The sequence below is a fragment of the Citrus sinensis genome, chromosome 7 (assembly GCF_022201045.2).
Source record: "Citrus sinensis cultivar Valencia sweet orange chromosome 7, DVS_A1.0, whole genome shotgun sequence".
Classification (NCBI taxonomy): Eukaryota; Viridiplantae; Streptophyta; class Magnoliopsida; order Sapindales; family Rutaceae; genus Citrus; species Citrus sinensis.
In genome coordinates this window covers 20,262,338-20,334,426 of record NC_068562.1, presented here as the reverse complement: position 1 = coordinate 20,334,426, position 72,089 = coordinate 20,262,338, and the positions used below count along the sequence as shown (strand labels likewise).

Sequence of the window (72,089 nt, the reverse complement as noted above, 5' to 3'; positions counted from 1 at the left end):
CAAAATGGAAAAGCCATTGGGTATGCTTTTAGACAATTGAAGGAGTACGAGAGAAATTATCTAATGCACGATTTGAAATTGGCAGCAGTGGTGCACGCATTAAAAATACGTCATTATTTAATGGGGACCCATTGTAAAATTTACACTAATCACAAGAGTCTCAAATACTTATTTACATAATAGGAGTTGAATATGAGACAAGGACTACGTCGAAATAAAATATCATCGTAGAAAAGCAAATGCAGTGGTATATGCACTTAGTTGAAAGTCCAGACTGTCAACTTATAGGATTCTACCTAAGCCATTACAAAATGATATATGCAGAGTAGAGATTGAGCTGGTAGTAGGAAAATTAACCAACATGACACTTTTCTTGATCTTTTTAGAAAAGATTAAGGAGGGGCAAGAAAGCGATTACTACTTGAAGAACTTGAAGATAGAGGCCAACTCGAAGGAAACGTCATTCAAAAATGTCAGAAAAGGGAATCATCTTATTCAAGACATGATATGTGTACCGAATAACTAAGATTTAAAGAAAGAAATCCTACTTGAAGCTCACACAGTCTCATATTCACTTCATACTGGCACAACAAAAATGTATGGAGACCTAAAGAAGCATTATTGGTGGCCTAAAATGAAGAATGATACAGTCAAATTCATGGAAAAATGTCTCACTCGTCAACAAATCAAATAAGAGCACTAGAGACTAGCAAGTGAGAAGAAATCACAATGGATTTCGTCATTGGTCTTCAAAAAATTGCAACAATGCATGATGTCGTTTAAGTGATTGTCGATCGACTCACAAAGTCTGTTCACTTCTTGCCTATGCGAATGACGTACATCATGGACCAGCTTTCAAAAATATACATAAAAAGATATTAAGACTACATGGTGTATCTATTTCTATTATTTCTGACCGAGGTATAGGATTCACCTTGAAATTTTAGGAAAAGTTACATAGCGCTATAGGGACAAAATTAAAATTTAGTACAACATTTTATCCTCAAACAGATTCATGAGAACCATCAAGCGAAAACTATTGAAGCTTCAACTGATCCTTTGCACATTCATGGAGACCCAATTACAAGAGGTAAAGCCAAAAAGTGGCAAGTTGCTTTAAATGGATTAATTCATAAGATATGGATTGAAAATGTAATTTAAGATGCAAAAAGTGGCAAGCTGCTCCAAAATTAGTTCTAATTTTGTTATCAAAATCAATTAATCATTTAAGTAGTATAAAAACATTTATACTTATAATAATAATATCAAAGTACTTATACATATCCAATATACTAGGAATGAAGTTACTTACCTCGATAAAGGGATTTGAACTAACACACCTCTAAGTCTCTAAAAGTCTCAATCACCTCCAATACCAATTGCTTTGATTCTCTCATAAACAAATATTTTAATCCTGGGTTGGATTGAAAACGAAAGGTGGTGGGGGGTATTTATAGGATTTCTTAAGGCTAATGGATGGCTAGGATTTTGCCACCCCAACTCTTGATTAATGGTTGAAATTATCCTTCATAAATACCTTACTAGTTTCTAGAACTCTTATCTATCTCTACACCTTCTCTTACATCATCACTTATGTTATAGATTATGTCATCTTTACTTAGAATTAAATACCTAAGTAAAGATGAGATTATCCTTCATAAATGTCTTGCTAACTTCTAGAATTCCTTAACTTTCTCTACACTTCTTCTTACATCATCGCTTATGTCAATGCTTACGTCATTATTCCTTATGTTAAATATTATAAACTCAAGGGGCTTGTTAGCTTAAAAATAAATTCTACTATATTTAAGAGAATTAGGGTTTTACATTCCCAGCACAAAGACGTTCCAAGTTGCTTCTAAGGGGAGGTGGTCCATTTCAAGTGGTTACATGGATTAATGACAATGCGTACAAATTGGATCATCCTGATGATTATAATGTAAGTGCTATTTTTAATGTTTTTAATATTTCTCTTTTCGATGTAGATGAAGATTTGAGGACAAATCCTTTTAAGGAGAGGGGAAATGATGAGAACTATCAAGGGAATACTGTTAAAGCTTCAACTGATCCTTTGCACATTCATGGAGGCTCAATTACAAGAGTTAGAGCTAAAAAGATGCAAGTTGCTTTAAATAAATTAATTAAGAAAATATGGATTGAAAATGCAATTCAAGTTGCAAAACATCATTAATTTGTCTTGGAGAGAAGACAATGTATTGTGGGCATTATTCAAGCTATTGGGCAACCAAATACACAATTTGGATCAAATACAGAAAGGGCAAATTTGGAATAAAAATGTTATTGATTGTGCTAGAAGTAACGTGCAAGCTATATACCGTTGGAAAGATAATTAAGTTAAATTTTCAATGCAATTCACAGAGCTGGATTTGGAGTTCTCTAGAAGGCGTTATGGCCAATTTATTATAGCTTGTTCAGACTTGCGATTTCCAACAACTCATTTGTTTATTCAATTTCATTTGTTTGTTTTGTTTCAAGTTTGTCAATGTGTAAGGTAAGTCTACTATCAATGATGGTGGGCTAACATTATGTTTGTTAATGGTATGATTAATAATGGCAGGTTAGCATTAAGTTTGTCAATGATAGCATTAATTATGGTAGGCTAGCATTAAGTTTGTCAATGATAGCATTAATTATGGTAGGCTAGCATTAAGTTTGTCAATGATAGCATTAATTATGATAGACTAGCATTAAGTTTGTCAATGACTAGCATTACTAGTGGTGGGTTGGTGAAGACTTTTGAAGCATCCTTTGACAAACCTATACTTGGAGGGTTATTCCAATGTTTTCATTCGTATTTTTAGGATATTTAAACTCAGCAACCTTGCTATGTAAGACAACTAGAGATAAATATTATTTTGAATTTGAAAGATCATTATTTCTTTGGTTGTTTTGAGAACTAGTAAACTTATCAAGAATTTACATTCTTATGGCATTCCAAACTAGACTTATCACTCACATTCTCATCTAAATCTTGAGTGTGGCGTCCATATCCTTTTCTATACCTCTAGTTCATGTTTTCTTAAATATTGGGTCAAGGTTTTTTTTGTTTCGCTTAAATTTTTTTAGAACTTAAATTTTTTAGAACTTTTTTGGGAAGTTGAAACTATAAATTAAGTGTAGGTTTCAAAGTTTCATCATGGCGTTCGCATCATAGATGGCCAGTCAGAAAGAAAAATTCAGACACTTGAAGATATGTTGCGAGGATGTGCTATCAACTTTCAAGGATCATGGAGTAAGTATTTACCATTGGTTGAATTTGCCTACAATAATAGCTACTAAGAAGACGTTTATTGGACCATTTGAAATACTGACTTGCGAGGTACCATCGTTATCAAGAATATATAATGTCTTTTTATATCTCCATGTTAAGGAAATATGTTCCAAACTCCTCTCATGTGCTAGATTATAAGCCTTTTAAACTAAAAGAAGACTTAACCTATGAAGAATGTCCAATTCAAATTCTTGAAAGAAAGATAAGTTAAGAAACAAGAAGATCCCTTTAGTTAAAATACTATAGGAGGCAATATGAGAACATGAGGAAGAGATGACGAATAAGTATCTTGAGCTATTCAGTAAGTAAATTTCGAGGATGAAATTTTCTTATAGGGGGAGAAAATTGTGAGGTACAATTTTCTCTCTTGAATATAATAGCATTAACTTTAAGCTAACAAGCCCCCTTAAGTATTAAAATAATAATGATATAAAATATTCTAAAGTAATGATGACATAAGAAATGACATAAATGATGATGTAAGAGAAGTTTGTAGAGATAGTTAGAAATTCTAGAATTTAGTAAGATATTTATGAATGATAATCTCAACCATTAATCAAGAGTTATGGTGGCAAAATCCTAGCCATCCATTAGCTTAGGAAATCCTTTAAATACCCCATAACCCTTTCATTTTTAATGTAACTTATAAATTTAATCATCTTTTATTCTAAGTCATAACATCAAGAGTAGAGAAATGCTCAAGTTAGAAAGGTCTAGAGTTGTTAAGGTTAAGAGGTAAGTAACACTTCAACTGCAATATAGGGATTAAATTCTTTTCATACTTGACTTCTGCTTTAACTAATCCTTTATCCGGTGATGGTTACTATGATGTGATTAGTTATAATCTAAATTTTTATATGACTGCTATGCCGCCTATATTATGGTATTTTCTTACTTATCCTTATATGGTCAGCTATGCTGCTTAGATTATAATATTTTCTTATTTATTCCTTGTATGGTCAGCTATGCCGCCTATTCTGTGATATGATTACTTAATTATGCTATAGTTGACTCTACCGCCTATAGTATAATCTTATTTTGTTTAATCTCTAAATGAACGGCACTACTACCTGTATTAAATATTATTGTCCTTAAATAGTATTTTGTGTTGATTCTACCTCTCGGAACTTCACATGTTATGATATAAGTTGCATTGAACGCATGCATTTTATGGATTACTTTATAAGAAGATGTTTTAGAAAATGAATTTATGAAAAATGGGTTGTTGTACTACAAGGTGGTAAAGTTCCCAAAGAGGGCAAGCCCACCAAGCTTAGTAAAAAGTAATCTTTTGGAGACGGCGATACGTAATGCCTAAAAATCAACTAATTAGGCCCAAAGGCATCTTGTTTTAAAGAATAAAAGTGTTAACCTTGTAGTGCAACATACTTAGGGCCCTAATAAAGTTGTTTTGAATTTTCTAAGTTTCTTTTAAAAACTTAATATGGTTATCTATATGCATAATAATTTATAAATGTATCAAAGTGTCATCTTATTGGGCATTAGCTCATAAATTCCTTACATTGCAGGTAACAATGAGTAAGGCAAGCTAACGCCAAGTCCCAACTGAGGCAAAGTGCGTATGGGCATAACAAACCTTGGGTTTATGATGGGCTCAGCGTTGTTTCTATCAAAAATAAATATCTTAATTTTATGTAATAATAAAATTTTTGAGATATATACTAAGGAATCTTTGCATGTCTCCTACATTTTATAAGCTTTGCTTGCTATGTAAAACTTTTTTTTAGAATTTTTATTTATATTAAAAAGTAACGAGGTTTTAAGCACTTTTTAAAATAATTATTTTTAAAAGTGAAGTGTTACACAAAGGTAGCGGCTCGCTTAGTTTAATAAGTACTTCGAGCATCTAACTCATGTGATTGCCTTTCACTTGTAAATTGTTTGTCCCTCACTTTAGCTTAAGCAAGAGAATAGAGTTGTGGGCACTTACATACCTTAATGGATCCTTATTACGTTAGGGTACAATTGTGTATTTTGCCCTCGGATCTCTTTTGACCCTATTTCACTTTATTCAAATTGGTACATTTTCGTAATCGCTTTGAAAAATGGCCAGTGATTCCTTTATATTCTTTTTGTTAGGTCTGAACTTGAGTAGAAGGTCTGAACTTGAGTAGATCATCATAATTAGAATACGCCAACTAACTTAGTTTACACATGAATAAGGTGATCTCTTGCACAACATCAAATATGGAATTAGTTTAATGGTGAACATATTCTTATTAGATATCATTTCAAACTATTCATCCACATTCTCTAATTGAAAAGTGAATAAAAGAGTACACATCATCACATTTTAGAGAACAATTGCATTCATTGATAATGGAGGCATGGATCGTTACATGACACTATTTTGTTATCCAAAAGAGAATGAAGGCTCTTGATATCGCCCATTCTTGTAATTAGAGACTTAAGGAATTAAAAAGTGCAACCAAATACTTTAGGGTGCCCTGGGTACCACACATTAGAAACACATAATCATTGAAGAAAACAAACAGAAAGAGGTAAATTGTTATCCTCTTATTAGTAGCATAATTTCTCTTTCCCAGGGTTGGTAATGATTACTCCTGTACCATTTCCATGTGAATTAGAAGAGTCGTCGACGCAAATTTCCCATACCTTTTTTCTTCTACCATAGATGCTGCCTCGCTCATGTATCATAGGATTCCCTCACTTCCGAATCATTGGCAAATTTGTCTTAAAAATCAATAATGGCTTGAGTTTTGATGGTTTCGAGCAGGTGTCCTCATTTACCCCTGATGCCTTAAAATTCTTTGAGTCTATTACCATTGGCGAATCTCCTTGTACTTTTTCGAATTGGTGTGCTTTCAAAACATTTTAGTAGGCATCTCTCCGTTGTTTAACGGATGCCTGATTGATTAGGCAAACTGCTACATCGTGTGGTGATAATCTATCCCTAGCAAGGTACACGTTCGACTAAGTGTCAAAAGTAATCTGACAACTCTCTTTAGAGGAAGCAGCATAATAGCCCTATGTTGCCTTCTAGCCTCCTTGATACTGAACATCTTTAACGATTGGAACTTTCATGGTGAGGTAATGCACATATATTATTGCTTTGGTTTCTACTAAAAATGGCTGGCCAAAATGATATTATAGGTACCCGAGCGATCCACAATAAGAAAGTCAATCATGTAGATAACGCGATTAGGCACTTTACCAGTACTAATAGGCAATGTAATGAGGCCTTTCGGAATGACAATATCTCTAGCAAAACTAATAAATGACATATCCTTTAGAGTAATTTCGGTGATTTGATTAACAACTAATTCATAATGTTCTTGCAACTTTGCCAATAGTAACCTTCAATGCCATAACTAGGGCATGGTCATGAGGAGATAAGATATCCTCGGTATCCTTATACGTGAACAGAAATGAGATAAGATGGCTAGTGAAATTAACTTTATTACCGATGATGGCCTTAGGCATTGGTGTCCCGTTGTAGGTCTTTATGGCTCTCCTGGACTCGTTAGAGATAGTAGCTTCCCTAGCAGTTCAAATGACTTTGCCAACGCGAGTTGAAGTACAAATCATCCCACACTTGTAGGTACTTGAAAGAAGAAAGCTAAGGAATGGGCCGTTGGATACTCGACCCAAGTTTTAACTCGTGCAGCCCATGGATGGATGCTACATAGTTTTTAACTACTCACATAATAGCCAAGGTACCAAACATACAAAATGAGCCCCTAAAGATTTCTGACACAAGTTAGATGCTAAAAGAGCTTCAAAAACAATAGTAGTATCTTTAGGTGCACCTCAGGCAGCCAGTAATGTACAACTCACTATTTACCGTGGAGATTCGGACAATAGTTCTCAGGGAAGTATTCACCATGCCTCAAGTATCCAGTACTCAAGGACCATAGATCTAGCTAAGTATGCCAATCTATATCGCGATCAGATACTTATTAAGGGTATTGATGAGTATACTATGTATATGATGTTTACACGCACTTCACAGCCCTTGAAAAATCTTAGTTTCGATCTTTGAAGGAAAACAACATATCCTCGCCACACCGATTATTAACAAAATTTATTCGCGAATTTTGTTACACCTCTTTTTAAGATAAAATATCTTTCAAACCTGCTTTCATATAACAAGGTGAATCTAGAACCATTGGCCAACTATGTAGGCCATATCTATAAAAAAAAGTGCTATGAACTGATGCATTTTGTAACCAACACACCCTAACAATTTTTTAGATGAATTTGCAGTTGGGTAAGTTGTGGTGTTCCTTTTAAAAGCACTTTTATATGGGAAAATTGCTCTCGAGCTTTGTAACAGATTAAGATGTTGAGAAATGCAATTTGTTGAGAGCCACGTAGTTGACAAAACCAAGCATAAAGAGTTGGATAATTCCTTATGGGGTAGACAACAACATATACTCTACTACTCTATACTGTTGCAACTACACTACCCTTCTCATGAAGGCCCTACCATGGACAAAACCAAGCCTAGGGACCTAGACAATTACTCATGGCGGCAAAAGTGGAATTCTCCACAGATAGTGCCATATACTCTATTACTCTAAGTAATTGCAGCTACACTACATGAATAAAGAAATGAATGCTGGGGTTTTTCTTCATTGCTAACCCCAAGAAGTTTCTTAATGCTGATACTTTCTGTTTCGTCGAGCCTCGAGCTTGTGGTCCTCCTTTGAGTGTGGGTTCAATTGGATGAATCCGTCAAGTCAAGGTCAACGTACGTAGCAGCAAGGATGATGCATCGCCTATTTATTTATCGTTCTCGCTCGGGAGCCAAAACGAACACGCCTGCTACCTACTGTACTGGACCTTCGACCAGGCATTCTACCCTTGTCGAATCGGAACCAACCACCACTGCATTGCGCTCGAACAGTTGAGCGGCCAGCAACTTCCGTACACAGATATAGATTCATTCTTCGTAACTGGTCCAACCTCACAACCTTTCGCGGGTTGGTCAGAAGCCAGTCTTGTTTACAAAGAAAGAATTAAACAAAGAAAAGAGAATGCTTGACCGAAAAAATAGCCAACAAGTAATTGCCTAGATAACCATTGCTCTATTTCTCTCTCTTTAAAGTAAGACTTTAAGGCTAATCGTATAGCGGCTAGAAAGAAAGACGACCTCACCTTCTCATAGATGGTGTCAGTGAGAGCAACTTTAGTATTCCTCGTTGACCTTCTTTTGTAGGTTGGGTGTTTGAGCACGTCTTTCTCATATCAATCAAGGCTTTCCTTGAGTTTTCAATAAGGGGCGCGTTAGCTAGGCCACTTTTTTGTAGGAGTGCTAACGCGCACCCTTACGTTTTCTTTATTTGCTTTACAGTATGAGCACAGAGCTGCGCTCATTTAATATGATGAAAAGAAGAGGGAATATGGAATATTCTCAACCAAAGGAAGAAGGGATTTTTTTTTCTTTTTCGTACCAATCCTTATTTACTACTACATCTTTTTTGGGGTGTATAGCTCAGTTGGTAAAGCATTGGGCTTTTAACCTAATGGTCGTGGGTTCACGTCCTGTTATCCCCAAAACTTATCTTACACTATATTATTTGTAAAGATGCGTAGCAGCATTCAAAGATCACTCTTTGGCCTGACTAATGCTCCTGCCACTTTCTGTAATTTAATGATTTTTTTTTCGCTCTACATTGACCCCTTCCCTTTTCTTGTTGTTTACCTCGATAATATTGTGGTATACAGTTGGACCCTTGAAGAGTATGTTCCATATTTAAGATTAGTCTTGGCTGTGAGCATGAATTGTATTTGAAGCAAAGTAGGAAAAATGCAGCTTTGCTCAGACATAATGTAAGGTACAATTTTCTCACTCAGATATAATAGAATTTATTTTAAGCTAATAAACCCCCTTAAGTATTATTATTATTATCATTATTATTATTATTATTATTATTATTATTATTATTATTATTATTATTATTATATAAATTATTTAATTCTAAGTTATGATGCATAGGCAATGACATAAGTAATGATGACATAAGCAATGACATAAGCGATGATGTAAGGGAAGTGTGTAGAGAAAGTTAAGAATTCTAAAATTTAGCAAGGTATTTTTGAAGGTTAATCTCAACCATTGATCAAGAGTTATGGTGGCAAAATCCTAGCCATCCATTAGCCATAAGAAATCCTACAAATACCCCCTAGCCCTTTTCACTTTCAATCCAACCTAGAAATTTCATTCTCTTATATTCTAAGTCATAATATCAAGTGTAGAGAAATCCTTAATTTAGAAATGTCTAGAGAAGTCAAGGCCAATAGGTAAGTAACACTTCAACTGCAATGTAAGGACAAAATTCTTTTCATAATTAACTTCTGTTTTAACTATTTCTTTATGTTGTGATGGCTATTACGATGTGATTAGTTATAATCTATGATACTTAGTTATGTTATGGTCGGTTTTACCACTTAAGCTGTGATACTTACTTATGTTATGGCCGACCCTGCCGCCTAATTTGGGATACTTAGTTATGTTATGGTCGGCTCTGCCGCCTAATCTGTGATACTTACTTATGTTATGGTCGGCCCTGCCGCCTAATTAGGGATACTTAGTTATGTTATGGTCGGCTCTGCCGCCTAATCTGTGATACTTACTTATGTTATGGTCGGCCCTGCTGCCTAATTGAGGATACTTAGTTATGTTATGGTCGGCTCTGCCGCCTAATATGTGATACTTATACTTAATTAACCTATGGTCGGCTAGGCCACCTGTATTAAAGAATCTTGTTCTTAAATAGTATTGTGTGTTGATTATGTTATGCATCTAGGAACTTCAAATGTTATGACATAAGTTGCATTAGATATATGCATATCATGCATTACATTATAAAGAAGATGTTTCAGAAAATGAATTTATGAAAATAGGTTGTTGTACTACTAGGTGGCAAAGTTTCTAAGGAGGGCAAGCCCTTAAGGCTAAGTAAAAAGAAATCTTTTGGGAACCACAATACGTAACGCCCAAAAGATCAACTAATGAGGCCCATGGGCATATTGTTTAAAGAGTAAAAGTACTAGCCTTGTAGTACAACATATCTAGGGCCCTAATGAAGTTGTTTTGTATTTTCTAAGTTTCTTTTAAAAGTTTAAGATAGTCATCCATATGCATCATAATTTATACAAGCATAAAAGAGTTATCTTACTAGGCATTATCTCATAAAGTCCTTGCATTGCAAGTAACAATGAGTAGGGCAAGCTGGCGCCAAGTCCTACCCAAGACGAAGTGCATATAGGCATAACAGACCTTGAGATTTTAAGATGGGCTCAGCTTTGTTTAAATAAATAAAAAAATCTTAGCTTTATGTAATAATCAAGTTTTGAAACAAACTATGGAATCTCTGTATGACTTTTACTTTATGAAGAAAGTTTTGTTTGTTGTGTTAAACTTTTAGAAATCGTATTAAAAGTAACCATGTTTTAAACATTTTAAAAATAGATATTTAAGTGGAGTGTTACAAATTGGTATAAGAGCTCAAGGTTTAAAGTGATTCTGTAGACCGTCCATATGCACAAGTCAAGGGGAAGGACAAGGCTCAGTTTTTAGTAAAAACTTTGAATTAGGTTAGTTAAAAATCTTACATTTGATTTGTTTGACACGTAGAAATTAGATTAAAAACTCGTTGAGTTTTCAAGCGTTAGGGGTAACAGAAGTAGAAGGGCGGAAGGAACTGCAGGGGAGCAATCTGTAGTTGATCAACTTACAGATATTGTGGCACGACTCTTGGAAAGGGAAGTTAGAAAGGATGAATATACTTGGGCAATAAACAACGTAGGAAGCGAATTTAGAAGATTAAATTAGCCCACATTTAAAGGAAGTGTAGATCCTATCGCAGTAAAGCAATGGTTACAAACCATGGAAAGAATGATAGAAGTAGCTAAAGTGCCAAAAGAAGAAAAAGTCACTTGTGTCTCCTTTATGCTACGAGGAGCGGCAGAATAGTGGTGGGACTCTATCAAATGAATTCATAATGAAGCAAATATGCAATGGGTGGAATTTAAATAACATTTCTACAATAAATACTTTTCAGAGACTATTGGCTCAGCCAAAAGAAGAGAGTTTGTTTATTTACAATAAGGAAAGATGTTTGTGCCAGAGTACATTCGAAAATTTGATGAGCTCTCTCGATACGCCCCACATATAGTTGCAACAGAAGACTTAAAAAAAGACCATTTTATGCAAGGTTTGTGCAAAGATCTCGCAAAAGATTTAAAGGTGGTGAGAGTTCGTGATGCTTCCTTTAATGAACTCATCGATCGAGCTTTGGTAATTGAGCAAGCAGATGAAGAAAAGAAGGAAGAAAAACGAAGATACAAACGAAGTATGGACCATGGGAACTTTGTGGAAAGACAACACTCAAATAATAATAATAAGAGAAAGGGAACGCCAATGGTCTAAGATCATAATAAAAGCAAACGCCCAAAGAATCATCAGAAGGAAGTCCTACAAAAGCCAAAGTGCAATCAATGCGGCAGAACTCACCCTGGGGAATGTCGAACAAATACCAGAACATGTTTCAAATATGGAAAAGAAGGACACTTCATCAGGAACTACCTAGAAAATGGTACGCAACCAGAAAAGTACGAACCCTGTCAAGAACTGACGCGACCCTAATTAATTTAGTTACCAAGATCGAGTCTAAACCAGGAATGGAATGGAACCTCCACCCAATGCTTATTGAAAGCACGAACCTTGGTATGTGAAGATGCCACAATCAGCTATGGATGGTCTGATTGATAAGTCAATAATTTGAACGCCACGAAAATCCGATAAGTTCAAAAGAGTTCGTAAAGAACCAAAGAGAATTAACTCTCTAACTAATTGCATTAAAAACTTCTTTTTTGTTTATTGAATATGAGTACTTTATATAGGGTTAGTTACAAGAATTTTTGGAAATAAATCCTAACCCAAAAATCAAATCTGAATCTAAATCTAAATCTTCCCTAATAGGCAGAATCCTAATCTAAGTAAATAGGAAAGAATTTAAGCTAAATTACGATCTTAATTGTCTTAAACGCCTTACATCAATTAAATGGAAACTAAGCGATTAAAATAAAAATAACTTATTTGATTCCCTAATAGCCTCCTCAAGAAATGAGAAAGTATCTGAAAAAGGAAAATAATATATTTTCCAGCCATAATGTTTAAGCCAACTCCTTATTTCATGGAAGTGACTATTTGAAAACTTCAAGAACCTGAATCATGCATTTATCATGTGCGATTCCTTCAATGGGCTTTCACGAGTTTGATTGAGCCTAAGTTGCTTGAATCAATACATTAAGCACTTCTTTGACTTTCTTTTCTCGAGTTCTTGTAACGAGTCCGACGGGAACTTGAATAGGATCTGAATATGCCTCATCCCATGTCCTTGTGATAGTTTTATCCTTAATCTCACAAAAAGGCTAATGCTCGAGTATTCACACTCACCAAGACAGATGCAGAAGGAAACCCTTAGTAATATCAAGTGAACTATCTGTCTCTAAAACTCCTACATATGTGCTAATAGACTTAGGAGATACACATTCATTTGCCTCATCAGCATTCATTAGGAAAATAAAAAATGTCACTGACATAATAAATAGTGTCATGCTACCATCGAGTGAAATATTAAACTTGGGGCAATTAGTTAAGGCATGTGAAGTCAGCCTTAGTGGTAATACACTATGTACTGACCTAATAATTCTCGAGATGCATAAATATGACTTAATTCTTGGCATGGATTGGCTATCGAAGCACTATGCCAAGATAGATTGCAAGAAAAAAGAGTTAACGTTTCAACCACCACAAATGGAATCATTTACAGGAGAATGTAAAGAAAAAAAATTTTCTATCATTGCTGCATTAAAAGCAGCCAGACTATTAAATGGAGGATGTGAGGGGTACTTGGCAAGTGTGGTCATCGAAACAGAAGAGTAAAGACCAAAGTTGGAAGATATTCCAGTGGTGAACGAATTTCATGAGGTCTTTCCTAAAGAACTCACAAGATTGCCACCGGATTGAGAAATTGAATTTAAAATTGATTTGCTACCAGGAACTGCCCCAATTTCAAAGGCGACGCCCAAGCCATTTACCATGGGGAGCACCAGTATTGTTCGTAAAAAAGAAGGATGGATCAATGCAAATGTGCATCAACTATCGAGAGCTAAATAAGGTGACTATCAAGAACAAGTACCTGCTTCCACGCATTGATGACTTGTCTAATCAGTTGCAAGGAGTAGCAGTATTTTCAAAGATTGATCTACGATCAGGATATCACCAGTTGAGAATCAGAGAAGAAGAAATTCCTAAAACAGCATTCAGAACACGTTATGGACACTATGAGTTTGTTGTCATGCCATTTGGTCTAACTAATGCCCCAGCCGCCTTCATGGACCTCATGAACAAGGTATTTAAAGACTACCTAGACAAATTCATAGTGGTATTCATCGATGATATTTTGGTCTACTCACGATCAAAGGAAGAGCATGTTGAGCACTTAAGGATTACTCTTCAAACCTTGAAGGAGAAGCAACTTTATGCAAAACTCAAGAAATGTGAGTTTTGGCTTGAGAAAGTAACATTCCTGGGACACATCATGTCTAAGGATGGAATTTTAGTAAACCCCTCGAAGGTGGAAGCTGTAAGCCAATGGTCCAGACCGACTAATGCCAAAGAAGTCAGAAGCTTCTTGGGTTTGGCTGGATACTACCGAAGATTTGTGGAAGGTTTCTCGAAGATTGCGATGCCACTGACCCAATTGACAAAAAAAATGTTAAGTTTGTATGGACTCCAAAATGCGAAAAAAGCTTTGAAGAACTAAAACAATGATTGATCACTACTCCAATCCTAGCCATTCCTAACAGCTCTAAGGAATTTGTCATCTACAGCGATGCCTCCAAAAATGGCATAGGATGTGTCCTCATGCACAATGGGAAAAATTATCCAACGCATGATTTGGAGTTGGCAGTAATGGTGCATCCACTAAAAATATGGCGTCACTATTTAATGGGGCCGCATTGTAAGATTTACACTTATCACAAGAGTCTCAAATACTTCTTTACATAAAAGGAGTTAAATATACGACAACGGCGTTGGCTAGAGCTTGTCAAGGACTACGATTGTGAAATAAACTATCATCCTGGAAAAGAAAACGTGGTAGCAGATGCACTAAGTAGAAAGTCAAGCCTGTCAGCTTTAAGGATTCTACCTAAGCCATTACAAGATGACATGTGCAAGGCAGAAATCGAGCTAGTAGCAGGAAAATTAGCCAACATGACACTTCGTTTAACTTCATTATAAAAGATTAAAGATGGGCAGGAAAGTGATTCCTACTTGAAGAACTTGAAGATAGAAGTCAACTCAAAGGATATGTCATTTAAAAAGTCAGAGAGGAGAATCATCTTGTTCAAAGACAAGATATGTGTGCAGACAATAAAGATATAAAGAAAGAAATTCTACTTGAAGCTCACACAACTGCATATTCACTTCACCCTGGCACAACAAAAATGTACAAAGACTTAAAGAAGCATTATTGGTGGCATGGAATGAAGAAAGATATAGTGGAGTTCGTGGCAAAATGTCTCACTTGTCAACAAATCAAAAGGGAGCACCAGAGACCAGCAAGATTCCGAAAGTGGTAAGCCGATTGATACATGCATATTTTTCATATATTTTGCTATTAATTTCTCCATCTTTTTCTTATTTTGACCTTAAATATTCTTGTTATTTTAGTTAATTCTTAATTTAGTAAATTATATTTTATTGTGTTAATTTTTATCTTAGTTTTTTTTTAATTTTGTTATTTTAGGTATATTTTGGGATTAAAGAGAAATTAAATTGGAGCATTCAGGAAAGAAATCTGATTGAAAGAATTAGAATAGGAAAAGAATTGAAGATTGAGAGACAAAAGTGCACAAGAGATCAAGAATTGGAAAGAATTAAAGAAATTAAGAATATTTTCCAATTAACTTGTACGGGCCAAGCAAAATTAATCTTGTACATGGAACTCAAATTGGAAAAAGGAAGACAAGCCAATTACAAGCTAAGCCATCACATGGAGCTAAAATTGGAAAAAAAAAAGAAATTGTCAAAGTGGCCAGCACGTGAAAGGAAGGAGAATAAAGCCTTTTGGTTTTAGGAAATCATCGGCAAATCATTATTGGCTTATTAATTGAAGCATAAAAGTGGCGGTTTGGCTCAAATTTAATTCTTCCCATAAAAGCCACAGCATTATAAAAGGAAAAAAAAAAGCGGAAGCAACACAGGGGGGAGAATTGGCAGCAAGAGAAACTGAACAATTTGCAGTCGCAAAGGAGAAGAAAAAAATTAGCAGCCGAAAGGAATTGAAGAAAAAGGTAGTCGCTTGAATTAATCTCCATGATTGGTTTTATCAATTCTCTTATTCCTAATTTAATTATGTTAGGCTAGATTTTTTATTTTGTTGAGGGTGAATTCAAAACCACAAACATGTCATATGATTAATTTTTAATTTCTATCATTCAATTTATTTAATTGAGATTGTTTATGTTCTTCTATAATTAATGTTTATGATTTTATTCTCGTCTTGTTTGAGTGGCCAATTAGATAGGTATTGTGCAAATTTTAATGTACTCGCAAGCGCACGAATCTATTGTAGTATAGATCAATGGTGACGAGTGTCGATCCCACGAGGAGGTGGATTTTAATTATATGTAGAATTAATTTTGTAAATGGGTGGTTGAAATTGTGGTGGAAGTGATTTAAATTATCCTAAAATTGGAATTGAGATTCTAAAATTGGAATTGCAATTACGAGAATAAATTGAAGCGAAATCTATTGAAATGACGTACTTGGGTATCTGGATCCGTATCAACATGCATCATGGGCTAAATATTCCTTATTAATACCAATTAAATCATGAGGGGGGAATCCACACCTCATGAACTACGCTCTAATCAATATGGTACTAAGGGGTTACCGTGCCAAATAATAATAACCTTATACTAGAGAGCCGGTGTAACTAAGGCGGTACTAGACAAGATTAGTATTATTTGTCGACGAGAAGTCAAAACATCCACAAAAACTAGAGGGGAAGAGAAAATAAATTTACCAAATTAAGCCCATGACACATGTTGAGACTTCACCTTCAACCCAAGCTTGAAAGAAAATTAGCCACTCATAATTGAACTAGGGGCAAAATGGAAATTTATTAAAATACGAAGAAAATACAAGATGGAGAGGGAATTACAGAAAATGGATCCCAAAAATGGATTCAGAGATATCAAATTAGGGGGGGGAGGCCCCCTTTTTATAGATACATGGAGTAAATCATGGCCATTGGATTAAAAACAGTTTGGACGCTCAGGATTGCGCCACGTCATCAGTCAACAGTCCGCGGTTTGACCACGCGGATGAACAGTAACGTGGTTTGACCCAGATGCACAGTAACGCGGTTTGGTTGAAAATAATCCTGTGTGATGCATGCACCGTATGTGAGATTTTTCGTCCACTGATATGCTGCCACGTCACCATCAACAGTACATAAGAATTTTAGCCCAACAGGATCGTGACACCTCATCAGTCAATGCCACATCATCGGTCAATGCCACGTCATCATCCGTCTATGTGAACAGTGTCGTGAACAGTAACGTATACAGTACCGTACACGCGAATAGTACCGTACATGTGAACAGTGTTATTTTTCCTTTTATGCTCCTCCTAAAGTTTTCGACCGTTCTGAGTTCAAAAGTGATGTCCGTTTTGCCATCTGATCTCTCGTTTATTGTGAAATGACTATGATGCCCCTAAAATACATAAAATACTTAATTAAAATAAAACAAACGGAATTAAATCAAAAGAAGGTTAAATTCATAAAAGTAAAGGTGTTAGTAAGACTTGAAATGTAAAATGACGGTTTTCTCCTTTATAAATATGCATTTTCTAACACTCAACACACCCCCCAACCGGTTTATTGCTAGTCCCTAGCAAATAAAGCGAAAATAAAATTTAAACTCAAAATGATTTTTTTTTTTTTAATTTAGAAACACTCGTGTTTATTCAATCAGATTAATGATAGCAATCAAATAAAAGTATAAGCATTATCTCCAGTCTAAAGCAACATCACACCCACATCAACCATCCACATGAATCAGCCCAGTAGACTTTGTTATAGCTATTTTCAAGAATGACATGTCAAACCCCAAAATCTCACTGGAAGTAGTGACACTCTCACAAAGAAATTAAAACCAATAAAAATAGTCACTCCAATGAATGGTAATTGAGAGAGAAAATAATAAAGAAGTGATATCACATGCTCTCACCAAGATGAAATAAATATGCCCTCAGCTTAGAAATAATACGATCTCAAGTTAAACAAAAATGCTAGTCAACCCAATTTATTTATCTTTTTTTTTCTTTTATTTATTTTTATTATGCACCACTACATCTTTTTAGCCCACATAACTAGCTTCTACTTCATATTATAGTTCCCTAAAATCAGAAAGGACTTTTATTAGGATGTAACGTAGGCTAGGGACATGGTTAACAAAGAAGGGAAATAAGAAAAACAAAGTGTATGTTTGAGAAAAATGCAAAGGAATTTTTTTTTTTTTTTGGAAGTTGCAAGGTGGATTGTACCTATTATTGTTATTATTATTTTTTTCTTTTTTTTTCTTTTTTTGAATTTTTCTTTTGTTTTTGTTTTGCTTTTGCTTGGTACAACGTCACTAAATAAAATAATTATTTACATTTTCTCAAACATAAATAGGTGATGGAACTTATAAGACATCGGGTAATACTCCAAATCGGAGTGGGTCAAGATGATAAGTTGACAAAGAAAATTTTTTTTTTATTATTTAAAGGCTCAAAAGGGTTAACTATGGATATTTAATAAAATGGATGGCTAGAAAGGCTCAAACGGATCAAAGATGACCTTTCCATCGTCTTTTAGGACTCTAAATAATCATCCATATCTACTAGTTAGATGGGCCTCCAAATGTAGCAACACACATTTTTTTCTTTTTTTTTTAATTTTACAAATTTTTTTTTTAAGGGTTAACTCAAAAGAAATCTAGAGATCGTGTATAATAATAAACTGTTAAGCTGTATAAAGAATGGCCAAAAAGGTTATTCTCCAAGAAAAATAATAGGCTCAAAAACTCACTTGGTACTTATTATGACATTTTCATTCCTTCAAGTAACTCATATTTGTCTCCGACATCAACATGTAGAGTAGCAAACATAATGTAACATCACTTAAGACCAAAGATAATACAAATACTAAAATTTAGAATTAATCATGTCATCCAATGTTAAAACAAATCACACAATTTTTTTTTTAAACAACATTCTACCCCCCAACCTATTCTAAACATGAAAGGAAAATATGCATGCAGAAATGTGAAAATGATGCATAAAAACTAATTAGAAAAGTTACACGTAAAATGATAGAAAACGAAAATGGCTTTTTTTTTTTAAAAAGATGCGTTTCTAGAGGCACTACACTCTATATTCAGCCATCTTCGACTCACAAGTTGGAAAATGTATATTTATAGAGGAGAAATTAAAAAAAAAATAAACATAAAAACATAATAAAGAAAAAGAAAATGTCTGAATTTTTTTTTAAACGATGAAGATGCGTTTCTAGAGTTACTACACTCCATATTCAGCCATCTTCAACACAAAGAGTTAGCAACAGTTAGTTTCTACAACAAAAATTAGTAAAAACTTAACTAAAATTTCACAATTGTCGACTATTCCCTCCCCCAACCAGAACGAAACATTGTCCTCAATGTTTAAAAGGAAAGAAGTAGAGTTTAGAAGACATCACCTGGGTGGTGCAACACAAAAGAAAATATTTACAAGCGGAGAGTTAAATCTAATTTGTACTTCTTACTGTGGCTATTGTTACCATCATTATTTGGGCGCTCCAACACAAAGGTCCAGGGGTCTGGCTCTGGTTTATAAGCTTGTAACAGATCAAGTAGCTCATTAGCAGTGTGAGCACAAATAAAAAGTTTTTTCACATTAGAAGGAATGAAATAATTTTTTATTGCATGGTTAAGAAATGCGATAAAGCCATCATAAAAGTTATTGACATTTAACAAACCGATGGGTTTCTGGTGGATGTGTAGATGGGCCCAAGATGCTAGTGTGATAAGTGCCTCTAGTGTTACAAGATCTCCTGGAAGGAAAATAAAAGCATCAGCATGATTAAGCATTTCAGTTATTCTTTCTTGCATACCTGAGACGACTAACTCTTCTCCAGTTGATGAGTCAGACGAACTGCCCAATGGTTTTAGGACTCTTGGGATGATGCCTAACACTTGACTTCCTCTGATAAAAGCTGCTTCTGAGACCATTTTTGATAACCCTCGGTTACCTCCTCCATACACCAAGTGTAATTTTCTCGCTGCTATACTTCGACCAAGATCTATAGCTGCCTCAACGAACTCTTTATGTTTGCCATAGGTAAATCCAGAAAGCACACAAATGTTCTTGAATTGTCTATTGGGAGTAGCTGCCATTGTGATATTTCTCAAAAATAATTTGTGAGTGCTTGACCAAAAGGAAATCACATTTAAGAATCTTGGTGACAGTGGATCACAGTTGTGTATGAGGTAACATGTCAGTGTCAAATAACGCGTAAAGCACGTGGCTCGCTAGTCAAAAAGAAAACAGTAAAAGGGAAAAAGAAAACAGTAATAAGGAAAAAGCAAACAGTAATAAAATTTTTAAAGACAATAATGCACACAATAAAACAATAGTGAAATAAAATAACAGTAAAGTGAAAGGATATTTACAGGTAGTTGCGACTGTGGCTCACATCTTCCTCTGGTTTTACGTCCAGAAACGGCTTGAACGTCCTCTATGGGTCAAGGATAGGCTTCCTATCTAGTTTTCTTATAAACTGGCAAACAGGGTCGTTTATAGTCAGATTCCCGAGACTATATCGTGCATGCTCTTTCTGGAATAATGGCCATAACTGGAGAATCGCTCCTTGCACATATCCACTGGGATGCGTTTCAAGAGACAAAAGGATATCATCCAATGACTCCTTATTCAAGCCATCCCTAATAAATTGAATCTTATCTTCCCTGTTATCAGACATCATTCCTAAAGAACATGGGTTTTTATTGCAACTCATTCTGGCACACTTATGACAAGCAACAGAAATTCTTCGAGCTCGTCGTTTTCTTGCATAATTTCCTTTACCACAACCAGGCATGTATGCAATAAATTTTGGAGGTAACTCACCTGCCGATCGTACTTTAGCCTCGATTAACCAACGGATGTCAGCAGGTATGTTATTCCTCATGAGTAATCGCATGCGTTCGGATCGAGCTTTATAGATCGTAAGGAGGGCATTCTGAGGAAGTGAAGGGAATCGCTTGTGAAGCTTCACTAGAATCTCATTTCTGTCCATACTTTCGCCTCAGAATATCAGTTATTATGGGAAACTGAAGTAACCGACTTGATTGTCACGGAGTACCGTTATCCGCCACTTCACCGAGGTAACAAACTAAAGCACACAAACAAAAAAAACAAATTAAAACACACAAAGAAAATTAAAATCGTCCTCTTATTGAATTTACCTCAAGCTCCAACTGGATGTCATAAACACTTCTCTCAATGTCTCTGAGTTGGCTTTCTAAACCCTCAACATAGGCTACTAACTCTGGTGGTTGTAGAGCCCAAATGCGATGTGTTTTACAAAATTAAATCTGCCTTTTGAGATGAGTTTTGACACGTTGAAGTGGTTTAAGAATGTTCAGGAGGAACGGTCTAAGTAAGGTACTCATGATTAAAAACGATAAAAGAAAACTTAATAGTTAAACAAACACACTTATGCAAAAATAATTTCAATTAGCAGAAGAATAATATAAAGAAAGAAAAAAAAATCAAATCAACGAAAAGAAAAAAAAATCAATTCAAATCTGGTGGGTCACTCAAATTTATTTCGGTGTCTTCTCCATGTGGTTGGTATTCTAGATATGGCTTTAATCTTTGACCATTAACTTTAAACGTGACACCGTTCTTTGGGTCCTTAATTTCAATTGCCCCATGTGGAAAAACAGTATGAACAATAAATGGGTCAGACCAACGAGAGCGTAACTTACCTGGGAATAGGTGCAAGCGAGAATTGAATAAAAGCACTTTCTGACCTGGAGTGAATGATTTTCTCATAATTTGCTTATTATGGAAGACTTTCATTCGTTGCTTGTAAATCTTGACATTTTCGTATGCATCATTGCGAATTTCTTCAAGTTCTGCCAGCTGTAATCTTCTTTCTGAGCTGGCTTGCTGCATGTCAAAATTGAATTTCTTGATGGCCCAACATGCACGATGCTCGAGTTCCACAGGTAGGTGGCAAGCTTTTCCATACACTAGCCTGTAGGGTGACATCCCAATCGGGGTCTTGAAAGCTGTTCTATATGCCCATAAGGCATCATCAAGTCTTAATGACCAATCTTTTATGTCCGGCCTCACCGTCTTTTCTAATATGTGCTTTATTTCTCGATTGGAGATCTCAACTTGGCCACTGGTTTGCGGATGATACGGGGTCGCCACTTTGTGTGTGATTGAATACTTTGTCAAAAGAGCTTTGAATGCTTTGTTACAAAAGTGGGCACCACCATCACTAATTATTGCTCGAGGGAATCCAAAACGGAAAACAATGTTGCTTTTCAAAAATGCTATCACCACCTTGTGATCATTGGTCCTACATGGAATTGCTTCTACCCATTTTGATACGTAGTCAACAGCAACCAATATGTATTGATGGCCAAAAGATGGGGGAAAGGGTCCCATGAAGTCGATACCCCATACGTAAAAAATTTCAACCACTAAAATTGGATTTAATGGCATCATGTTCCTTCGTGTAATGCTCCCCATTCGTTGACACCTATCACATGAAGAACAGAAAGTGTAAGCATCATGTTCAAGTATTCCACATTGTAAAACTTTAGTCGCTGTTTTCTTAGCGCTGAAATGGCCTCCACAAGCTTGTTCATGGCAGAATGAAAGGATATTCAGAATTTCACTTTCTGGGACGCATCGTCTAACAATTTGGTCTGCACAATACTTGAACAAATACGGGTCATCCCAAAAAAAATTCTTTATTTCTGCAAAGAATTTAGCCTTGTCTTGCTTGGTCCAATGCTCTGGAAGTTTACCTATAACAAGATAATTAACTATATCAGCATACCAAGGTAATACTTCCACATTCATTAATTGTTCATCTGGAAATGACTCATTCAATGGTAATGATTCTGTAATTGTGTCAAAATGGAGACGAGAGAGGTGGTCCGCCATAACATTCTCTGTGCATTTCTTATCTTTGAATTCCAAGTCAAACTCCTGCAAAAGTAACACCCAACGAATTAGTCTAGCTTTTGCATCTTTCTTTATGAGAAGATATTTAAGAGCAGCATGATCTGTGAATATAATTATTTTACAACCAATGAGATAAGATCGAAATTTTTCTAATGCAAACAATACTGCTAGCATTTCTTTTTCAGTAGTTGAATAGTTCAACTGTGCATCATTTAATGTCATACTAGCATAATAAATAATATGGGGAATTCGATCAACTCTTTATCCTAATACTGCTCCTACTGCATAATCAGATGCATCGCACATGAGTTCAAATGGTAAGCTCCAGTTTGGGGGCTGAATGATGGGTGATGATGTTAACAACTGCTTTAACTTTTCAAAAGCCACAAGACATGAATCATTAAAGATAAATTGTACATCCTTAGCAAGTAAATTGCATAAGGGTCTAGAAACTTTGCTAAAATCTTTAATGAAACGTCTATACAAACCAGCATGCCCAAGGAAAGATCTTACTTCTCTGACTGTTTTGGGTGGAGGAAGATTAGAAATGAGATCCACCTTGGCTTTGTCAACCTCAATACCTTTGCTCGAAATGATGTGACCGAGAACAATACCTTGTTTTACCATAAAATGGCATTTCTCCCAATTTAAGACCAAGTTCTTCTCAATACATCTCTGCAAAACTAGTGTTAGATGATGTAAACATTGATCAAACGAATCACCAAAGACAGAAAAGTCATCCATAAAGACTTCAAGAAATCGTTCAACCATATCAGAAAAAATGCTCAACATGCATCGTTGAAATGTAGCAGGTGCATTACATAATCCAAATGGCATCCTCCTATATGCAAAAGTGCCAAAAGGGCAAGTGAAAGTAGTTTTCTCTTGATCTTTTGGTGCTATGGGAATCTGATTATATCCTGAGTAGCCATCTAGAAAGCAATAAAATTCATGGCCTGCTAATCTATCAAGCATTTGACCGATAAATGGTAAAGGAAAATGGTCTTTACGTGTGACAGAATTCAACTTCCTATAATCAATGCATACACGCCATCCTGTAGTTACTCTAGTGGGTATCAATTCATTATCGGCATTGGTAACTACAGTGACTCCTGACTTTTTAGGGACAACTTGCACAGGACTGACCCATGAACTATCAGAAATGGGGTAAATGATACCTGCGTCTAATAGCTTAAGGACTTCTGTTCTAACAACTTCTTTCATGTTAGGATTTAACCGACGTTGCATCTCCCTAGTAGTTTTAGCATTTTCATCAAGGTGAATGTAATGCATGCAGTCTACTGGATTTATACCTTTTATGTCTGCTATGGTCCATCCTAATGCTCCTTTGTGCTCTTTTAAAACATCCAACAACTTACCTTTTTGTTCGTCATTTAGGGATGATGAGATGATTACCGGTAGAGTACTTTCTTCTCCCAAAAACGCATATTCCAAAGTGTTGGGCAATGGTTTGAGCTCGAGTTTCGGTGGTGATTCTGATGATGGAATGAGTTGCTTCTCTGATGGTGCTAGTTTTCAACTCTTGACTTCCATTTATTAGTGTCCATGGATGGTGCTGAGTCAAGCAGGGCGTTGACCTCATCGACCGATCTGTCAATATCAAAATCCAAACCAAAGTGAGTTAAACATGTTTGTAAAGGATCATCACTAAGGTTTGAAACAAAAGTATCATCAACTAATGCTTCAATTAAATCCACATCAACAATTCCATCATCTGCACTGTGAGGTTGTTTGGCAATGTTGAAAATGTTTAGCTCCATAGTCATGTTGCCGAAGGACAACTGCATATTTCCAGTCCTGCATTGAATGTGAGCATCCGCAGTTGCCAAGAAAGGTCGACCTAGAATAATGGGGATGTGCTTCCTTGAATCTTGTATTGGTTGAGTGTCAATTACAATGAAATCAACAGGAAAATAAAACTTGTCTACCTGGATAAGCACGTCCTCCACAATACCACGAGGTATTTTAGTGGACCGATCTGCAAGCTGTAACACCACTAGAGTTGGGTGTAATTCTCCAAGTCCAAGTTTCACGAATACAGAGTAAGGCAAAAGATTTACACTAGCTCCTAAATCCAACAAAACATTCTCAATTGTGTGGTTCCCTATACTACATGAGATAGTAGGGGAGCCTGGGTCTTTGCATTTTAAAGGAATTTTATGTTGGAGTATAGAACTAACGTTTTCTGTTTAAAATGCCTTCTTTTGAACATGCATATTTCTCTTTTTAGTACAAAGGTCTTTAAGAAACTTGGCATAAGATGGAACTTGTTTAATAGCATCAAGTAGAGGGATGTTAACATTTACCTGTTTGAAGATTTCAAGAATCTCACCTGTGGTTTTTCCCTTTTTGCCTTTAGCTAACCTCTGAGGAAATGGAGCTTTCGGAACGTATTCTCGTGGGTTGGTTTCTTCTTTCTCCTCCGGTGATGATTCCTCAACATTCACAGGTACAATTTGATTTTCTTTTGTCACCGGCATCTCAACTTTGTTGTCGACTTCTTTTCCTTTTCGCAAGGTCATTACTGCTTTGACTTCTCCATGCTGCTGTGGTGAACTGGTACTTGCTTCATGCACTCCTTTAGGGTTAGGCACTGGTTGACTTGGAAACTTACCTTTCTCAACGATCATTGCCAAGGTCTGAACTGAAGAAGCAAGTTGTCCCACCATCTTCTCGAGGCTTGAAACTGATTGGGCTTGTGAGTTGAAGCCCGCTCTCAATTCATTTCGTAGTCCATCAATGGTGCAGTTCTGTTGCTCAATCGTAGAGTGAGTAAGATTCTTGAGATTCTGGAATGAATCCTCCCATGGTCTAGGTTGAGAGTAGTTCTGGTTCTGATTGTATGGTCTAAATGGGGGCTGAGAGGCTTGAGAAATTTGAGGAATTGGTTGCATTGGTGGAGCTGAAGCTGCTGGTCCATTCTGTTGGAGTCCTTGAGACCATGAAAAATTGGGGTGATCTCTCCATCCAGGGTTATATGTGTTGGAGTATGGGTTGTAATTTGATAGCTTTCTCATTACACCTATGGCATTGGCTTGATCTGAGTATGAGTCATGGTCATGTGGTTCTGTTGATTTAGCAGTCGATAACGATGCTATTTGTCGAGCAAGACCTTCAACCATCTCCTTGACTTCTTTAATTCCCGAAGTTGACTGGCCAATGTGAACCTCATTTACTCCCTTAATTCTTTTAGTATTCCTGAGTGATCGACTTCGTTGTTGGGAATTATCCGCTTGTCGCTAGAAAAACTCCCAAATTTCTGATGCACTTTTTGACATTAGCTCTTCTCCACTTGTTGCCATTAGCCATTCTTGCACATTCGGTAGTAATCCCTCCAAAAAGTATTGACATTGGTGCCATTTCTCGTACCCATGATGTGGACATTTCAAGAGTAGCTCATTAAATCGCTCCCATGTTTCGAAAAATTGCTCATCCTCTCTCTGGGTAAACTCCGAGATTTCCCTGCGAATAGCATTGGTTTTATGCACTGGGAAATATTTATTTAAAAATTTAGTTACCATTTGTTCCCATGATGAAATGCTATTGGCAGGCAAAGTATTTAACCATGAACGAGCTCTATCCTTTAAAGAAAATGGGAATAATATGAGTTTAACATCATCATCTGAAAAATTTTCATATTTAAAAGTTTGACAAATTGCATGAAAATCATTCAGATGATTATATGGGTCCTCATTTTCTAGGCCATAAAATATGGGGAGACAATTTAGCACACTAGGTTTTAGTTCAAAACTTCTAGCAGCTACATTTGGGTATCTTATGCATGATGTGCTCAAATTAGCTAAGGGACTAAAATAGTCCTTAAATGGCCTCTCTTGTGGTGCTTGTAAATCCATTCCAAATTTATTTTTAATGTGCTTTTGTGTGCGAAGTGTTTTTTCTAGTTCAAGATCTATAGGTTCAAGATTAGGAAATAATGACCTACGACCATGCATGCAAAACAAATAAAATAAAAATAAAGATGGGAACAAAACAAATAAAAATAAAGAAGATGGAGAAATTACGATACTAACCTTATTGCGCTATTCCAACCTTTCTATAAAAATACACAAAAATAAATACGTGAAATAAATTAACTAAAAACAAATTAATAAGATAAATAAAAAAAATTACAAAGAAAAATAAATTGAAAATTAAATTACAGAATTTTAAAGAAGAGAAAAAGAAAAAAATACTAACCTTTAAATGTAGATTCACTTTTTTTTTCTTTTTTTTTTAAGAAAAAAATACAAGAAAACAATTTAAATGGAATTATTCACAAAAATTAATTCTATGAATTAAAATTACTTACCTCCCCGGCAACGGTGCCAAAAACTTATTGTGCAAATTTTAATGTACTCGCAAGCGCACAAATCTATTGTAGTATAGATCAATGGTGACGAGTGTCGATCCCACGAGGAGGTAGATTTTAATTATATGTAGAATTAATTTTGTAAATGGGTGGTTGAAATTTTGGTGGAAGTGATTTAAATTATCCTAAAATTGGAATTGAGATTCTAAAATTGGAATTGCAATTACGAGAATAAATTGAAGTGAAATCTATTGAAATGACGTACTTGGGTATCTGGATCCGTATCAACATGCATCATGGGCTAAATATTCCTTATTAATACCAATTAAATCATAAGGGGGGAATCCACACCTCATGAACCACGCTCTAATCAATATGGTGCTAAGGGCTTACCGTGCCAAATAATAATAACCTTATACTAGAGAGCCGGTGTAACTAAGGCGGTACTAGACAAGGTTAGTATTATTTGTCGACGAGAAGTCAAAACATCCACAAAAACTAGAGGGGAAGAGAAAATAAATTTACCAAATTAAGCCCATGACACATGTTGAGACTTCACCTTCAACCCAAGCTTGAAAGAAAATTAGTCACTCATAATTGAACTAAGGGCAAAATGGGAATTTATTAAAATACGAAGAAAATACAAGATGGAGAGGGAATTATAGAAAATGGATCCCAAAAATAGATTCAGAGATATCAAATTAGGGGGGGAGGCCCCCTTTTTATAGATACATGGAGTAAATCATGACCATCGGATTAAAAACAGTTTGGACGCTCAGGATTGCGCCACGTCATCAGTCAACAGTCCGCGGTTTGACCACGCGGATGAACAGTAACACGGTTTGACCCTGATGAACAGTAACGCAGTTTGACCCGAATAAACAGTAACGCGGTTTGGTTGAAAATAATCCTGTGTGATGCATGCACCGTATGCGAGATGTTTCGCCCACTGATATGTTGCCACGTCACCATCAACAGTACATAAGAATTTTACCCCAACAGGATCGTGACACCTCATCAGTCAATGCCACATCATCGGTCAATGCCACGTCATCATCCGTCTATGTGAACAGTGTCGTGAACAGTAACGTATACAGTACCGTACACGTGAATAGTACCGTACATGTGAACAGTGCCATTTTTCCTTTTATGCTCCTCCTAAGGTTTTCGACCGTTCTGAGTTCAAAAGTGATGTCCGTTTTGTCATCTGATCTCTCGTTTATTGTGAAATGACTATGATGCCCCTAAAATACATAAAATACTTAATTAAAATAAAACAAACGGAATTAAATCAAAAGAAGGTTAAATTCATAAAAGTAAAGGTGTTAGTAAGACTTGAAATGTAAAATGACGGTTTTCTCCTTTATAAATATGCATTTTCTAACACTCAACAATAGGACTTGAATAAATTTTATTGTTAGATTAAAATTCTTGATCCGTAATTTTCTTGAGATTTTAATTATAAGTAACAGGTTGGAATCAGTGATTTCAATTGGAGAACATAACCTAGGTTAAATAATCCGAGCTTGTGTGTTTATTGCCTAGATCAACCTAATATCTTTCTCTGCTTAATGCTTCCATTATCTTAAATTTAAAGAGCTTGTTTTAAATTATTTAATGGTTGGAGATTAGGTGAAGAGCTTGTTTTGCCTAACGACACACTAAAGAAAGATTGAGACTAACAGAGCTTGTTGTTGTCTATGGTTGATAGTTCCAATATGAATTGATGATATAATTGATATATTATGTGCATGTTTGGTGGTGACGAATGATCATTTAACCAAAGGTTTTCTCATTGTTAGTTCACGATGGACTTCGTCGTTGGTCTTCCAAAAACTACCAAAATGCATGATGCCATTTGGGTGATCGTCGATCGACTTACAAAGTCTACTCACTTCTTGCCTATTCAAATGATGTACACCATGGACCAGCTTGCAGAAATATATGTAAACCCATTTATATTATTTCTCACCGAGATGCAAGGTTTACTTCGACATTCTGAGAAAAGTTACATAAGGCTATAGGGACAAGCTTAAAGTTCAGTACAACATTTCACCCTCAAACAAATGGCAAACCTGAAAGAATGATCAAGACACTTGAAGATATGTTGCGAGGATGTGCTATCGACTTTCAAGGATCATGGAGCAAGTATATACCATTAGTTGAATTTGCCTACAATAATAGCTACCAAGCAACAATCGGCATGGCACCGTATGAAGCTCTATATGGTAGAAAATGTAGATCGCCTATTCATTGGGATGAGATGGGCGAGCGAAGACATCTTGAACCCAATTTAATTACTGCCTCATTTGAAGCAATTGAGAAAATATGTCAAAGAATGCAGCCAACTCAAAGTTGACAGAAAAGTTATGTCAATAAAAGGCGAAGGCCTTTGGAATTTCAAGTTGGTGATAAGGTATTTCTAAAAGTTGCCCCAGTAAAAGGATTGATGAGATTTGGGAATAAGGGAAAATTAAGCCCAAAGTTTATTGGGCCATTTAAAATACTCGATCGTGTCAGGAATGTTTCCTACCGACTTGCCCTCCCACCATCGTTATCAAGAATACGTAATGTCTTAGAAATATGTTCCACACTCCTCTCATGTGCTAGATTACAAGCCTCTTTAACTAGAAGAAGACTTAACCTATGAACCTATGAAGAACGTCAAATTCAAATTCTGGATAGAAAGATAAAAGAGTTAAGGAACAAGAAGATCCCTTTAGTCAAAGTAATATGGCGAAATAGCTCAATGGAGAAGGCAACATGGGAGCATGAAGAAGAAATGAAGGATAAGCATCCTGAGCTATTCAGTAAATAAATTTCGAGGACGAAATTTTTAAAAAGGGTAGAGGAAATTGTGAGGTACAATTTTCTTAAATATAGTAGAATTTATTTTTAAGCTAACAAGCTCCTTGAGTTTATAATATTTAATTTTAAGGAATGATGACATAAGTAATGACATAAGAAATGATGACGTAAGTGATGACATAAGCGATGATGTAAGAAGAAGTGTACATATTTAAGAAGGTTATTTATGAAGGTTATTTATGAAGGTTAATCTCAACCATTGATCAAGAGTTATGGTGGCAAAATCCTAATCATCCATTAGCTTTAAGAAATCCTATAAATACCCCCTCACCACCTCTCATTTGCAATGCAACTTAGAAATTTCATTCCCTTATATTTTAAGTCATAATAACAAGAGTAGAGGAATCCTTAACTTAGAAAGGTTTAAAGAAGTCAAGAACAAGAGGTAAGTAACACTTCAACTACAATGTAAGGACAAAATTATTTTTATACTTAAGTTCAGTTTTAACAATCCCTTTATATTATGATGGCTATTATAGTGTGATTAGTTATATTTTAAATCTTTATATGGTCGGCTCCTATGCCCTGCCGCCTAATATGTGATGCTATGGTCGGCTCTACTGCCTAGTATGTGATGCTATGGTCGGCTCTGCCGCCTAATATGTGATGTCATGGTCAGCTCTGTTGCCTAATATGTGATGTTATGGTCAGCTCTGCCGCCTAATATGTGATGTTATGGTCGGCTCTGTGACCTAATATGTGATATCAAGGTCGGCTCTGTCGCCTAATATGTGATACTTATACTTAATTATGTTGTGGTCAGCTATGCCGCCTATACTAAAGACTCTTGTATTTAAATAATGTTGTGTGTTGATTTTGTTATGTATCGAGAAATTTCAAATGTTATAAGTTGCATTGGATGCATGCATATCATGGGCTACATTATGAAGAAAACGTTTCAAAAAATGAATTTATGAAAAATAGGTGGTTATACTACCAGGTGGCAAAGTTCTAAGGAGGGCAAGCCTTCAAAGTTAAGTTGAAAGAAATCTTTTGAGGACGGCGATGCGTAACGCCCAAAAGATCAACTAATGAGGCTCAAGGGCATATTGTTTAAAGGGTAAAATTGTCAGCCTTGTAGTGCAACATACCTGGGGCCCAAATAAAATTATTTTGTATTTTCTAAGTTTATTTTAAGAGCTTAATATGGTCATCCATATGCATCATAATTTATACATGCATTAAAGTGTTATCTTAAAGGGCATTAGCTCACTAAGTCCTTACATTACAGGTAACGATGAGTAGGACAAGCTGGTGCCAAATCCTAACCAAGACGAAGTGCATATGGGCATAACCGACCTTAGGATTTTATGATGGGCTTAGCTTCGTGCTAATAAAAATAAGTATCTTGGCTTTATGTAATAATTAAGTTTTTAAATAAACTAAGAAATCTCTATATGACTCTTACTTTTCTGTAATAAAGTTTTGTTGGATTGTGCTAAACTTTTAGAATTCGTATTTATATTAAAAGTAACTGTGTTTTTAAGCATTTTTTAAACTAAATAATATAGTGGAGTGTTACAACACACCTCATGGCAATTGGCAAAAGTTGTTGCATAAGAACATGATAGCCGTGGCACTTAAGACCCTGGAGTTTAAAGTAAAGTTCTTTTTTGACACAAGATTCCGAATATTTGTGGAGTATCCAGTAGCAACCTTGGAACTTTTCAAGGCTGCATAAAATATTATTTTTTTCCTCTTTAGTTAAGGTGTAACTGTTGTGCAAATTTTATTGTACTCGCAAGCACACAAATTTATTGTATAATATATTTTGTGGTGACAAATGTCGATCCCATGAGGAAGTAGATTTAATTATGTGCGGGGTTAATTTTTTAGGTGTAAATGTGAGTTGGTTGGAAGTGAATTTTTTATCTTAAGATTCAAAATAAAATTGTATAAATGAATTAAAGATGAAAACAATGCAAATGAAACACTTGAGTCTATAGATTCACGCTTAACATTTATTATGGGCTTAATATTCCCTTTTTAGTTCTAATTAATTCATGAAGGAGTATTTCCACTTCTCATAATCCTCACTCTAATAAATATGGTATCAAGTGCTCAGTGTGCCAAATGTAATGATCTTCCACTAAGTCTGGTGTCATGAACATGTTGTGCCAGATGATAATAATCATTTTATCGACAACGTGGCAAGACCATCCACTAAATAGCTTAGATACACTTTCTGTCAACATTAAGTCAAGATAACTCACAAAATACTAGAGGGGAATTTTCTCTCTAATTACTATGGTGCTAAGTGCTCATTGTGCAAGACACTAACGATATTTCACTAAGGAGCCCGATATTCCATGTAAAATCTAGACACAACACACTGTCTATCGACAATAAGTCAAAACAACCACATAAATTAGAGAGAAAAAGAAAATAAACTTACCTAATTAAGCCCATGAATTATTTTGAGGCTTCACTTCAACCCAAGCTTGAAACTAAACTAGCCACTCATAATTGAAATGGGGATGTGCTTATTCAAAACTTATGTTGGTTGAGTGTCAATCATAATGAAATCAACAGGAAAATAAAACTTGTCTACCTGAATGAGCACATCCTCCAAAATACCATGAGATATTTTCATGGATCAATCTGCAAATTGCAACACAATTAGAGTTGGGTGTAATTTTCTCAGTTCAGGTTTCATAAATATTGAATAAGGTAAAATATTTACACTAGCTCTAAGTCTAACAAAGTATTCTCAGATGTGTGGTTTCCTATGCTACATGAGATAGTATGGCAGCTTGAATCTTTGTATTTTGGAAGAATTTTATGTTGGAGTATAGAACTAATGTTTTTCTATTAAAAATGTCTTTTTTGTACATGAACGATTTTCTTTTTAGTGCAAAGGTTTTTAAGAAATATGTCATAAAAGGGCGTTTGTTTAATAACATCAAGTAAAGGGATGTTAATTCTTACCTGCTTAAAAATTTTTATAATATCACCCGTGGAATTTTCCTTTTTTGCTTTAGCTAACCTCTAAGGAAAAGGAGTTTTGGGGATGCATTCTCGTGGGATGCTATCCTCTTTCTCCTTTGTTGATGGGTCCTCAGATTCTAAGGGTACAACTTGAGTTATCTTTGTCACCGGCATGTCCACTTTGTTGTCTACTTTTTTGTTTTTTCGCAAGGTCATGATGGGTTTGACCTCTTCATACTGCTGAGATGAACTTGTACTCACTTCATGCACTCCTTTAGGATTAAGCGTTGGTTGACTTGAGAATTTACATTTCTCAACAATCATCGCCAAGGTTTGAACTGAAGAGGTAAGTTAGTCCACCATCTTTTCAAGGTTCGAGATTAATTGGGCTTGTAAATTAAAGCCAGCCTTAATCTCATTTCGTAACTCATCAATGGTACGATGGGTCAAATTTCTAAAATTCTAGAATGTTTCTTCCCATTGTTTTGGTTGTGAGTAGCCCTGATTCTGATTGTATGGTCTAAATGATGGTTAAAATACTTGAGGAGCTTGATGAATTGATTGCATTGATGGAGGTAGAGCTATTGTTCCATTTTTTTGGAATCATTAAGATCATGAAAAGTTAAGATGGTCTCTCCATATAGGATTATTAGTATTGGAGTAAGGATTGTAATTTAACTACTTTTCCATTACATTTATAGCATTGACTTCATCTGGGTATGAATCATGGTCAAATTGGTTGTAGGTTTGTGGCTCTGTTGACTTGGTAGATGTCAACGATGCTATTTGGTGAGAGAGTCCTTCAATTATTGCTTTGACTTCCTTGATTTCTGATCTTGACTTGCTAACATGGATTTTGTTTACTCCCTTGATTTTTCTCACATTCCTAAATGATCGACTCCATTGTTGGGAATTATTCACTTGTCTCAAATCTCTAATGTGCTTTTAGAAAACTTTATATTATAATCTTTTAGTTGATGCGCACGAAATCTCATCTCTTATTACTCTAGGATTGATACAACAATGATGCTACAACAACGGTGCTATAGCAATAGCTACAACATCTTCACTGTTTTTTTTCTTGTTTGAATTCTTCTATAGCCAAGTTCTTTCATTATCTCTACAAGTCTGTTGCGGCAGCATTCCTTCCTTAAAACTTGAGATTTCAGTCACCTATAATTATGCATATAATCTAAGCACACATTACTCTAAAACAACTCAATTTATTAAAGATAGATAAAAATTGGATGCTCATGCAAAATATAACTAAAATGCAATAGAAGCATATTATTTACTCTCTAAGTATTATTGATTTAAGTCTAAAAGTGTCATGATAACTCTCATTTCATAGAGTTATTAATAAGAAACAAAGGTTGAGAGAGGTAAAAGAAATTGTCACCCGAGGGGTCAAATTATGCCAACTGCGCACCATCCCATGACCTCTTAAAATACAGGAGATGGAGTCTTAATTGCTATGCATCATTTCATTCCCATAAAGGAAGAAATCGACCACAAATCAACAACTCCTCACATTCACCAAAATTAGGAGACCACTCACTTAAAGATGCAATATAGTGTAAATAATCAACTACTCTCTCAAAGAGAGGTAAGTTCAGTAAAACTCCAATATTTTATAATTCAACTCGAATTCTCTAGTCACTGACTTAAGCATTAGAGTGGGATCACTGAAAACCCCTTTTTCGGTCCCATTTCATCATTTTTTGTTTGTTACTATGTGTGCAGATATACTTCTATCTGTTGCACGTGGTTCCACCGAAGCGCAAAAAGTCAGGTATAAAAAATGATAATTGTATACCTCAACCACTTACATTCAGTCTTGTCTCACCTATGACTTTGCTAGAGGATAAGTTTGTTCTTGATTTGTTATTACAGCATAATTAGTAGAATGTGCATTTCTTATGGATACATTTTTCAATGGATGATGTCATTTAATCCTCAAGCTCAATCTACTTATCAGGTGTCTCTAGATAAGGGCTTATGGCATTTTGCGTTGCAATTGAGGCATTTGTCTTGTGCTAAATCCTCTCGTGGGATTTCAAGGTCGAAACATTTTTATGGCGTGTCTTTTCTGATTTGCTTCCTTGTATGCTTAAATTAGTGGTCAAAAGGGTAGTCACTGAAGCTAGATGTAAGTTGTGTGATGCTCCTATTGAATCCATTTTACATGCACTATTTTATTATGGGCATGCTAAAGATGTATGACAGGTTACTGCCTTTTATGGATGGTAGAGTTAGTTGCCTTAGGGATGCTTTGGAATATTCTAATCATTGTTAACTTAACATGAGCTGCATATGTTTGTTCTGATTATGTAGGCTGTTTGGGATGCAAGGAATCGGACTATGTATGAGGGTGTCTCTATCTCTCCTTTGTGTGTTATGGGCAAGGCTGAAAGGTTGTGGAGCTGCTAGAAGTTAGAGCTTATTGTGGCTGTTTTTTAACATTCTGCCTCGGTTCTAACTACATAGGAGCCTCCACAGATTGTTTTTATTAAGCTTAATATAGATACTGGTATTGATATTCATCTTGGGCTAGTGGTGTATAGGGCCGTGGCACAAGAGTGTGATGGGGTATTTACAGCTCCGGGTGTTATGTTGATGTATATTTAGATGATATTGATATTGCTGAGATAGAGGCCTTATGCTTTGAACTAGAACTTGCCATTGAGTTGAGTTTATCTCCATTAGTTGTTGAGTCAGACTCTTTGCTTATTTTTCAGTTGCTGTCAACATAGCATGGTACTCTTATTGAGTTGTTTTGATTCTTTTGAATTAATTTAAAGCTGCAGAGGTTATAATTTATATCCAAAACATGACTTCAGGATTAGGCAAGTGTCAAGAAACAATAACCCAACAATAGATGCCTTAGCTAAATATGCTCTTTGGTGCTGTGATTACTTTGTATGAGTGGAAGACTTTCCATCATATTTATCTAATTTCCTTTGACATTTTCATTCTAATCTAATAATTCATCTTGATCCTGATCTAATAGTAAGTTTATATTCTAAAAAAATAAATCAAATCTTAAAATGGTAAGGGGATTAAAAATTAATTTAGGTCAGAAAAAATTAGTGATGTCGTCATATGGTGACATGGCAGAAGATCCTGTAGAAATGATAATTGTGTGGTTTGCATGTGAATTTGGAGGGCTATTTTGCACTCTTTGAATGTTTCTCTCATAACAACAGATATTACCAAAAGAAAAATGGTGGAGTAATTAGTTCAGTTAAATATTAATGCTTTAAATAAGATTCATTTGGTTTCTGATCTGGTGTATGCTCCATGGAAAATATGTTGCAACCAGAAGATGATGCTACTGCAGAAGAGAAACATGAGACTGAAAATCAACCAGCAGATGGTGCTACTGCAGAAGAGAAAAATGAGACTGAAAATAAGACTAGCATTAGCGGTAATGACTCCGATATTGACAAAAACCACACGGTGAATTCAAGTGGAAAGAATCGATTGTTTGGTCGCCAGAAGCCAGTTCATCATGTTCTTGGTGGTGGAAAATGTAATGTAACATGTGTCTCTTGATTTTCATCTCTTTAACTTCTAATAGGAAAAAAGGACAAAAACACAACGGACTCTCCTTAGTGTTAAAAAGTATCACAAAGACCTCTTTTTCTACACATGAAAAGTCACAAATTCCTACAGACCCTCCAATTTTTTATCAAAAAAAGGATACTTTATATCCTAAAAAAATTTGTATGACTATTTTTAAAAATCAAAGGATCTCCGTGATCATTTTACCGAAACATGAGATGTGACTTTACATTTTTCTGTATAATAATAATATCTTATTTTCTCTTCTATGAATCATACAATTCTATTTATGTATGTGTTTGTTCAGGTGCAGATGTTCTACTTTGGAGGAACAGGCAAATCTCAGCAGGCATATTGGCTAGTGGGACAGTCATATGGTTCTTCTTCGAATGTGTTGGCTATCACTTAGTTACATTCATTTGCCACTCTATCATTCTCACATTGTCAACTTTGTTCCTATGGTCAAATTTAGCAGCTTTCACTGATATGTAAGTTTCTTTTCTTCAGTCAAATTGAATTTTCATGATTATCATTTAAGGATATATAAACATATGACAAAGAAAATTGTACATTATTATTATGGAGACAGGTCCCCACCACAATTTCCTGAAATTAAATTACCTGAAGACCTTTTCGTAAGAGTTGCTCTTTATCTAAGGTGTGTATTTAATGTTGCATCGAAAATGTGTCAAGATGTGACTACAGAGCCAGATATAAGGAAATTTCTCACGGTAACTTTTATTGCCCGTTTATATTTTTGTTGTCATATAGCGTGACGGATGTTACTTACCGATAAACATAGTCACACCATAATATTAATAGGAAGAGGTCTCATTTGGTTTTCTGATCTCCTCCAATATGCAGGCCACTCTAGTTTTATGGGTCATCTCAATAATTGGCAGTTGGTTTGATTTTTTGACCATCTTATACTTAGGTTGTTCTCCTTCGATATTTTAGCTGTAGTCTTGAATTTCAGTCCCTTAAAATAGTAATAGATTAGTTCTGATTCTATGTTATATTGCATGTTGTTGCTGGTATTGCAGTGTTTGTGGTGTCTCTGACATTGCCAATGCTGTATGAGAAGCATGAGGATCTTGCAGACACTTGCGCTGAGAAGGCTCTAGTTGAATTAAAGAAGCAGTATGCAGTACTGGATCAAACGGTTCTCCAAAAACTCCCAATATCGGCAGTCCAGAGGCAGCATCGATCATAAATAATTTTTTCTCTACCTTACTTTTGGGCAACCACGAAAGTCCAGGCCACTTCTTTTATGATTCTTTATTTATTTATTTTTTAATTGTGCAATGCTGTGACTTTTCTCTCTCGGTTTTAGCAGTTTGCAACAGGTTTTTAACATTTTCCTTTAGACGTCCTTCAATAGCAAAGTACGATAATGATATTAATTTTCTCTGCCTTGTACATTACTCCTAAGGCATTTGAAATTTGGCTCACGGAGCCAGCAACGTGCCTCATCTTTCCTGGGAAATTTGAAATTAGATCAGTTGTCCCTGAACAAGGCTATTTCTGGAAATATAATGTTATTACCTCCTCAAAATACCAAATATTAACTTGTCGATTTCAGGTCCTGAAGAACTAACCTTCAAAGTTTAAAATATGAACTGCTTCACCATTGCATGCAAATCTCAATCGCTACTTACTAATACATGATGAAAATTCGTCTGTTAACAAGAGTTGAGAAGAAAAGATTAAAAAAAAATAAAAAAGGAAATGTTGCCCTATACTTTTGACCCTTTTGATCCGGTAGGCAAGAAGGCCTCCCACCATCCAAATTCATATTTCGGATAAGGTGCCACCCACTTCTCTTGCTTCTCAAACTCGAGAGTGGCAGGATTAGAGGCTAAAGCTTCCTCTAGACTGCCAGCTTCATAGCTATCTGATAAAACCCGGTCCAGCCTCAGTTTCATAAACCTGCGAAGTCGCATGATCAGCAATAGAAATGTAATACTGGGATACATAATCTTCAAATGTTAACTCAAATAATTACGCTGTTTTAATGAAGGCAACTGAGTTTCTGCCAATATAAAATCATGAAATATTCAATTCTTTGAAGTAGCTTATTTGGATGTTTAATGATGTAGAATCCCATACAAATTCTGACCGAGTAAAACTACTGGAAGGCTGATAAGGAATATAGAAGCTAAATTTGCCTACGAATAAAGGTTGCTGGCATTAGATAATATATAAAGACTAAACTAAACTATAGTGCAAGACTAAACTAAACTATAGTGCTTTTAATTAATTTATTAATTTGAAACATATTAATTGCTTTTAATAGAACCAATAAAAATTAAAAACATACTATAACCTTAATAAGAGTATAAAAAACAACAGATCTTTCATTAATAATACTAATTTAATTCTATTTTGACAGCATGATTTATAGTTTTAAAATATGAAAACTAATTAGTTATACAAATGCAATTTAAATTAACTCAAACAATGAATAAGATGACGATGTAAGTGCCCCGTACAATACATCAAAATTGGCAAAATGATACAATTGTTGATGAAGACAATGATGATGGTCATGACGTTCATGTTGCAGTTGATGATGATGGCGATAATGACAATGGAGATTAAAATTTAGAAATACTTTTGGTTAAAAAATTGTTGTAACATGCAAATGACAGATAGTTCAATCATCACAGGATGCTGTAAACTATATTAATGCAAATTATGTCATATTTCATTTTATTTCTAATTTGTACCTATTCATTTCATAAAAATAAATTTTATTTTATTTATCAATCAAATAATTGTCTTTTTAGTTTAATTGAGTAATATTTATATTTATTCTTTAAAAATTAAATTATTAAAAATAATTCAAATCATTCAATTAAATTTAAATTAACACAATTAATAGATTTATCAATATGAAATTGGAAATTTAGAATACAAAGTAAATGAGCAACGCTAGGTATCCCACATTACAAGCCCCAATTTGAGACCCCCAATTTAAGACCCAATTGATGTAGCATTCATCCATTGGATGGAGATTAAGTAATTTTACTAGTTATGAAATCCATCATCCAATAGATGAGTAGCACATAGCATTGGGACACAAGTTGGGACTCAAACATTGGGATCCCAAACATTATTGCAAAGTAAATTTCAAATTTAATTTTTAAAGCTTGAACTTTAAATTGTTAAATTTGCTTTTTATCTTTCTATAACCAAACAAGATAAGAAATTAATAAAAAGTATTTCAAAAATATTGGAGCGGGCCCGTGGGCCCTTGATGGGCTCGTGCTTGTTCCTGGGGCAAGGCACAACCATGGGCCAAAATGTTGGCCCAACACGACCCATTGATGGGTGGTTCCATGCCATCATGCCGTACGGGCACGGTTGTGGCCCATGAGCCGGCATAGTCCATTGGCCAGCTCTAGTTGGCATCACCTATCTTAAGGAACATTAGACTTGTGGAAATACAGGTAGCTTTATGATCTTTTTTATTCAAAAGAGTATGGTCTTCTAATTTAACCAGTCACACAGGTTTGGCTTTCGGAGGACATTCCTAGACAACTTCATATCTGGACTTCTCGGACGGTGATTCATAACAAACCTCAGTATTGGATAACGAAAAAGATTTGGGAGACCTTAAAGTTGATCAGTAACAATCCATGAAGAGCAGGACACTGTGACTTTGAATTTGAATGGATAGCAAATCAGAGAAAAGAAAAAAAGTTTTGCTGCAAAGGTTTTAAACTTGATGTAAAGTACTCAATGCTATTATCTCTTAATACACTTGCATGTGCTACTAAAAGGAGTGCATTTATGTGCATTGTACCAGATGAAAAGTTTACCATTGCTAGTTCTCAAGACTATCAAGATGATTTCATTTTCCCACAAGGATTTAAATTAGGGGTATGAGGTACTTTTGTGTTGGACTGATCTGAGTTGCAGTTATGGCAGCCTTTGGATTTATCTTGTATCATATTTTTCTTGTTTAATAATCAATTTGGTTTTATCTAAAGATACAAACAGTAACAGACTCAAGAAAAGGAGTAAGCACAAACATTTAGATGAATGTAATAACTGTTACATCCCCAAACATTTAACAAAAGAGGGTACTCATGGTTATGAGAAATGAGAGAATGCTCAAACCATCAACAGAATTAGAATTCCTTTTGGTGGATTAAAAGAGTCCAAACTAAAAGCTCCACAACGAAGAACAGCCAGATGGTGCATGCCAGGCTTGGTTTTTCGTAAAGCAAGAAGGTTTCTTACTGTTCTCTTCTCCTATATTTTATCATTCCTGAATAAGCAATAAGCTTGAGATGTAAAATCATGGATAAGAGCACTCAACTATGCTTAAATTGAAATCCTCCCGCAGGTTATCGCTTGTACAGAGAATCCACTAATATCTCTGTAGGGGCTGTACTTTCTAAAATTCATCACAAGCACCTAAATATCTTTTAAAAGATGGGGTGTATCTATAGCATGATAGAGATGCAATTGAAGTCTTAGCAAGGTATCATTAACTTTCAACACAAAAAAATGCAGGAATATGATAAGGAGTTAGAAACTGTAATCAAAGGGAAGGTTTTTCAGTAAATTTCTTACGTAATCCAGGGACCATTAGTTGAAACCAGAGCGACAGCAGGTCTGCGCAATCTCTTAGTAATGTTAGGGAACTTATCCAAGAACTTGGGCTCAATAACTAACCAAAAGTCCTGCTCTTTACTACGCTCTCCATAGTTCCGTAGGCGCTCGAACAAGAGCTCCTGGAAGTGCTCTTCTTCGTCCAGCATGAACTTTGCATTCGCAACAACAAAATAATACTTGTTTGCTTCCTGCTTTGCAACAATAATAAAAACAACAACAAAATGTCACACTATTTAAATTTGAATGGCATTCTTGCCTTTTTATTATTTTACTTCTAAACATATAAATGCATAATTCCGAAGAATACTATTTAAATTTACTTGTTTGCTTCCTGCTTTGCAACAATAATAAAAACAACAACAAAATGTCACACTATTTAAATTTGAACGGCAGTCTTGCTTTTTTACTATTTTACTTCTAAACATATAAATGCATAATTCGGAAGCCCCATAAGGAATTTTGGCATATCACTTTCATATATTCTTGATAAGAAAGTAATTTGAAACACTCCACCATATCGCCAAGAATACAATTAAATGTTGTGTGCATATGTACATATATCAATCTCAAACGTATTGTTAATGATTCGGATTCAATAATATAACAAAAAAATAATAGTTGAATAATAAAGGGAAACGAACCTTTTCAGGAGGAACAGAGGAGGAACTAATCTGGTTGGAGTCAACAGAAGCCACGGCCGTCTTGAAGCTTCCTCTGCGTCCCTTCAAGTTTGAATGAGCAGAAACAAGACCCAGTCCCTGTGGCAATGTATGATTGCTTGGAACTGATAGAACTATAGCTCTGCCTCTGCCAGCAGAGCCATGTTGTGTAGAAATCGGCATACCAGCAGTTACGCTTAGGCTTGCTGATGTCGACATTTTAGATTCTCCTCCTACTTTTTCTGCAGTTAAAATAGCGAACAGATATACTTCCTCTCTCAATGCCTGGGACTCGGCAGAAGCCAACAAAAGACAAACCTTATCTTGGCTGTAATCTACAATATCATCTTTATATATTTCTTTTTCATTAATTAAAACGTTTCAATATTTATTGTCCATTCACAGAGAGACAATTAATTGAGCGTAGACTGCTGAGTTCTTGTAATGTAAATTTTAGGCCTGATTGGTAGTGAGTTTATCGAAAGCCCCAGCAGTCCCAAACGGGCTTTAGTCACGCTTACAAGGGTAGGTGCAGAACAACGGAGTTTCAAGTTTCAACAACAGCTTTCGATGGGTGTCAATAGTAATACCAAATGTGGGAGGCCCGCAATCAGGCCCAACCTGAAAAAAGGCGGGAATGCACTTTTATTATTATTTTATTTTAATTATAAATATAAAATATTTTATTATTTCTCATCATCCCCGTTCAATTTCAGGTTGCAATTGCGCACGCAGGAGATGAGACGAAGCGTCGAAACTGAGAGAGGAGAAATGGAGTCTACTCTCAAGGTAAAATTAAAAATTGAAATCAAAATCTGATTATAAAAGCGCATTTTCTTGTACTAACTCTGTAATATTGCATGCAAATTTTTTATGATTTATACAGAAATACTTTGGGTATTCGGTGTTCCGCCCATACCAGAAAGATGTTATTCAAAGAATTATAGAGAAAAGAGACTGTTTGGTGGTCATGGCTACTGGCAGTGGCAAGTCTTTATGGTAACAACTTTATTAAAATTACACTTCCACTTTCGTTTTGCATCACTTTTTGAGTATTCAGTTCACAAATTAAATTTTCTTCTGTTTTATTAACAATACCAGCTATCAGCTTCCTCCATTAGTTACTGGAAAGACCGCCCTAGTTGTAAGCCCCCTTATATCATTGATGCAAGATCAGGTAATGAGTTTAAAACAGAGGGGCATCAATGCTGAGTTTCTTGGAAGTGCTCAAACTGATTCCAGTGTCCAGACAAAAGCTGAGACTGGTTATTTTCAGTTATTATTTATGACTCCAGAAAAAGCTTGCATAATTCCCATCAGGTACCCTATGTGCATAGCATCCAATGCAATCATTATCTCATTATTTGATTTTGTAGTTTTATTTTTTGTTCATCAACTTTGTATGGAATGTTATTTATTTGTTTGTATAAATTTCTGCAGCTTCTGGTCAAAATTGCTTAAGGCGGGAGTTTGTTTGTTTGCTGTGGATGAAGCACATTGCATATCAGAATGGGGCCATGATTTTAGGTTTCTTTCTCTCTTGTTTATCCCTTAAAATATGATTTTTTTTTATTCTCTGAACAATTTATGCTTATGGGGTTTAAATGTATTAGAGTGTCGATTGAGCCATCTCCCAATGGTCTTTTTGTTGCTTCACATTTTAATTTTATTTTACTTCCTCACTCTATGAACCTGGCTTTTCAAAAACTGATTTTTCATGTGTGTCACTCAGGTCATCGTTACTTTTTGAAACATCTTTCTTTTACCTAATGGTTGACAAGCATCTCTTTCAGTATTTTCTTATTATAAATAATCCTAAATTTTGGATGCTCAGGTTGGAATACAAGCAGTTAGACAAGTTACGCACCTTTCTTCTGGGTGTTCCATTTGTTGCCTTAACTGCAACTGCTACTGAAAAGTACGTACCTCTGTTATTGCTAGTGAATTTCACACTGATTTGGTATTAACATCCCTTCTGATGCAAATTGTGCCACTCATTTTCTTCTCAATTTTTCGAATTGTCTATTTTCACGGCCTGAACTTAAGGTAATCTTCATATTGTCTTATTCTGGCTTGTCTCATAGAATTCCTAACATTTGGTGGAAGTCCCGGACTCAGATTTTGAGCTGGGGGTCCAGGAGTTTTGAAAAAATAAAAAGAAAGAAAGGAAGATGATTATCAATTATCAATTGTCTTTTTATACCTATGCAGGTAGTAATATAATTTACTTAGTTATGCAATTTGAAATCTTTCTTGCCAATGTTGTAGTTTGTGAGTTTCGGGTTTAAAGTAATTTTCTGATTTGTATCATAATCAGAAAATTTTTTGACTTCTCTGCCCTTGCTCTATTGTGCAGGCTTGGACATTCAGGCATTTCTTTTTATATATAGTAGCTGTAAAGACGTAATGAAAAACTTGAGATTGTAGTTATCATAACTTTTCCTTTATTTATCAATATCCGTCTTCTTATTGTCAGCATTTAGAACTTGTGACATGTCATAGACCTGGCTCTTTGTCCATCTCCTCTTATGACTGTTAATCTAAAACAGTAGAACATTATAATCTATTTGATTTAGAAGAAAACTGTAAATTACTGATAGTATTGTTATGTCATACTGGTGTCAAATTCTTTCCAATAAAAGTATTGCTAAAGAATTTCCTCATTTGATCATCCTCCGGACACTAGTACTTATTGTAATGCTGTTTTTTTAGTATTATATGCTTTTAAACTGTTCTTTGGACTGATTATATGTGTTTTATCAGAATAAGAAAATTTTAATTTTTTTAATTTATATTTGTTTTGGCATATTTCAGGGTCCGTATTGACATTATCAATTCCCTCAAATTGAAGAATCCATATGTTACAATTGCATCATTTGATCGAAAAAATCTCTTCTATGGAGTTAAAGTTATTAATCGTGGTCAATCATTTGTGGATGAGCTTGTGCAAGAAATTTTGAAGTCTGTTGCTGGTGCCGGCTCTATCATCGTTTACTGCATGACAATCAAAGATGTTGAGGAGGTCTCAGTCCCTCTCTTCTTTTTGCTTCCCACTCCCCTCTCTTTTGTCCTTTATAAGCCATTCTGCCTCCTATTCACATGTCCTGTTGAAATTTAAACCTGCATGTTTCGAAACAATCCACTGCTATTTCTTGGTCATTTCCAAGGTAACCATAACATTATCCACTATGCCAGGATACTTCCAATCACTTAAGCTTTGAAATGAAAATTTCTAGTTATAAGAATAAAATGCATACATTTTAAGCTGGGAAAAAAAAAAGCAAAATCTTTCATATTGATTGGAAACTAGGACGAGGCCAAGGTTCACTCAATCACAATTTGAGCCATGTTGTAGGTGTGGTGCTTTTGAACGCACCTTATGTCACATAGGCATTACATTTTCATCCTAGAGTGTGTGAAGCATTTGAAACTGTGCTATAGATGTACATGGACTGTGTTGAAGGTGTTCCAACTGCATATGTTCAATAACATGAGGAGATAATTACAGTTTTGACTACAGCTTTCCTTTAACAATTATATATGTTCTTTACATCATAAATATATTAGAATAATAAAATTTTATAGTAAAAGTGTCATTTTATACTTAATTGGACATTTCCTATAAAGTTTATTTCTCATGATGACAGTGGCTTACCTGTGCCCTTTTCAATCAATGTATTTTCTTTAGATTTCCAAGGCACTTAAGCAGTTGGGAGTAAAGGCTGGAACCTATCATGGTCAAATGGGCAGTAAAGCTCGTGAAGAGGCCCATAGGTATTTAATCTATAACCCTTGTATGTATGAAATTGTGATTCCGGTTGTGATGTATTTGATCAGGCTGTTGATAAATTTCTCTCACCTTACCTTCCTTCCATTTTGACTTTTAGCAGTATTTGTTTTGATACTTGTTAAACCAAGTTGAACCTTTCTTTCTTTTTTCTTTTTTTTTTTGGTTAGATTATTTATTAGAGATGAAATTCGTGTTATGGTTGCCACTATGGCTTTTGGCATGGGCATTGATAAGCCTGACGTTAGGCATGTGATACACTATGGTTGCCCAAAGACTTTAGAGTCCTATTATCAAGAAAGTGGGCGATGTGGTAGAGATGGTATAGCCTCTGTCTGTTGGCTTTATTATGCGAGAAGCAACTTTGCAAAGGGCGACTTCTACTGTGGAGAATCTCAAACAGTAAAATATCTGCTCTCTTTTGTTCAAAACTTAACAAAGCTCCTTTTTTTTATTTTTTTTTTGCAATTTGTTTTACTCTGCTTCATATTGGCTTAAAAGATTATGCATATAATTTCAATTATATTTCTTACAGCTTATATATTCCTTTTTATCGAGGTTAAGTGGTAGCTTTGAAATGATAACAAAGCATATTGACCTTATGGTCTTCTGTTTGAAACTCTCATTCTATTAATAAACAGAATTATAACAAGTTTGACATTCTAGTTTGTGTTCATGGAGAGTGAAGTTGGCTTGCGCCCAATCCACTTGACAAGCTTATTGAATGAGTTACATCTGGCATGAGGGAGTGTGATGGAGTTTACCTACTATCTTAAACTTTTAATTTAAGCATTCACATTACAGTTTTTATAGAATTTTCATCCTTGCTTTTAGAATGGGCTACTCTTTGCATATTGAACTACAAAAGCTATCTCTCATAATTGTCTTTTGTTAAAGAGGAGTTTTTGGTCTACTGTTGTCCAGGAAAATCAAAGAACAGCTATTATGGAGTCACTACTTGCTGCACAACGATATTGTTTACTGACAACTTGCAGAAGGAAGTTCTTGCTTAATCATTTTGGGGAAACTTATTCAGCCGAAACATGTGGTCTTGCACCAGTCGTCATAAATATTCTTTAAATCATTATTAACAACTATGCAGCTTATTATGTTTTTCCTTGCAGGAAATTGTGATAACTGCATGGTCTCAAACAGGGAACGTGACATGTCAAGGGAATCGTATCTTTTGATGACTTCTATTCAAGCATGTGGAGGTTACTGGGGTCTTAATATGCCAATAGATGTTCTTCGTGGGTCTCGAGTAGGTACTCCGCCCCAATAGTAGCATATTTGTTGCTTATTTTCTGCATTGTCTATGGATAGTTCACTGACTAATTAAGTAGCTCCAGTCAAAGTAAAATTTCTGAGAAAATTATTGAAGAAATATGTATCTCATTTTCTTATTTTTTACAATAGGATTATATAATATATATATAGATTCTAAACTACATAACGTGAAGAGTAGGAAAGTAAACAACTAATTGCAGACCAAGAAACAAGGAAACAAACTCTATCTAAAAACTGAAATTCTATCCATATCTTTTTTTCCTTAAAAATAGGATAGAAAACAAGTGACCTTTCCACACTCCCCCTCAAGCTGGTTCGAAGATATCAATCATTCCCAGCTTGCTAGTCAGTGACTCAAAACTTGATTTATGAAGTCTTTTAGTAAGAACATCAGCTAGTTGCTTTGTTGTTGGAACAAAGGTCATGGATATCAAACCACTTTCTATTTTCTCCTTGACAAAATGACGATCCACTTCAACATGTTTGGTTATGTCATGATGAACAGGGTTATGAGCAATGTTTATTGCTGCATTGTTGTCACAACACAACTTCATAGGAACATCAATGATAATCTTCAAATCTTCAAGTAGCTTTTTTAACCACAAAAGTTCACAAATACTATGTGCTACTACTTTAAATTCAGCTTCAGCACTGCTTCTTGCAACCACTGATTGCTTTTTATTCCTCCAAGTTTCCTCCCACAAATGTGCAATACCCTAAAGTTGACCTTTTACCAATAACAGATCCTGCCCAACCTGCATCAGTATATACTTCAACTTGTACATTGTTATTTTTCTTGAATAATAGGCCTTTTCCTGGAGTTTTTTTTAAGAGACTTGAGAACCTTGGAAACAGCTTCCAAGTGCTTTTTACATGGAGAGTGCATAAATTGACTAATAACACTTACTGCAAAGGCTATGTCTGGCCTAGTATGAGACAAGTATATCAACTTACCAACCAACCTTTGGTAACTTTCTCTATCCACTGATTTTTCTTCAGTTGCATATCCCAATTTGTGATAAGGATCAATAAGAGTGTCTCCAGGTTTGCATCCCAACATGCTAGTTTCCTTGAGCAAGTCTATAGTATATTTCCTTTGAGAAACAAAAATGCCTTTACTGGATCTTGCAATTTCCATGCCCAAAAAATATCTTAAGGGTCCAAGATCCTTAATCTCAAATTCTCTAACAAGAACCTTTTTGAGATTTTCCATTTCTATTACATTGCTTCCAATCAAGATAATATTGTCTTCGTATAAAATGACAATCACAACACTACCATCAGTGAAGTGTTTAAAAAACATAGTATGATCTGCTTGACTCTGTAAATATCCAAAGCTACAAACAAATTTGGTAAATCTGTCAAACCAAGTTCGAGGAGATTGTTTTAAGCCGTAAAGTGATCTCTTCAACTTGCACACTTTTTCAATACCATATTCATTCTCAAAATCTGGTGGTAGATCCATAAATACCTCCTCTTCAAGCTCTCCATGAAGAAACGTATTCTTAATATCTAACTGTTGTAGTTGTCATCCTAAGCTTGTTGCAAGAGACAACCAAACTTGAATGGAATTCATCTTTGCCACGGGAGCAAATGTTTCTTGGTAGTCAATGTCATATGTTTGTGTAAAACCTTTTGCAACGAGCCTAGCTTTGTACCGCTCAAGTGACCCATCTGCTCTGTATTTAACTGTAAAAACCCACTTGCAATCCACTGATTTTTTTTCTTCTGGTAATTTGATTAGTTCCCAAGTTTTGTTTTTTTTAAGAGCTCTCATCTCTGCATACACAGCATCTCTCCATTCTGTTATAGAAAGAGCATCCTAATAGATTTTGGAATTGCTATGACAGACAGGTTAGTTGTAAAAGCTCTAAAAAATGGAGATAATCTATGATATAACACATACTTAGAAATTATATTAAGAGTACAAGACCTAGTTTCTTTCCGTAGTGCAATTGGAACATCTAGATCATTTATAGTTTCTAAAACAGATTCTGAAATAGGATTAGAATGAATGTTACCTACAAGTTCCAAGTTGCCTGTGTTTGGATCCGAGTCTTGGCAATGAGGAGAGGATTAGAATGAATGTTACCTGCAAGTTCCGTCGTGTGTAGACTTGAAGATCTGGTTCTGGAACTCTCTCTAATGATTTTTCATTATTCGCAGTTGATGGCAATGTAGAAGGAACATGAGGTACACAAGACATAATAGGCATTGGAAGAGATAATTCCCAAAAATGATCTTCCTGAGTATGACCCTCCCCCTGAAGAGAAGTTTTGGAAAAGAAAGATCTATTTTAAAAAAATGTGACATCCATTGTGACGAAGAATTTTTTAGACAATGGATCATAACATTTGTAGCCTTTTTGAGTAGGAGAATAGCCATGAAATACACATTTTAAAGCCCTAGGATCAAGTTTGCTCCTGTTCTGTGTATGAACATGAACAAAAGCAATGCACTCAAAAATCTTTGGTGGTAAAAATGTGAAAATTTTAGCGGTAGGATAGAATTCTGTGAAAACATTTAATGGAGACTGAAAATTAAAGATTTGGGATTTATCAAGTATGATGCTGCGAGAATGGCTTCACCCCAAAATTGTTTTGGCACCCTATTTGTGAACATAAGAGAGCGTGCAACTTCTAACAAGTATCGATTTTTTCATTCAACAATACCATTTTGTTGAGGAGTATTTTCACAAGGGGATTGGTGCACAATGCTATTTTCCATGAAATAATGACCAAGGGCAGCAGAAAAATATTCTCTCCCATTGTCAGTTCTAAAGACTTGGATTTTTGCTTAAAATTGTGTTTGAATCATGGTATGAAAGGTTTTAAAAAGTGTTGCAGTTTCTGATTTTTCTTTAAGCAAGTACACTCAACAAACACGAGTGTGGCCATCAATAAAAGTTATGAACAATTTAGTCCCCGAAATATTTGTAACATGAGAGGGTCCCAAAATATCACTGTGTATGAGAGAAAAATGTGCAGATTTTTTATACGGCTGTGAAGGAAAAGATGCACGATGATGTTTGGACAATACACAAATTTCACATTGAAACAAAGAAAGATTTTTGTTCTTGAACAGTAAAGGAAACAAATGTTGTAAATAAGAAAAACTAGGATGACCTAATTGGAGATGCCACAACATTATTTCATCTTCAATAGAGAAAGTTAGTTCATTATTTGCTGCCTGAGCTTTTCCATACAAACTAACATCCTCCTCGAAGTAGTACAAACCATCTACCTCTTTAGCACTGCCAATCTTCTTTCCCAAACACAGGTCCTGAAATTCACAATAGGAAGGAGAGAATTTAGCAATGCAATGAAGATCCTTGGTAATTTTGCTAACAGATAAAAGATTACAAGACAAATTAGGAACATGAAGAACGGATATTAACAACAAATTTGTGGAGAGAGGAATAGATCGTTTTCCTGCTACAGAAGATAGTGAACCATCAGCAATTATAATTTTTTGACTACCAGAACATGGAATATATAAACAAAATAATTTAGAATGGCTAGTCATACGATCGGTTGCTCCTGAATCGATGATCCATGGATCTTTTTTCTCATAAACAATTCCTAAAGCAGTGAAATTATTACCTTTCTGGGTTAAAGAACTAGAGGATGAAGGATTTGGGAGAGATTGTGACTGATTGAGAAACCTCACAGTTGCTCTAACTGCTCTTTAGTGAAGAGTTGAGATTCGGATTCTCCAGTGTTGGTTGTCGGCTAATTCTCCCCTACAACTTGGAAACCACAACTATGTTTACCAGAGAATTTATTGTTTTCCAGATTTGGAGGTTTTCCATGAAGCTTCCAACATGCATCTCTGTTATGTCTTGGCCTGTGGCAATAATCACACCAAACTCTGTCCTTCTCATCACTCTTCTTCAGGTTTTCTGTTCCACCAACTAGTAGAGCTTCTAGTGTAACATAGATCAAGGCTGAGTTCTCTATTGAAGAACCTCCCATCATCACATTCTTTCTACTTTCTTCGCTTTGTACATAAGAAAACACTTCCCTGGTAAAAGGAAGAGGTTCCTTGCCAAGTACTCGCCCACGAACTTCATCAAGGTCTGAACTCAAACCTGCTAAGAATTCAAATACACGCTCTTTTTCTAACGTCTTCTTGTATTTAGCACTATCAACAACACATTCCCACTCACCATCATAGTACTGATCTAATTCTTGCCATAAGCCCTTCCAAATATTGAAGTATTTAGTCACTCCTTGACTACCTTATTTGGTTTCTCGAATTCTGATTTTTAGATCATAAATCTGAGCAGAATTTCCCAAATCAGAATAGGCCTTGGTGACGGCATCCCACAAATCCTTTGTTGTTGGCAGAAACAAGTAAGTTTGACCTATCTCTAGTTCCATTGAATTCACTAACCATGACATGATCATTGAGTTGTCAACATCCCAAGTTTGAAATTTTGGGTCTTCTTCTGTTGGTTTTTTAATTGAACCAGTAAGGTAACCAATCTTCCCTTTACCTCTGATAAACATCTTCACAGATTGGGACCATGAAGAAAATTTTGACCATTCAATTTATGGGTTGTGATCTGAAACAAGAATACTGATGAATTAATAATTCTTGTTCATCCTTTCTCATTAACTTTGACAGAATATATATACTTAGAAAGCTAATTAAAAAGGAAACTAAATAAAGAATCTCTAAATTATGTAAACTAATCCTACAATATCTCCCTAATATATGCTTTCTTGTTATGACTAAATCAAATAATAAAGAAAAAGATACACCCAAATATTTATAATTAATTGACTAAATCTCCAACACTTCCCCTCAAGCTTAGGAATAGATATTTTGCATTCCAAGCTTGCTGAGAAGCCTTTCATGAGTTGGTTTGGGTAGACTCTTGGTGAGGATATTTGCTTCTTGTGCATGAGTAGAGATGTAGTATAAATCGATACCTCCTCCTTCGATTTTGTTCTTGATAAAACTTCAATCAATTCTGACATGTTTCATTCGATTATGTTGGACTGGATTGTTCACAATGCTGATGGCAAATTTGCTATCACTATACAACTTAGTGGGAGAGCAAACTGTGATTTGCCAGTCCTGCATCAATCTTTCCAGCCATATAACCTCACACATTCCTTGTGCAATAGCTTGAAATTCAACTTCGGCACTTTTCCTTGCCATAACTGTTTGTTTCTTACTCCTCCATGTAACCAAGTTACCCCACAACTTGGTGCAATATCCTGAAGTTGACTTACAATCTTCACTTCCAGCCCAGTCTGCATCGACATATCCTTCGATACTCTTGCTCTCAGTTTTTAGAAACATTAGTCCTCTTCTTGGAGTTCCTTTGAGATACCTCAAAATATGATTTACAGCCTCTAGATGTCTCTGAGTAGGTGAATGCATGTGTTGACTCACCACACTCACAACATATGCAATATCAGGCCGTGTGAGAGATAAGTAAATCAGTCTACCAACTAGGCGTTGGTATCTTCCTACATCCATTGAAGGCTCATTATCTTTAATCTTGCTTTTCCAATTCTTCTTGAGTAGAGTTCCTACTGGTTTGCACCCCAACTTCCATGTTTCTTCTAGTAAGTTAAGAGTGTATTTTCTCTGAGAAATGAAAATACCCACTTTACTTCTAGCAACCTCCATACCGAGGAAATATTTTAGAGGTCCTAGGTCTTTAACTTAAAATTCTTCCTTCAGTTGACTCTTGAGCCTGTGAATCTCAACATTATCATCACCTGTAAGTATGATGTCATCTACGTATACAATAAGAATGACCTTTTTTCCATTTTCCCTTTTCTTAACGAAGATAGTGTGATCAGCCTGCCCTTGAGTGTACTTTAGTCAAGTGAGAGTTGAGCTAAATCTGGCAAACCATGCACGTGGGGATTGTTTCAAACCATATAATGATTTTTTCAATTTGCAAACTTTACCTCGTTCTTTTTCAGACTGAAATCCTGGTGGAATCTTCATATACACTTCTTCATTAAGAGTTCCATTCAAGAAAACATTCTTTACATCGAGTTGGTGTAGTTCCCAGTCTAGATTAACTGCCAAGGACAAGAGGACCCGAATAGAATTGAGTTTGGCCACTGGAGCAAATGTTTCTTCATAATCAATCCCATATGTCTGTGTGAAGCCTTGTGCCACTAACCGAGCTTTATATCTTTCTACCTCTCTATTTGCCTTATATTTCACTGTGAAAATCCATTTGCTTCCAACCACTTTCTTACCCTTTGGTAAGTCAACTACTTCCCAAGTTCCATTATCATGCAATGCTCTCATTTCCTCCTGCACAGCTTTCTCCCACTTTGGATCTTTGAAAGCCTCGTGGATATTCTTTGGAACTACCACACTATCGATCTTTGCTATAAAGGCTCTAAATCCAGAAGATAACTTTGTGCAGGTTAGAAAATTGGAAATAGGATGTTTTGTGCATGTTCTTATTGCTTTCCGTATTGCAATCGGCAAGTCCAGGTCACTGCTCACTCTAGGATCTAGTTCTTGGTTCAATGATTGGTCTTGCTGAGAAGCTTTTGGCCTTCGAGAGTAAACTTGAAGTGGTCTCTCAGAAATTGCTTCTCTCTCTTGACCGTGACTCGAAATAGGACTAGTGATAGGAAATGGACTTGGACTTGAGTTTTCTAGAGGTGGTTGGACACTGACATTTCCTGGTTCTATTAGGGTAGAATTTATGGGAAAAAATGAGACATCTTGTGATATTGGAAGAGATAGACTAGGATCCCAATGACCATCTTCATCAAAATTCTCCCCTTGAAGATGGTTGTTGGGATAGAAGGGCTAATTTTCAAAAAAAGTTACATCACATGAGACAAAAAATCTTTTGAGACAAGGAGAATAACATTTGTACCCTTTTTGGGATGGAGAATATCCGACAAATACACATTTAAGAGCCCTGGGATCAAGTTTGCTTTGGTTGGGTTGTTTATTATGGACAAACACTGTGCAACCGAATATTTTTGGGGACAACGAGTTGAAAAAATTTATATTTGGAAAATGATCAAGGAAGACACTCAAAGAAGTTCTAAATTGAAGTGTTTTTGAGGGTAGACGATTAATTAAATATGTGGATGTGAGAATTGCCTCACCCCAATAGGAATTTGGAATAGAACTAGTGAACATTATTGATTGAGCAACTTCCAACAAATGTCGATTCTTTCTTTCGGCAACCCCATTTTGTTTTGGTGTGTTAACACAAGAACTTTGATGGTGTATCCCATTATTCCCCAAATATTGGCTAAATTCATTTGAGAAATACTCCCTTCCATTATCTGTTCTAAGGACATTTATATTGGATTGAAAAACATTTTGGACAAATTTGTGGAACTTTTGAAACTAGTAAAATGCCTCGGATTTATCTTTCATCAAGTACACCCAACACACCCTAGTATGGTCATCTATGAAAGTGACAAACCATTGAGTTCTAGTTAAATTGATTGTTCTGGATGGACCCCATATATCACTATGAATCAACTGAAAAGGTCTTGAGGGTTTGTATATATGTGGCCGATAATTGACTCTGGATTGTTTAGAAAGAACACAATGTTCGCATTGAAACAAAAAATTTTCTTTATTAACGAAAAGATTTGGATACAAAACTTTCATATAAGAAAAGCTTGGATGCCCTAAGCGTTGATGCCATAGCATAATATCAGAGTTGGAAACAACTGACATGGACATTTTATTTTGTGACTTAACTCTATTGGAATCCCCAACTCCCGAGAAGTAGTATAGACCATCTTTTTTCTCAGCAATGCCAATCATCTTCCCCGAAGAACAATCCTGAAATTCACAGTGAGAGGAAAAAAAAGTCACAACACAATTCATATATTTTGTTAACTTACTAACTAACAAAAGATTATATGTCAATTTGGGCACATATAAAACTGATTTCAATATCATATTTGGTAAGCAAACCGTGCCCTTCTCAACTACAGGTGACATTTTTCCATCCGCAACCCACACATTATCCTGCTATTGCACTTGTCATAATCCTCAAGGACATTCATTGACCCAATCATATGTTCAGAGGCCCCTGTATCTACAATCCAATAGCCTGCTGGCTGTGACTTTGACAGGAAAGTTTGACTTATTTTACCTGTTTGTGCTATAGCTGCAGTAGGAATCTTTGAGTTTTGACTCTCAGATCCCGTTGACACCTTAGTTTGATTGAGAAGTTGCTGTTGAATCTCCACTTGCTCTGTTGAGAAGTTAAATCTAGCAACTTTGCTTGAATCTGATTCCACTATATTGGCTGATTTGGTTTGCTTGCGTTGCTTCTTCGGTTTCCAATCAGGTGGCTTGCCATGTAAGTCCCAACAAGTTTCACGAGTGTGATAGGGCTTCTTACAATAATCACACCAGATCCTGTCCCTCAACTGAGATACATGACCATCATCTTGTTTGTTTGCTACAAGAGCCGAGCCTCGTGCTTCTAAGGAAGGAGCACACGCTTCCTACTTTCTTCTCTCCTTACCTCAGCAAACGATTCTCGAAGGGTTGGAAAAGGTTTCATCCCGAGCAGTCTTCCACGTACTTCATCCAAATCCAGATTCAATCCCTGCAAAAAATCAAAAATACGCTCTTTCTCAAGCATTTTCTTATATTTTTCTGCATCAGTAGTACAGGACCATCCCATCTCATAAAAAAGATCAATTTCCTGACACAACTCCATTAAGGAATTGTAATATTCAGTGATCGTGAGATTTCCTTGTCTGGTGTTGCGAATCTTTGATCGAATCTCAAAACATTGAGATGTGTTTTCAAGATCAGAATAAATTTCTTGGACTGCCTCCCAAATCTCCTTTGCTGTCTTGTAAAACAGATAAGTTCGTCCAATACTTGGCTCCATAGAATTAATGAGCCAAGCCATGACAAGCGAATTTTCTGCTTCCCTAGTGCTATAAGTTGGTGCTGTGTCCGAAGGAGGTGTCATTGCCCCTGTCAAGTAGCCAACCTTCCCTCTACCCCTGATGACAAGAATAACGGATTGAAACCATTCTCGAAAATTCAGTCCATTAAGCCTGTGCTGTGTAATTTGCAGAGAGTGGCTGTCAAAAGACGGTGTAGATGAGGATCCGGTTATGGATCCTGCAGATGCTTGATCTGCTGTGGTGGAAGACACCTCTGAGGTCATATTTAGCAATTCTCCAGAAAAAAAAAAAAAACTGACTAGTAACCTAGCTCTGATACCATGAAACAAGAATACTGATGAATTAATAATTCTTGTTCATCCTTTCTCATTAACTTTGACAGAATATATACACTTAGAAAGCTAATTAAAAAGGAAACTAAATAAAGAATCTCTAAATTATGTAAACTAATCCTACAATATCTCCCTAATATATGCTTTCTTGTTATGACTAAATCAAATAATAAAGGAAAGATACACCTAAATATTTACAATTAATTGACTAAATCTCCAACATGATCTAAAGTGATGGATTATCATTAGAAACGTGATTGATGGTTGTAGATGTTGTGACTGCTCTAAAGATAACTCAAAAGTTTCTTGCTCGCTATTCTTTGACATTGGTATTCAAATAGAATTGAAAACTAAACCCAAGAATCAAAGAGCGGCTCTGATACCATGAGAAAATTATTGAAGCAATATGTATCTCATTTTCTTATTTTTTACAATAGGATTACATAATACATATATAGATTCTAAACTACACTACGTGCAAGAGTAGGAAAGTGAACAATTAACTATAGACCAAGAGACAAGGAAACAAACTCTATCTAAAAACTGAAATTCTATCCCTATCTTTTTTTCCTTAAAAATAGGATAGAAAACAAGTGACTTTTCCACAATTTCTATTTACCATCTCTTGCCTTTTTGCTCTCTTGTTTATGTAGAGTTTAAATAGTATAGTTAGACCCTTACCTACTAGCTTAAGATTTTGAGTCTAGCAGTAGCCTAAAATGGCATTGGAGCGAATCTGACCAAGTGGTCTTGTGTATGAATCTCTCGTTATTATTAGGTTAGGCTGTTTGCCCTCTAAAATATGTTTTATTTCCTTTTTTTCAATGATTTTTGTATTACAGAAATACCCGTAGTTTTAGTTCACTATTAAGGACAAACTTATATAACAACTTAAAATATATTGCCATTAACACACATTCACTACATCCATTTAAATCGTAAACTGTAATTTTATTATATTTCCAATATCATGAATCTAAAACTTGATCTCATGTTGCCATTTAGTTTTAACCATTACCATAAAATGGTTTTACAAACATAATAGAAACAGATATCCTTGTAAAACTGGACTCAAGATGATAGAAGAGGATTGCATTGAACTTTTAAAATTTTCTAAAACAATTAAAATTTTTGAGTAAGCCGAACACTTAATGGAGAAAGAGTTTTTCTAAACCAACCATATTTTCTTCCAATGCCCATTCCTGCTGCAGCCTTTCAAGCATGGAAGTTTAAGTATGAAAAATAATTTAGTTTTCTCCCACTTTAAAACTATGAGAAGTTTGTCAGTTCCTGTTATTTTCAAGATTTTCAAACAAATTCTCTCCGCTTGATTAAATTCCTGCGTACGAAAGTTATTCTCATGGTTTAAAAAAGTAAAAGGGAGTTTAACTGAGGATTGTTTTGGTATTTTTAAAGGTGTTTTGTGTAAAAGTTCATTTTCTAAATTTAACAAGTGGGTGTTTTGAGTAAGAACTAAGAAGGTGTTCATAGCACCATTTAGGATGCAAATCACCCCACCCTTATTAAAAATTATAACTAGCTGTGTTTGTGGTGTTTTTTTTCTTTTTTTCTTTTTTTCATTTTTTTTTCTCCACATACATGTGAGAGGAGTGTTACATCTTAAATATTTTTGATGCAGCCATTATTTAAATAGCTTAATCTTTGAAGTCAAGTGGTAACTTAACAATTAATTATTTGTTTCCTACTGTATGATAAATTCCCGAACAAGAAAGCTCTGCTCTTGTACATAAGGATTAAAGTTTCTGGCAAGTAAGTTTGCAATAAGTTTCAGAACTGCATTGACAGTGCTTTCATATGGCAGAAATGATTAGGAAAAAATATCGTTCTTGTGGACAAATTCTTAAATTCTGTAAACAAACTAATTTCACTTGGAATTCTAAGTTTCACTGAAGAGGAAGAATGTAAAATTGTGAGTTCAGAAAATTGTAATTTACAGCCCTCCATATACTCAGAAGTCCTAATCAATCCTATTTGAGAACTGATCTGGTTTATTCTCAAATAACGAAACTAAAATATCATCCAGAATAAGGTATTTTCCTCATCATGTTCTGGATTCCATGAGCAGTTTTCTATGATGCACCAGCTTTGAAGTTGAAAAAATGAGTTTGTTATGGTTCATATTCATTATTATTTGTTATTTCTTGATTTTTCATAGCTTCTTTTGCTGATAGTTTTTCAACTTTTTTTACAGTCAAAAAAAGTAGTTGATGCTCAGTTTGACAAGCTCCTGCTTCATGGACTTGGGAAAGATCACTCATCAAATTGGTGGAAAACACTCGCTTACCAATTAATTTCTTATGGTACCTGATGGAATACCTGAGTTTCCATTGAAAGTCTTACGAATTACTGCTGATTATTTATTGTAGCTTAATGCAGTGAGTAAGTTTCTGACATGTTGGCCTAGGTTTGTATCTTAAGATAAAGTATCTAGCAACAACCATTGCTGAATCTGACAGCTATAGTTCGTTGACATCATCATATTGCGCATAGGTTTCAGTTTTCCTTGTGATTACACCTTATCCATATCACAGATAGGGGCAAGTTACATTGCATATATGTCTTCATTGTTGGGGTATGGAAGTAAATGCCACTGGAAGAAAAAAGGCCTCAACTGAAAAGAAAAGGGTTAATTTCAGTTTACCTCCTAATAAATTGGCTATCTTCAAAATATCACCCAAACTAGTGTAAACCTCAACTTACCGCCAATTACTGTTCAAAAGATTAGGACAAATGGGGGCACGTATACAGGAAAAAATCTTCTTAACAATAATTGGGGGTAGATTGAGGTTTATAATAATTTGGGATATTTTGAAGATAGTCAATTTATTATGAGTTAAATTGAAATTAACCCAAAAGAAAAAGCATATATGTGAAGAGTACTGAAGAGCTAGGGGGTCCCTTGATTATCTATTTAATGTTTATTCTAACTTTGATTGCAAATATGCTGTCTTTTTAACTTTTCAGTTTATGTAATAGATCAGTAATGTCTTAAACTAAAAGCTGCTACTTAATACAGGTTATCTGACAGAGACCATCAAAGATGTATACAGAACTGTAAGGTATTATGTTCTTCAATTACGTTATTTGCTAATTTTTAGGCCGCAGTTATATCTTTACTGCTTTTTCTCATGCCCACCTAATATTTTTAGGCAGCAGTTATGTTCTTTATTGCTTTTTCTCATGCCCAGCTAATATCATTAGTTGTGAACCTCATATTCTGTACAGTTTTTACACCTACATATAAATAATTCCTAGCACAAAAATTGACAAAATCTTGTTCCTTAATGCATCAGTGTCAGTCAACAAGGAAAGCAATACCTTGGTTCTGCAAGACCAGATCATCAACCACCTTTACTTCTGACATTTAATGGGGAAATGGTTGATGCCGAGGAACATGAAACCATATCAAGCAACGTTGGGGATTTGAAGAGTTCGGCTACTTTGGAAAATGAGGGATTTTCTGAGGTTTGTGATTTTAAGTGTTATTTTATTCTATTCTGATCATTGTTTTATTATTGCATTGCATCGAGTCTCTAAGAATGAGGGTAAGAAGTCGGGCTTAGGTCAGAACTGAAATTCCACTAATCTGGCATGCCCTAACCAGAGGCCAGATTTTTTACCACCATTGTCAAGAATTCTTTGCATTTTTCATTATTTTGAGAATTATAGAAGAGTAATACTATTTGTTTCAAGTCTTTTGATGAGATGCAGTGACTAATATGACAATGCCATCTTAATTGAAAAATCATTTGGGATGAAAAATTTGATGCAAGACTGGAGCCAAGTATTGTTACTCATTCTAGTACTTCGGATGGGTTCTCATTTATTTTTATTTTTACTTACCTAGATCCATATTTAACATACTAATATTTGCAAGCTTCATTTTCTGTCTCTGAAAAAATACTCATTTTCCTGCTCAGAATTGGCTTCTTCAAACAATTTGATCGCTTCATATGAATGGCACTTTAGGCTAAACTTTCTCATTGTCTTGCTTTGTGGTAGATAATTCACTGTTAGTTGGAATTGTAATAACTTTCCCCACTATTTTGAAGTGTTTTGCTCTTCTAGCATAGTATTCACTATCATTTTCTTTTCTTTTAATTAATACTGCTTTTTAATCAAGACAACAAAGGTCTAAGAATTAGAACCAGCAAAATGTAAACCTGAGAACACCCAGAACAATTTCTCACCCAGATCATTTAAGAGAGCATTTGGAAACCAAAAGGCATCACCTCCATCAGCTTTCAAGTATTAGTCAACAAGACCTCTAGAAGACTGGAACAACATATTTAGCACTATAGCCCCTCTAATAAACCACTCGAAGTACAGCTCGAGACCCTCAATATGAAACAACAATTATAGCTAATTAATAAAACAAAATTAGATATTGAAAAAGAAAAACTGCTTATTTACTGCTCAAAATGTTGATCTTTCATTTCCTGAATGTTTGCTGGGTCATTAATGGCTGAAGCAATCCATGTCCCTTTCTATTTTCAGTTGTGACTCTGATTCTTCCTTTACGGCCAGTTTGAGAATGCTGTAACTTTTAAAATAATTACTTAAAAATAATCAGCTGTGAAGTTTTATAAGTGCTGTGAATACTAAAAACAGTCGTATGCATTTGGTAAATCTCACTTTTAAAATATTGTAAGAATGCAAATGACTTAAATAGATATAATGTTCAATAAAATTTATTTATAAGTTATGAATAGGTGTATATAATAATACTTTATGTGTATATATAATTGATTTCTAAAATAAATTTTTTTATTTTTATTGATATCTAAAATATATATATAGATATTGTGTTATCTCAATATAACCGGTAATAATAATAATCTCTTTAAATGTAACGATTTTATTTCCTAATTGAATAAGGATAATTTTGAAATTTTATAATATATATTAGGAAGTATATAAAATTGTATTAAATATAAAATTGATTCTCAAAATCAAATTTTGAAATGCTACTCTTTCTTAGCTTTTCAAAATCCGCTATAGGTGATTTTGCTAAAAGTGATTTTTTTAAAAATGTACTAAACACCAAAATTAACTTTTAACTTTCCAAAATAACTTTTAAACCTCTCAAAAGTAATCCTAAATGGGGCTCCAATGATCCAGCATTGGAACTGCCAAGAAACTCCTTAAATGAAATATTTCATCAGCGAGAATTGTGAACATCTTTTCCCTTCTTCCTGGAGTTTTGCTGCTTTCTTCAAACCCCCAAACTGACTCTGGAATATATACTGAAACTTAAAATTTATAATTGATGGGCTGCACTGCGTAAAGTTTGTCTCACAGTATCCCTTCACAAGGTGCACTTGTATCATTGTTGCTAAAATTGTAGTTGCTGATTTAATAATTTTCCCAAATGCTTCTTTCTCTACCGCAGGCCGACATGCAACTCTATCATATGCTTTTGGAAGAGAGAAAGAAGCTTGCAAGAGTCACTGGAACTGCTCCGTAGGTTTTTTTTTTTACTGCAAGGCTACCAATCTCAGAAAGCTGTTTATTTATTCACCACAAATGAAAAGCTTGTTTCTTATTATCGTGGAGTGTTACATTTACGAGGTGTCAAATGATTCTCTCATCACAGATATGCTCTATGTGGTGATCAAACAATCAAAAAAATTGCATTGGCAAGGCCATCTACCAAAGCAAGGTTGGCAAACATTGATGGTGTCAATCAGGTATATCTTAACAATTGAGAGAGTAGCAAATTTATATCAAAATATTTGTTTCGTTCTCTTACTTTTTATATGCTTGGAACTAGGTAAGTATCACAGGTTGGTACTGATACATATGTTATACCTCTTTTCCCATTTTGGAATCCGATATGTGGATAATAAATTTTTTTGTTGTATTTGATTTAAATATGTAAAATAAGTCTTGACACTACCATGTATATATCTTCAAAAAGCTAGAAATAGGATGGCAATGCTGGATATCTACGCATATTGCCGATGCAAAATTGTCATATCTACGCATATTGCCGATGCAAAATTGTCATAACCCAGTCAAGAACTGGAGATATGTGACAACATGGGTTGAACATTTTCCTTCTTTATTTGAACTACATAAATTCATGTTCAAACTTAGATTAGTAGACAGTGAAACTGAATTTTTTCCACAAATAACGAGGTGTGAACAAACCAAAAGTATTATGCAAATATCGTGATTTTTTAACCTGTATCTTTTCTTTTAATTCCTAGGGAGAAAAAGATCTATGGTTGGGAGTAAGCTCACATATTGAGTCCCTCGAACAGTAATTATGCTTGGTGCTACCTTTTGTTGATCCCTGAGAATGACTTTGTAGATTACGAAGTAAGAAGTAATAAAATTTGTTTTCATTCAGTTATCATGAAGCTTAGAGAACTGTGAAGGTTTACTTCTCTCTCATAAGTTTCACAAAACAATCTTTTTCACAGCAAAAGAGATGAAACCCATTGCCTGCCTGGTGCTGCTCTTTTTCATATTTTGGAAAACTAATTGAATCTGATGAATGTTGCAGCACCTTGTAATTACACATGGGGATCATCTTCTTCAAACTATTAGGCACCTATCACAAAAGCTAAACCTTTCCCTGGATGGCAAAGTAGGTGAACATACTGCTTTTACGAGAAAACTGCATGTAGTAGTCAACACTCGCACAAAATTGACACCAGCGAAGTGTGAAGCTTGGAAGATGTGGCATGAAGATGGTCTATCAATTCAGAAAATTGCTGTAGGAATTCTTGAACTGTTTAACATGATTATGTTTTTGGATTAGAATGTTAACATACATTAACTTCTACTTTTTATTCATAGAACTACCCTGGTAGGTCAGCTCCAATAAAAGAACAAACTGTTGTCGACTATCTTTTGGAGGCTGTCTCGGAAGGATTTGATATTAATTGGACCAGACTCTGTGATGAGGTTGGACTGACAGATGAGATATTCTCAGCTATTCAGGAAGCTATTTCAAAGGTTGGCTGTAAAGACAAGTTGAAGCCTATCAAAAATGAATTACCAGACGATGTAAGCTTCATTTGACAGTTTAAACAATTGTACTTGGGCCCCATAAATCTTGTGTGCTTACTGGATTATGTGGCTTTGTTCCCTGTCATGTACTTGAGAATATAATGGAATATATTTTCTTAATGGTGCTAGATAACTTATGCACACATCAAGGCTTGTCTGGTTATGGAAAACTGTGGGATTTCTCCAGAAGTGATTCCACCTAGCCAAAAAAAGGGGAATACAGATGAACTTCCCAGTAAGGCATCTGAGACATGGCATGCTGAAGAACCTCATGAAGTTGAAGAGTGTGGAAAGAGTATGGTTACTTTCGGCTGCGCATACAATAACAAAGAAATGACTTCTCTTCCTGTCACAAAGGCCGAGGTACAAGAGTTATCGGTAGGTTGTGGTGATGATGAGCTGTGTTCACATAAACGCCAAAGAGTTGATTGCCCAGATGGAGGTTTCACTGTACTTGAGGCAACAGCGAGTTCCGTGTTAAACTTGCTTCAGAAACATGATGAGGGGGTGAGTTTCAAGGAGGCTGCTCCAGTCTGTGTGGTCTGCGTTTAAATTGCGTGCGTGTGTTTTCTACGAAGTTTTCTCATTGCAACATGCCAATTTTGCAGCTTCCACTGTTTGATATTTTGGAGCACTTCAATGGATCCAAATCAGAAGCTGTGATTGATCTGCTGAGTTGCCTGGAGAGAGATTTCATGATCTTTAAGAAGAATAATTTTTATTGGCTGATGTGATTCTGGAGATGCATTGGACTGTTGAGACAGGTGGCCCATGAATAAACAATTTAGAAGAATTGTGTCTTGTACTGTATCGAAAAAAATATAGTGATTCAAAGACACGGGAGTCAACCTACCATGCAGCGCTGTATCTGATACAGCGTTGGCATGCAACCGGTACAACCGGTTTTTAACCGATTAATATAATAAAAATTATATTTTTATTTGTTTTTAATCTGAAAAAATTATTTAAAAAATTAGAAAAAAGGATAAAATTGTAATTAAATGAGGAAAAAATTTGTGATAATTTTAAATTTACAAATAGTACAAAAAAATATAAAAAAAAAACTATAAATGTCACAAAAAGGTTATATTTTTATTAATTTTGTCACATTCTAATATTTATAATACGTGTTTCAAGTTTATTTTTCAAATTTCTATATTTTCTTGATGATTTATCTAAATTTTGGTATGTTATTCCAACTCATTTTTTCACTAGTTTTTGGTTTTATATTTCTACTCATTTCAATAACTTCTAACTTTTTAGGTGGATATTTCAAGTTTATTTTTAGATCTCTAAAATCTGTTACACTTTATCTAGTTTTTAGTAAATTGTTCCAATTTATTTTTCCACCACTTTTTAGTTCTATATTTCTACTATTTTTATTGAATTCCAACGTTTTGTTTGGATATTTCGAGTTCAATTTCTACATCCATACTTTCTATTAGAATTTATCAAATTCTTGGTAAGTTATTTCAACTCATTTTTTCACCATTTATTGGTCCTATATTTCCACTCTTTTTTCATTAAATTCCAAATTTCTAGGTTGATATTTCAATTTTATTTTTTATATCTCTATATTCTGTTAGACTTTATCTAGTTATTACTAAGTTGTTCCAACTTATTCTTCCACCAACTTTTTGTTCAATATTCTTGCTCTTATTATTGAATTCCAATAGTTTGGGTAAATATATTAAATTTACTTTTTAGATCCTTACTTCGCGTTTAAATTTATCAAAGTCTTGGTAAGTTATTTCAATTTCTAGGTTAACTTCTTCCACTCTTGTTCTCATCACTTTTTGGTTTTATATTCCAACTCTTTTCATTGAATTCTAACATTTTGCTTGGATATTTCAGGTTTAGTTTTTAGATCTTGACTTATTATTAAACTTTATCATATTTGTGTCAAGTCCTTCAAACTTTTAGGTTATGGTATTCAACTCTTATTTTCACCTTTTTTTTGGTTATATATTTCTACTCTTTTTATTTAGTTTCAATATTTTTCATAAATATTTCAAGTTTATTTTTTGATCCCGCTTATTGTTAGATTTATCAGATTCATGGTAACTCTTTCCGAATTTTAGGTTAAGTTCTTCAACTCTTTTTTTCACCACATTTTTTGTTTTATGTTCCTACTCTTTTCATTAAATTCTAACATTTTTTGTTGATATTTCAAGTTCATTTTTTAGATCCTATTTATTGTTGAAATTTATCAAATTATCAGTATGTACTTACAGTTTTTGGGTTAAACTTTTCAATTGTTGTTCCCACCACTTTTGGTTTTATATTCCAACTCTTTTTATTGAATTCCAAAATTTGGGTGAATGTCTCAACTTTATTTTTTGGTTCTCTACTTTTCATTAGAATTTATCAAATTTTTGTCAAGTCATTTCAACTTTTAGGTTAAGTGTTTTCACCTTTTTTCCTACTATTTATTGATTCTATATTTCTACTATTTTAATTGAATTTTAACATTTTGCATGGATATTTCAAGATTATTTTTTAAATTCCTATTTACTACTCGACTTTATCAGATTCTTGATAAGTTTTTTTCAAATTTTAGATCAACCTTTTCAACTCTTTTTTCCACTACTTTCTCTGTTCCTACTTTTTTAATTGAATTTCAATATTTTATATGAATGTTTCAAGTTTATTTTTAAGATTCTTATTCACTGTTAGAATTTATCATATTATTGATAGATACTTACGACTTTTGGGTTAACCTATTCAACTATTATTACCACCACTTTTGGTTATATATTCCTACCTTTTTTTTTTTACTAAATTCCAATATTTTGGGTTAATATTTCAAGTTCATTTTTAAGATCTCTATTTCTCATTGGAATTCATCAAATTTTTTATAAGTTATTCCAACTATTGGGTACATGTTCAACTCTTTTTTCCACGGAAATATATTCCTACTCTTTTTATTGAATTCCAACATTTGTGTAAATGTTTTAAGTTCATTTTTCAGATCTCTACTTTTCATTGGAATTTATTAAAATTTTATCAAGTTATTCCAAAGTTTAGGTTCTGCTCTTCCACTCATTTTTCCACCATTTTTTGGTTCTATATTCCCACTCTTTGTATTGAATTCTAATATTTTGAGTAGATATCTCAAGTTCATTTTTTATATTCCTACTTTTTGTTAATTAATTCCCACTTTATTTCCAAAAAATTTTTGTCACATATTCCTACTCTTTTAAGTGTATTCCAATATCTTAGGTGATGATTCAAATTTACTTCATAAATTCCTGTTTTCTGTTATGATTTTTCAACTTTTTAGTAAATTATTTCCAATTTTAGGTTAAGTTGTTCCTACTCTTTTACACTTTATAATGATTTTATATTCTATTATTTTCATTATATTCCAACACTATAGGTGCATGTTCTAGGTCCTTTTTTCAATTAATAATAATATTACTTTTTTAAAATAACAACAATATCAATAAGGCCAATTATATTTAACCCCCTATTATTTTAACAAATATCAATTTACTATATAATACTGAAAATTGTTTATTACAACCCTTTATCATTTTCAACATTTTGGGTCCTTAATCTAAGTCCTTTTTTTTTTCTTCGTTACTTCATGAGTTCTTTTGAACTTGATTGTACCTATACTTAATCTTTTAATCTTTATATAATTTATTCTCATTTAAACATTTTAATTATAGTATTTAGTTATATTTAAAATAAATTTATGCATTTATTTTCATCTTTCTCTTTACTTTTCAAACTAATTGCTTTAATTTTTCATAACTTCAACGGTAAATAAATAAATAACAAATGAGAATGATTGCAATTGTAAATGAAATTTTCATCCAGTGCACTAAAAAATTAACCAAACCAAAATTTTCATCCATTTGTTTATAAGAATTTTTTACAAGCTTCTAAAAAAATAATTTTTTTATCAATTCATTTAAAATTTTTTCCATTCTATTTCTTTTCAAATAATTAATTTACTTGAGTTCATCTAAAATTTATTTTTAACAGCTTTGCATGCAATTGTTACACTCAAACATTTTATTTTTCAAATGGTTATGATCAAATAAATTATATATTTATTATACGATTATTCCATGAACCATGAAAATTAATATGTTATATCAAAGTTTTGAGGTTGGCAAAAATGGTTTGTTTGTATTTCAAAGAGAAAAAAGATTAAAATAATTGTTATTCATTATTTTGAGAGATCATTTAAATCATTAATTTGATTATCCATACTTGAGCTTTTGACCATTACACAAACATTTGTTCATTTATCATTTCTCATTTTGCTCTAAAAAATTTATAATTTAAAAAAAAAATTCTATTTCAAATAAAAAATGTCTAATTTCAAGTATATCATGATAATTTTAACTAAAAAAATAGAAAATTCTAATTCTTTTGGAACACTTGTCTCCATTTTAATTAATTTGAATTATTTGCTTTTAAAATAACTTTATAGATTTATTTTCATCTTTTTCTTTACTTTTAAAATAATTTCCTTAATTTGGTATAACTTAAACAATAATACCATATAAGAATGCAGCCAATTGCTGTGCTTTTCTATCTCTTTAACTTGATTAGATTTCTTTTTCTTGAACTTAATTTTGTTTATACTTACTTTTGATCTTTCGATATGTTACACCAAAAGTATACCTTTTAATCTTAAAAATAAATTATTTGAAGTCAAATTTTCAATTAAAAAATTAGTTCTTCAATTTTTCGTGACTTGACTAAAATCATTTTTAAAAGTTTTTAATAGTTAATTTGGCACTAAGAGAATATAACAATCTAACAACCTTTAATTGTATGAATTTGGCATGACTAATTCATTTCTAAAAAACAAAAAATTGGTTGCTACTCTTGATTAGTAAATAGTTGCCATTCCTTTGCAAATAAAATAAGAAATGCCCTATTATTTTATGTGATGCACTAAAAATTTAACTAAACTAAAATTTTCATTCATTTAAATAGATGTAATAAAACAATTAGAATTTTTTACAAGCTTGTGACCAAATAACTTCAAAAAATTAAATCAATTTACAGCTTGCACAAACTGGACTTCAGCTGCTGCTTATTTTGGATTTCAAGGGTCTAGACACACACAAAAAAAAAAAAAGGCATTAGAAAACACAATGCAACCACAAAATAGACAACAATATTCAGAATTTCAATTGCATGATCTAAATTCTTAGGCAGCATCGAATATATTTTGTTTTCAACAGAAAAATTAGGACTTTAATCTAAAGTAAACAATTTTTTTTTTAATTTAACATATATTTTTTAAGGAATTTATTAACAAAAATATTCAAAATATAAAAATTACTCTTGACTTGCATAATTGTTCGATGCAACCTTTATGTCTACTTTCATTTAATGATAAAGTAATCTTTGAAATAAAGAGAAAGATAAAAATACATCCAGAATTAACAAGATCAAAATTTTCTGGACTATTGATTCATTCTTACATGAACAATATATACCATGATACAACATCTAATATGAAAACATACAAATGACTCATCCTAGCAATTAATCTCATACAAAATGACTCCTTTCGAGGGGAAGGGGAGAGGGAAACTCAACCAATGTCAAGACAAAACCCTCAAACTATGTTCCAATCCCCTTTTGTAGTATTTTCAATATGCAAAACCACCAATCATCTCTTTAATAATTGAAATTGTAAAGTATATTACTAAAATTCAATTTTAATTAACTAAAAAAATATTCTTTTGAAAACGAATTTACAAAGTGCTTCTTCAAACTAAGTACCTTTTTATTCCTTAAGGAAAAATAGAAAACAAATATGAAGCCAAAGTACTTGGATCCCCAAGAAATTGAATTAGCTCATCAAGAAATTGAATTTTACTATATAACCAATGCCTTCAATGATAAAAAAAAAAAAGGATTCAAAGTACCTAGATCTAAAAGAAGAGATAAAATATTGCCCTTTACACCTTAGTTTACCTGATTCAATTAATGATTAATCAGTAATGAAGAAAATTAATCACACATATAATATAAACATTTATCTTGAACCACTGAAAAAAAAAAAAAAAAACAAATCAGCTTATCCAATAAGATTGTTTAGCATAATACATATATCTCATACAAGTCAAGCCTATCTTATTTTCTAAATTCCATTTACCCACAAATTCATTTTAACTAGTAACAGGTAATATAAAATTAAACAATATGGCATGTAGATTATCATATCATAAGTAAAATTGACATTTAAGCAACTAGACTATAGGGAAATAACAAAAAAATCAAATAACAGGTAAATGTTTCTTTATTTTAAAATAGCAACTCAATCATATTACATGTTACAACTATAATCCAAGGAATTAAGACAAGCAACAAAATCCAATAAACAATAAAGCAAATAAAATTAAATCCAACAATCAAATAACTATAATTTCAACTGAAACATTAAAAGCTAAGCAAGTTTTAGATCATTAAAATGTCTCCTATAACTAAAAGAAAAATGCTAATCAATTACATTGGCAAAAATACTCAATTAAATTGAATCTTCTTTACACATGCTGAAACACTAGTAGAAGTTCCCATTAGTAGTATCACTGAAATATAATTGAACCTTTAGACATACAGATTAGTTAAAAAATAAAATAAAATAGGAGTAGATTACTTCACAATTCCTAAGATATTGTAATACCACAAAGATAACAAATTAAAATAACAAGAGTTCAATCTCTAATTTTCTACCATTTCCATTCCTGTTATGAATTATTGTTTCATATCATATTTTTATTTACTCCTATGATTAAAGAAAACTGTAACGAGCATATCAAAATCCTCCAAATGAAAAATTAAAAATAGAAACTCAAGAAAAAAAAAGGGAAAAAGAATGACAAATTGGAGAGGTTGCAACAAGTGAATGATCAGGGACAACATTCATATTAGGAAGCAAACAAAATGTTCATGCATAACAATTTAAGAAATATTAAAGAGCCAAAACACAAGGTCATCATAGCTAATCCAAATAATCAAAACCATATCTAAATCCATAAACAATGACACAAGAGATTACATAAAATTTAAGGAAAAAAGAAAAGTGCCACCAGATCAAGCACTGGAGAGTGGAGATTGAAATAGAAATTGAAAAGCGGAGATGTCAAATTAATTTGGTATCATTTCCAATTTATCCGTCATTGTGTAAGTCACTATCCATTAGCGGCAACTTTTATTACAAACATAACACTAAAGACAACACTTTTTATTTATTTATATATTAGATTTTATAAATAGAGCATAACAGTACAGAGCATACTATAAATATATAGTATCCAAAGCAGTTCAAATTAAATGTTAAAATGACAGAGCCTGAAAAAAGAGAAAACTTACAATCCTAGAATCTTAAGCTCCAGTGTTACCAAGGAGAACACTTGCCAAAAGATTCTTGCATTGCATCAATGCCTTCAGCAGCTTTAAACCACAATCAGTAACCGCCATTAAAAAATTAGGGAAAAAAAAGATCCAGATTATTAAACATATGATCCCAAAGAATTAAATCACTATAAAAATAACTTTAAAATATTACCTTATCAAAGCCAAAATTGAAAACTTTCTCCTAAAGGTTACCCATATCCACATCAAACTTTTCATACAAAGTGACACCAGAGGTCACATAATTTTTTTTCAAAAAAATCCATAGATTGTGGATATTGAAATAAAAGTTGAAGAGTGAAGACATGAAAAATCAGTGTAGAGTGGAGATTATAGAACGTTAAGCACTGATTAAAGAAAAAAAAATGGCAGCGAGAGTTGAGAGCAGAGAAAGAGAGAGAGGAAAATGAAGAATTTTGGTTAGAGCGGCTAGGGTTTCTCTTGAAGTAAAATATGAAGTATATATACTTTTAATAAAAAATTAAAAATTTTCAATATTATAGGTTAAAAATAAAGTATTGTTAAATATTCCATTTAACGGGAGTTTTGCCCGCCTAAATGAAAAATTGTTCATTTCATTTTAATTTACTTATGTTAGTAAATTAATTTGATATAATTATACTTATTTTCTAATTTGTATTCTAAACGCTACTTATTTTTTTTATTGTTATATTTTAGTGACACTTGATTTATCATTATTAACAATATTATTATTATTGTTGATGTTGTTGTGATTATTATTATTATTATTAATGAAATTAATAATAACAATAAGTAATAATAACTAAAATAATAAAGTTAATAAAATTTAATAATAATAATAATGTAATTTTCATTATCTAGATGCATGTATAAATATTAATATAAAAATGATATTAATTAAATAATAATAATGATAATAAGTGTTAATAATGATAATATTAATAAAAATAATAGTAACAGTAATTAATAGTAACTAAAATAATAAAATTAATAAAATATAATAATAATAATAAATGTTAATAATGATAATATTAATAAAAATAATATTAACGATAATTAATAATAACTAAAATAATAAAGTTAATAAATAATAATAATAATAAATGTTAATAATGATAATATTAATAAAAATAATATTAACAGTAATTAATAATAACTAAAATAATAAAGTTAATAAAATTCAATAATAATATTATTATTAATAAATTTATTAACTTTACTATTTTAGTTATTATTAATTCATGTTAATATTATTTTTATTAATATTATCATTATAATAACAACAATAATGATATTATTGTTAATAATGATAAATTAATTATTTTTATTAATTATTAATACTATGGGTATTTTGGTAAATTGATTCTCATTCACATTCCTCATTCTCATTTATTTTGCCAAGTAAACACATCAATGACATTTCATCACATTCTCATTCCCATTTATTTTTGCCAAGTAAACATTGAAATCTCATTCCCATTCCTCATTCCCATTCCAGCCCATTCCTATTTCCAACCCATTTCCATTCCTAGGAAGTAAACGCACCATAAGAAAATTGTAACCGTGTCATGCTTAAAATAAGTAATGGTAAATATAATAAACAAAACATTATTTAGTTGTATTCAAATTATAATTTTTCTTGTGGGTGCCACCTGGTTAAGGGTTGGAGCTCTACTCATATAGATGAGGAGGAAATTGATTGTTACTATACTAAGGAATAAGAAATAATAATTATCTATATTACATTGTAATTACATTATGAATTTAGGTCATTATAATCATGGGGTATAATTAT

General features: G+C 34.0%; 3 protein-coding genes and 1 non-coding gene across 6 annotated transcripts; 3 read left to right on the top strand and 1 right to left on the bottom strand.

Moving 5' to 3' along the window:
* The first annotated feature begins 25,991 nt into the window (after nt 1–25,991).
* On the top strand, nt 25,992–26,095 carry LOC127898976 (small nucleolar RNA R71). Its single transcript, XR_008050744.1, has one exon. It is a non-coding gene; the product is annotated as a small nucleolar RNA R71 (small nucleolar RNA).
* An 8,457-nt stretch (nt 26,096–34,552) lies between these two features.
* Nucleotides 34,553–37,955, top strand: LOC102613622 (reticulon-like protein B5). 3 transcript variants are annotated; one of them, XM_006491844.4, is made up of 7 exons: nt 34,553–34,791; nt 35,065–35,144; nt 36,056–36,262; nt 36,602–36,782; nt 36,884–37,025; nt 37,159–37,228; nt 37,338–37,955. In XM_006491844.4, the coding sequence occupies exons 1-7, from the start codon at nt 34,637–34,639 to the stop codon at nt 37,505–37,507; spliced, it is 1,005 nt and encodes a 334-aa protein (XP_006491907.1). In that variant the 5' UTR covers nt 34,553–34,636; the 3' UTR covers nt 37,508–37,955. The 3 variants fall into 3 exon arrangements, with proteins under 3 accessions (XP_006491907.1, XP_006491906.1, XP_006491909.1); XM_006491843.4 differs by having other exon boundaries at nt 36,053–36,262; XM_006491846.4 differs by having other exon boundaries at nt 34,553–34,879; nt 36,053–36,262.
* LOC102614509 (uncharacterized) lies at nt 37,894–41,919 on the bottom strand. Its single transcript, XM_006491847.4, has 3 exons — nt 41,562–41,919; nt 40,879–41,108; nt 37,894–38,223 (listed from the first exon to the last, which is right to left on the bottom strand). Exons 1-3 carry the CDS (start codon nt 41,796–41,798, stop codon nt 38,031–38,033), a joined length of 660 nt encoding a protein of 219 aa, XP_006491910.1. The 5' UTR covers nt 41,799–41,919; the 3' UTR covers nt 37,894–38,030.
* A 352-nt stretch (nt 41,920–42,271) lies between these two features.
* On the top strand, nt 42,272–63,864 carry LOC102613336 (uncharacterized). The gene is made up of 19 exons (XM_006491842.4): nt 42,272–42,368; nt 42,466–42,578; nt 42,681–42,899; nt 43,020–43,106; nt 43,414–43,497; nt 44,394–44,601; nt 45,268–45,353; nt 45,537–45,768; nt 46,291–46,414; nt 46,491–46,627; nt 58,092–58,200; nt 58,917–58,959; nt 59,194–59,365; nt 61,293–61,363; nt 61,497–61,590; nt 62,412–62,624; nt 62,708–62,917; nt 63,050–63,427; nt 63,529–63,864. Exons 1-19 carry the CDS (start codon nt 42,318–42,320, stop codon nt 63,652–63,654), a joined length of 2,757 nt encoding a protein of 918 aa, XP_006491905.1. The 5' UTR covers nt 42,272–42,317; the 3' UTR covers nt 63,655–63,864.
* Nucleotides 63,865–72,089: the final 8,225 nt, after the last annotated feature.

Bases quoted from the DNA above. Each gene is read 5' to 3' on its own strand.
- LOC102613622 (XM_006491843.4), top strand. From the start codon at position 34,637: ATGTGCATTTCTTATGGATACATTTTTCAATGGATGATGTCATTTAAT. The intron at 34,792-35,064 runs GTCGAAACATTT...CTGATTATGTAG, and splicing joins TCCTCTCGTGGGATTTCAAG to GCTGTTTGGGATGCAAGGAA. The intron at 35,145-36,052 runs GTTGTGGAGCTG...TGTTGCAACCAG, and splicing joins GTTATGGGCAAGGCTGAAAG to AAGATGATGCTACTGCAGAA.
- LOC102614509 (XM_006491847.4), bottom strand. From the start codon at position 41,798: ATGTCGACATCAGCAAGCCTAAGCGTAACTGCTGGTATGCCGATTTCT. The intron at 41,109-41,561 runs GTTCGTTTCCCT...GTTGCAAAGCAG, and splicing joins CCTCTGTTCCTCCTGAAAAG to GAAGCAAACAAGTATTATTT. The intron at 38,224-40,878 runs GTAAGAAATTTA...GCGACTTCGCAG, and splicing joins ACTAATGGTCCCTGGATTAC to GTTTATGAAACTGAGGCTGG.
- LOC102613336 (XM_006491842.4), top strand. From the start codon at position 42,318: ATGAGACGAAGCGTCGAAACTGAGAGAGGAGAAATGGAGTCTACTCTC. The intron at 43,498-44,393 runs GTACGTACCTCT...GGCATATTTCAG, and splicing joins ACTGCAACTGCTACTGAAAA to GGTCCGTATTGACATTATCA. The intron at 63,428-63,528 runs GTGAGTTTCAAG...CCAATTTTGCAG, and splicing joins TTCAGAAACATGATGAGGGG to CTTCCACTGTTTGATATTTT.